The 72,089-nt window shown below is 35.1% G+C and overlaps 4 protein-coding genes across 8 annotated transcripts; 2 read left to right on the plus strand and 2 right to left on the minus strand.

Annotated features, from left to right (window-relative positions):
• Positions 1–1,812: 1,812 nt before the first annotated feature.
• On the plus strand, positions 1,813–5,670 carry LOC132751279 (kielin/chordin-like protein). Its single transcript, XM_060741435.1, has 6 exons — positions 1,813–1,936; positions 2,981–3,150; positions 3,617–3,716; positions 4,303–4,434; positions 4,706–4,855; positions 5,213–5,670. Exons 1-6 carry the CDS (start codon positions 1,882–1,884, stop codon positions 5,353–5,355), a joined length of 750 nt encoding a protein of 249 aa, XP_060597418.1. The 5' UTR covers positions 1,813–1,881; the 3' UTR covers positions 5,356–5,670.
• Positions 5,671–5,771: 101 nt separating this feature from the next.
• LOC132751280 (mucin-12-like) lies at positions 5,772–34,312 on the minus strand. The gene is made up of 17 exons (XM_060741436.1): positions 34,066–34,312; positions 32,204–32,305; positions 27,456–31,355; positions 17,052–26,909; positions 16,768–16,846; positions 16,069–16,272; positions 15,566–15,612; positions 15,033–15,200; positions 14,203–14,349; positions 13,345–13,594; positions 12,298–12,347; positions 10,179–10,254; positions 9,397–9,534; positions 8,369–8,421; positions 7,386–7,568; positions 6,627–6,743; positions 5,772–5,944 (listed from the first exon to the last, which is right to left on the minus strand). Exons 3-17 carry the CDS (start codon positions 30,922–30,924, stop codon positions 5,907–5,909), a joined length of 14,877 nt encoding a protein of 4,958 aa, XP_060597419.1. The 5' UTR covers positions 30,925–31,355; positions 32,204–32,305; positions 34,066–34,312; the 3' UTR covers positions 5,772–5,906.
• Positions 34,313–48,352: 14,040 nt separating this feature from the next.
• Positions 48,353–59,691, plus strand: LOC132751281 (P-selectin-like). Of its 5 annotated transcripts, none has more exons than XM_060741437.1 (8): positions 48,353–48,510; positions 51,228–51,364; positions 52,567–52,688; positions 54,591–54,626; positions 54,888–55,070; positions 55,401–55,580; positions 55,960–56,181; positions 59,555–59,671. In XM_060741437.1, the coding sequence occupies exons 2-8, from the start codon at positions 51,243–51,245 to the stop codon at positions 59,602–59,604; spliced, it is 915 nt and encodes a 304-aa protein (XP_060597420.1). In that variant the 5' UTR covers positions 48,353–48,510; positions 51,228–51,242; the 3' UTR covers positions 59,605–59,671. The 5 variants fall into 5 exon arrangements, with proteins under 5 accessions (XP_060597420.1, XP_060597421.1, XP_060597425.1 ...); XM_060741438.1 differs by lacking the exon at positions 59,555–59,671 and adding an exon at positions 56,356–56,556; XM_060741442.1 differs by lacking the exons at positions 48,353–48,510; positions 51,228–51,364; positions 52,567–52,688; ... (1 more) ...; positions 54,888–55,070; positions 55,401–55,580 and adding exons at positions 56,356–56,721; positions 57,004–57,646 and having other exon boundaries at positions 56,042–56,181; positions 59,555–59,691.
• A 6,328-nt stretch (positions 59,692–66,019) lies between these two features.
• Positions 66,020–67,968, minus strand: LOC132751284 (uncharacterized). Its single transcript, XM_060741444.1, has 2 exons — positions 67,820–67,968; positions 66,020–66,976 (listed from the first exon to the last, which is right to left on the minus strand). Exons 1-2 carry the CDS (start codon positions 67,838–67,840, stop codon positions 66,212–66,214), a joined length of 786 nt encoding a protein of 261 aa, XP_060597427.1. The 5' UTR covers positions 67,841–67,968; the 3' UTR covers positions 66,020–66,211.
• Positions 67,969–72,089: the final 4,121 nt, after the last annotated feature.

The raw sequence follows: 72,089 nt of genomic DNA on the forward strand, positions 1-72,089 counted from the left end.
TTTATTTCAAAGTGATGAATTCATGTGGTAGTCAGTCTGTGAACCATTATTTGAATAAAAACAAGTGAATATTGTAATCAATTTATTTCAACAACCCAACAGTCAATTTACTAGACTGGTTCACATGTGTTACGATTCATTTGAAATACTGCAATCCTATCGGACAAAAATAATTTCAAACACTAATGCAAGTAAAAAAAATATAAATGAATATAATAAATATTAAAAGATAAACATTACTTAATGAACATTTCTCAACGTGTGCAGTACTTACTTTAGAAATAATGACTAAAGTAGATCTGATAATGTGGATCCCCCTGATCCTTGCTATTCATGTTAATCATGGTTTTATTGCATTAGTGTTAGTGAAGCTGTGGGTTTAAATTCTAGCAATTTGAAAAATGACCGTTTTTAGTTTAATACAATTCCGACGAAAGTAAAAAAGACAGAAATAATTAAAAAACGTGAATAGGCATCAAACAAAATAAAAACAAAACAGAACAAAAATATTGAGTACAAAGTAAGTACAAGATTCTTTGTGATAATGGTTATCCGACATCCAAAGTTTATTTCACTGCTTTTCGCCCATCAATGGAAGGAAATTTAGCCGATAATTCAACTCAATATTTTCTCATCTTTAAAATACATTACTAACTGTATACTAACTTACAGTTGTAATTAAAGTTATGTTATTACGGAATGAAATACTTGAGAGTTTTGAAAGTATTTTATCCGATGTGATTTGTATAAAGAGACATGTTTAAATTTGTCGAAAGATTTTGGAGCAACTGGCGATAGTTTTGATGTTTTATTCGCATGTGAAGACACTTTTTTCTTTTTCTGTTTTTATTTATGGAATGAGAAGAAAGGTAACTCTGTAAGTTATATTGGAAATTCTTGCAGAGTTGCCTCCTTTCTATTAGTGCCGTACATATATAAAATTATGTATTTGAATTGTTTTATGTTGTTATGTATGGATGAGACTCAAATAAAGAATAAAAAATATATATATTGTGTGTATGTTTGTTGTAAAATTGGCTTCCCCAATTATACAAGCCAGCAATTCATCTCTTAAAGATTTCGTTTGTTCTTTTCCTCTTATGTCACACCCTTCAGCCCATTGTTGTGGACCTTGCCTAATTAAGTTTTTATCGCTTTAGCACATGCCTCTTTTCCTTGGTTCCCTAACCATTATTCGCAGCATACTGTAAAGGAGGCACATCACCCTTGGGATTCGAACCTTCGAATTAGTACTCAACCTCTTTACCACTCTTCCTTCATGATGCTGTTGATGTAAATTTGCAAAAAAAATGTAATGGAATGATTTGAAAGATTTCCATGTCGAAACAAAACTCTTCAAAGATGTGTACAGTTCAAGTTAAAGTCTTAATTCCTCATTATTCTGCGTCAAAAAAGACGTGCTAAGAATTTAGTTCATCACTTGTACCTAAATAGTAAATAACACAGCTCTCTAGTGATATGCAACCCACATGTTGTGAAAAGAAAAGAAAAAATACTAATCGTTAACACTGACAAAGTACATTAAGTGGCATTGTCATCAAAAGTGTTGTTAATTTTTCACCCAGCAGTTTCCCTCGTTCCAAACAACATGGCGGACGACGGACCCTCACTTCTCAGACATTAGTGTGATATATAAATATAAGAAATTTCTTCCGACTATTATCCTTGCCCAAATCAAATGATTAAATGTGTAGTAATAATGTTAGATTTAAAGTATAAGCACTTTGTTTACTTTAAAATACCTCTTATCTTATGCTAGCGTTCATGGTCAATAGTTCAGATTTACTTTTAATAGACCGACTAACATCTGTCATATTTCACCAAACGACACTCTGATACGTCGGTATCATACGTGCAACAATGACATTATTAGTGCTGTTTTGTATCGTATTTGTGACAGCTAACAAAGTGCACGGTAAGTATAGCATGACGTAATTTTGTCGCACTACTTTTATGTAGTAAATTAATGCTATTAATACGCTTCCATAAGTGGCAGCAGATCGTTTTGTATTATCATAAAAAATTATCTCAGTCTAAGAAGGTCGTGATCATTTTTCATTGTAAAAGACATTGCGGGCAGTAATGGAAACTGTGGAAAGTGGTGAATTAGTAATCCAGGGAATCCTGGTTCGATCCTTGTGCGAGGCGAAATTTCAATTTGATTTTGTACATTGACTCATATTCATTGAGCCGCGTCCTGACAAAACCAATGTTATGTGTTTGCGACCAGCATGGATCCAAACCAGCCTGCGCATTTGCGCCGTCTGATCAGGATCCATGCTGTTCGCTATCAGTTTCTCTACTTGTAATAGGGTTGGTAAGCGAACAGCATGGATCCTGATCAGACTGCTGGATCCATGCTGGTCGCAAACTCATTATGTTTGTTTTGTCATGGCACGGCTCATTTGATTCCGAATTCATATGTAATAACGTAATCGTTCCTTGCGCAGAAACTGGGGAAACTGACGATAAAACCAGAAAAACAACCAAACAACCGACAAACACAAGTTATTTTAAAGTAGTCATGTGTCTTTTTAAGGGACTTAAGTTATGTATATACGGGAAATCTAAGTTAATTTTTCTATTTGCTATTTAGTTATATGAAAATGAAAGTGTCCGGGTCATTTTCAGTATGTATGTAACTTGAACTTTTTATTAAAGGCAGATAAACTTAAAATAACTTTTTTTTATTTTTATGATAAAATAAAGATAGGAGAGTGTTTAAAAAGATTTAAGAAAACATTATAAAACTTCCCATCAGAGAAACGACAATTTTGCGCATGCGCCATCCTGGTAATGGGAAATTTTCAAAAGTAGATAAGGTTTTCATTTTTTTCGGTGTGGATGTGAATATTACAAGATACGATAAAGTAACCTGACAACAATCAGCTTTATTTAAATTTACAACCTTACTGTAAAATGTTGTTCCATATTTGTTAATATTTTGTAAACAATTTAGTCGGGACAAGATTCATTAGCAGCACCTCAAACAACAACAATAACAACAACAACAACAACAACAATGTGAACGTCAACGTTAACTATAACACCGTTGTGACATCATCTGTAACAATTATAAGTAACCACGTGACTTGTCATGTAAATGGCCTTGTTTATGGACTCGCCGAGGTGAGTTTTCTAATGTACAGTCTAAAGTTTACTCCAGAATTACGTGAACTTTTAATTTGTTGTTACTTAAAGATAACAGCATGAACATATAATGATATTTCATTCATAATAAATAAATTCTAGCCCAAAAAAGAAAAGATCCGAGAAGAAAAATAGTGTAGTTTTGTTGTTTCTGTCATGAATTTCTGTTAAATGTCGAATGATTGAATGAAAAATAGTCCGGACACCTTTCGTACTTCTTGTTTGGGTTAATATTTCCTCTTATTGCGTTTCAATGTTTTGACAGTTTTTCCGAGTATCTTGCCTCCATAAACTACAGTGCAACCACTGCAGAACGATAACCTCTATACCACAACCGTTTCTTCCATAAGTAAGACTTACCGTAACAACCACAATGTTTGTCCGCCTAGTTGTCTCACTCTGCACTGGTGGTACTGTATTATTAGCAGTTCTATCGTTTCAACAGGGCACCGTAAGTGCAGACGGCTGTACCAAATGTTCCTGCACACAGACAGGAATGGTTTGCAGTTCTTTAAACTGCCAAGGCCATCAACCAGTTAAAACAGGTAATTTGACCATAAAACCAGCATGACAGCCATTATTTCTTACGTTGTATGATATATAAAGAGAAAGTGTATGCAAAATTGGCTTTCTTGGAGGTTCATTGCTACGATATTTGCTATGGCTATACGTTTTTAATGGCTTTTAATGGGGTTTACTGCCGAACGTATTGCTATGACAATGAGTCTCTGTTTCTCAATTAGCACAGTTTTTTTGAGACACCTAAGTCAACAAGTGATAGAGATAAACCGTATATACTGTATGTGAATCGTTCTGATTTTCAAAAAGTTCTTATGCCTCCTAGTCAGTACTACGGTAATATTCAGTAAATAAATTTCATCAGTAACGTTTGTGTGTTTTAATGTATAGAAAATGCGTTTGTAACCCAATATCCAAATCAAACGTTAAATTATACGCCATTTTTCTTTCTTCCATCGAAACGTTTTGCATAATTTTTTTTTTCACAAACTTCCATACAACAGATGGATTGCATGTTTAAATAATGCAATAATGTACACAGAGGTCCTGCTCATTCAGCAAGTTTAAAATGTAACCATGCGTCGTATCTTAACATATTCACTTTTCTTTTAGATTTCCATAAATGTAAATATTCTGGGGTAACCCATAATTTCGGAGATATATTCACTCATGCAGACGGATGTAACAAATGTGTTTGTGGACTAAGTTCGATACAGTGTACGGACGCAGTCGCATGTAAACCTAGTGAGTTCTCGTTTATATTAACTATCTATTGTCATTAGAAAGCTTATGCTGGTGGCAAAGACTTGAAAGTTGAAATCACTTTCAATTCCAGCATGTTAAAAATACAAAAGTGCTGAAGGACCAGCCTTCTTCAACGTCGTACATGTGATCGACGCTAATACTAGAAAGTGTGAGTTTACTATTGGAAATGGGAATTTGACTTTTAAGCGTTTTCAAATTTTAGTTTTGTTATTGGACGAAAACTAGTTTAACATGTGTCATCTTCTTCCAGCTACACCTTCATACGACTGCACGTATCAGGGCACGGGTTATATGTCTGGACAAAGTTTCTCTCACACAGACAACTGTAATCTTTGTCAATGTACAATTCTGGGAGTAATATGCACGTCAAAAACGTGCACGACAACAACCACAACAACCAGTGAGTAGAATATGATGATAATATCTTTCTATACAATAGTTTCTGAACTTGGATAGTCAAAGTACATATGCACATAAAACAGAACAAAACATGAATCTTGTGGTCTCATGTTATATAAAATATTTTTCTATAAATATCTGTTAGGAGTTTGAACGGTTTTAACATACTGTCAGGTTCGGCTTCAATGCCCTGAACAGTATATCTTAAGTTATTTTATGTTTGGCTTATATTTATTTACTTTTTTCTATTTTCCTTTAGGTTCTTAACTTTAAAAATTACCACATTAAACTTTCTTGCCGTAGCGTCTTTTTGTCGTACCTTTTTCAAAATATTGTTTTCGCATATTTATTATAACAGCAATGGCGCCGTACACGTGCGAGTGGTTTGGCGCGTTTTATCACGACGGTGACGTCATGCAGGGAGACGGGTGCCATACATGTACATGTCAAGGTGGACAAGCAATCTGCTCTGCTACACTTAACTGTCCGGTATCGCCATGACTTTACTGAACGACCATATTATATTACATAAATAAACGATGAACATGTTATTTATACGTCCTAAATTGTGTGACTTAAAACTAAAAGAATATCTCAAAACGTTTTGTTACCAAAACTGATCGATACATTTACAAACAAAAGAATAAAGTGCTTTTCACTTGAATGATCTCTAATACTGGTTTCTGTTAATTCTTTAACAAAAACTTTTATATTCAAATGTTACTCACACATTGTTTTCTGTCCATTTTAATCTATTTCTACCTTATTTTAGAATGAGAAAAAAACCTTATTATCGAATGAGAAAGAAACCGTATCTCAGTATGCTTTATTTTTCATCAATTCTTATCTTTTTTTCCCATCAATTCTTATAAGTAATATATTATCAAAGATAAACTAATTCAACGACATACGTCTGCATCATGTTTATATATGTCTATTCTCTCACAATAGTATTCAAAAAGTTAGCAAATGAATGTCTAATAAATTGTTCATCAGATAAACACAGGGTATGTCCGGTGACAATAGTTTTTGATACACACATACATCTATAACTAACGTCTCAAGGAAGCAGTTGTTGTCGGCAAGGATACTGAAATATAAAAACAAAATACAATAAATATACGGACATACATACTAGTAGATCTATATCCTTCACATAAATTTTAATAATTAGAATGTTCTTCACATTAATAATTAAGTATTCTTCACATTAATTTGCATAATCATAATTTGTCCTTCGCATAAATTTTCATAATTATATTTTCTTCACATCAAATTACATAATAAAATAATATTCACACTAATTTGCATAATGGTATATTCTTCACATTATTCGGATTTTTACATATGGTCACATCAATTTGCATAATTTAAATATTCTTCACATAAATATACATTATTACAAATTCTTCACATATTTTCATGATGCATATCTCGAAGCATGAAAGTTTTATCAAAAACAACTAGCGCATCCTTTCAAAATAAATTTCTATATCTTAAAGATAATAAAATACAAAATAATGTTAAAGAATGAACTTTTATTATTATCACTGACTGTATATTGTGTATTACTAAAGAAAGTTATGGTCGTGGACTTTTTCATGTAAGGAACCTATCCAGCTAGCTTACGGAACGTCGGTTGTTCTACTCAGGGACCAGCTCGTACCTGAAATAATTCACGGAGGTTGGCCTGAGGTCTTCTGCTACCGCTAAAGCTGGAAAGTCGACATATGACGTATTTGTAAGTAACATCTATACAAGAATGTGTTTACCTGACGTTGTGCCACTGCATGGGTTGCACGAGCATTCTTTTATCTTTGGAATATACGCCATCTTTATCACGCTACCACATATAACTTGAACTACAACTTTTTCATCATAGAACGTTCCTGTATAAAAATTAATTTAACTGCCTTTAAACTTTTACAAAACTTAGTTTATAGCAAATAAAAAAGTTATATGGCGTTTAGGTTTATTAAAGGTTAAACAAGACAATTAATGAGAGTAAAGAACACAATAAAAGTATTATACTTAAAGAGCCAAAAAGAGTACTTCAAGATAATGGCCGTCACAATTTCTGTTTTGAGGAGTACTATGAAATTAACTATTAACATACTTTACTTCAGTTCGGGATTCATGAGCTTGTCTTGTCCTAGACTTTAGTGACATCATAACAAAGCCAAACACCGTTGCTAGAGGTACATCTTCATTTTGAAAGAAATCGGCCAAATACACTGTTATTAAATTTCTTTAAGGAGTCTCTGTAGGTAAGTTATCAAGGTCAATGAATTGCCCGTTGTCGATTTTGGTTTAAATCCCAGCTGTGACATTCAGAGCTTTTAAGAGACCGCTATCCACCTTTGCATTCAGAAAGTGTCTGCTTTGTGGAATGAAAATGGACAGAAAAGAACTGATAAAAGCTAAAATACCTCCATAAAATGTCATTGTACATGGCTTAAGCACTCATCCAAATCCTACTCCCCGGCCCCCACTAAAACAATAACCAACTGAAAGCACATAAAAACTTTTACCTGTACAACAAGGACAGTTGGCTGATTGACCACCTGCAGAATCCGGTGAGAATACAAGAACCGTTTCAAATGTACTGTTTCCACAACTTCCGGTACAATAATCTACATCTACGGCGTTCACAGAATGGCACGCGCCAACTGCGTCATACAAGATTTCTGTCCTTGTGTATTTTCGACAGGTGTCTGTAGGTAAACAACAAAATCACACTAGTGGACATATTTACAAAATATGGAAAACAACCCAGTCAAAATCTATTCAATATTTATGATTAAATATTTTTATATAATTTTATAATGGTAAAATCATGTTGTTTCCATATCATTTTTATGATGGGTTCTTGAAAGAATGTCCCTGTAATTATACATATGAGTAAGCTAGGCAAGTAAACAAAAGAAAACATTCGGAACAATATATTATGCTCCTATCATAAGAAGTGTTTTAACTTTTAAGTGTTTAGCAATGAGTTTATGCATACGCCATTTGGAAATATACAAACATATTTCTTGCATACAGGTCTTTCGGAATAATTCTGTTTTAGAATTCAAGCGGTTATTTTGTAAACTACATACTGCATGGTTTTAACTTTATTTATCCATATTATGTTATATTGTTTCAGCTACCAGTGAAAAGAAATGAATTCATAAATTTAATAATATCGTATATCAATGAATAAATAGCATTTGCTTTCAAATGAAATTTTAAAAAAGGAATACATTACAAAGTAACCAAGAATATACAATAATTCAACTTTAAAAACGAAGACAATGAAACACACATCTTCATGTTAGAGATATGTTTATATTTATAAAAAAGAAAAAAAAAGATTTTTTATTATTGACATTAATTTAAAAGTAACCAATTGTACAATCTGATTCAATGCCATTATTCATTAATGATAATCAATTAATAAAACAAATGCCTATATAAGATAGATGATCAATCCATTGCGGTATTTACATTAAAACAATAAATAATAACATACCATTAGAAGGAGGGTTTCTTTCACAATAGTTATTTTCATCAACCGTACAATAGCTGCAATATAGAAAAAGATCATTGGCTGAAATTTATTAGCTGGGAGTCAGCCGCCCTATAGATTTCAACAAGATAGAGTGTGTACCTGACAGAGACACCTTATTGATCAACAATGTATAATCCCGTAAAATTTAAGATCCTGTATGTTAGAATTGAGGTTGTATACCACATTTAAGTGAAATTTTATATATGTGTATAATAATGCTTGTAAAACAAATTTCAAACATCGAAGAATATGTAAAATATGTACTGCAAATATTTGTGCACATTATATGTATTCATTAAAATATATGCATTTATTTCTTATTGAAAAATTTGTCTTAGACTTTATAGAAAAAAAAAATCTAATTACCTCCATTTTTACATGAAATGTTAATTTCGGTAATATCTTTATAAATAAAGCTCTTTGGGACTTACAATATTGATAAATCTTAATTTGAGCATCATATTTATGATATAAAACCATAAAAAATTGTGTTACAGGATATTTAACAATACCACTACAACTACATGAATATCATTTTCAAACATGTTTTAAGGTAACGTAAGGTACCTATATGATTGCAATGTTAAAGTCCTAATTCTGCAAGGTTTGCTATTTGTAGTAACACGACAAAAATACAACGCAGTACAAATTAGTCGTAGATTTCTCCTAAAAACCTAACCTTTTATAAGGTAGAATAACTCATCCTTTTCACTTTAATACCATTGATATATGATCAAATATAATCATATTTTATTTTTGTGTGCAATCACGACCAGTGTATGTGATAATTATTTTGTGTATCTAGTGCACGTCTCAAACATGTATGTTCTTTTCTGATATAATTATAGCATTTATTTTATATAGCGCTAAAATATATAATATTATTATAAAACGAATAAATCTTGCTTCGTATTTGTTACAATGTACCACATTCAAGATAGTATAACCTAACGAAATAAAATAAAGAATTATAAATCCAAAAGGCTTACCAGGTATGTGTTGAATTTTTCGATGTAATGTTACCAAAATAATATTCGTTGCCATTGACAACACAATCTGGGGGACAATCAACCTCGCATGCCTCGGTTTCTACATCTGGTCCACAGTCAGTTCCACTTGTTAACTCCCTTGAGAGGAAAAAATTCATTGGTTGCATTTCACTCGTCTTGTGCATTGCCTCGTTAAAATTATTTTTTCATTTAAATTATAATTCTCTCAATATATTCATATATTACTATATTATCATTGGTGTCTATATGATCATATGACAAAGTTCTTTCACATCAATAGGGTCAGTTGTAACTGTACTGGCTTTTTATTTAAGTTTATGTTTTAGGTCGTTGTCTGTCTTAATAATAAACGCTTAAAGAGTCTATGAATGGCATCGGTAATGATAAGCTCTATTTACATAGATTCAAACAAGTCTACATATTCTAGCAGTTGGACTGCATGTCTCTTAAGCAACTTGACATCAATCCCATTCAAATTATAAATGAACTTTTCCCGTATTATTCCCACTAATAATTGAAGCAATTGAAACCACGTTCTTTTTTGTCTTATTTCTTTTACTCATGCAATTACTAAATATATATGATAACAATCAATTTCTTAAAACCCGGTTTTAACAAATACCCTTTAAATAGGTAAAATAACCCGTTTTGGAGCTATTTGGGAAACATTATGCACAGTGCTTTACTCAGAGACAGATACGTTTATTGTAGAAAGAGTAAGCTACGGTCATTATAATTATAGATAAAACATATATATATACCGGTATCTTTGTATTGAACCAGACCCACATGTTACATTACATGCACCCCATGACGTCCACGGGCTCCACTCACAACCTTCAAACAAACATTTATAAATTTAAATCTCTCAAGTAAGGTAATAATATTAAGGTTTTAAGAGTTAGGTCCCTTATGAATGTAATATGAATATTTCACCTCGCATACAACAAACATTGAGTATTCTCAAGGAAACATTTTTTAGGACATTTGCATAAAATGTGCATTCAATCGAATGTCGTCGATTTACTTTGATATAACGTAGTAAGAAATTGTCCAAAATTAAAGAAAATTTTTTGCTATTTTTTTGCACGTGAATAATGTTATGCAAGCTTGATTTAAAAACAAAATATAGCAATAAAGATCTAACCAGTACTGGTGAAGAACCATGGATATGATCCGCGTATGGTTTTAACCCACACCCCCTGTGTTCAATGGCAGAAAATTTAACCACTATGCCATTTCTCCACTTTTAAGATGCAAAATATTTCGTTACCTAAAGCAATATACAATCAAAGCACAGAAGGCGCTGAATTTGTTTGGGTCTCAGAATGTAAGAAAGGTACAGGTTATGAGATTATATGTATAGTGCCACCAATGCTTTCCAGCGTTTTAATTGTAGTAAACTGGCTATAAGACTAATTGCAACACTGATATTTAATCCCATGTTTATTTGACTTAAACAATTTGAAAAAAAAAAAAATGAGTTGCCTTTACTGGGATTTGAAATCCAGACCTCTCGCTTCCATAGCGAGCGCGAAAACCCCTCAGCCACGGTGAGGTATATGAGAACGGCCTGAAGAAAACCATATTATTCCAAAATTGGGCTTGAAACGACTTTTACTGTTGTTTAACACAGATGTAAATAATCCTGGAGCTTACTATAAGCATGTATATTTATAAAGAATCAAAGGGCTGCAAGTTCTGTGGTATTTTCAGATCTTTGCAATCTAAATCGTACTGTATATCTGTATGTATTTTCCTGTATAAGTTTATTTTTATGTACTATAATTCATCTTGCAAGGCACCAGTTTGATACATACGGAATTTTGCATAACTAGAGTTGCATCAAAAATCATTTATGTTCATTTTTTACGACAGCCACACTTTATCCTTGCATATCATGGCTACTTCCTTAACAAAGACACTTAAAAAAGAATTAAAAAAAAAAGTTTCCTCGACTGGGATTTGAACTCCAGACCTCTCACTCACTAAGCGAGCGCGTTACCCCTGCACCACGGCGAAGTTATACAAACAGTGTCTGAATAACATCAAGTCATTCTAAATTTAGAACTTCCATTGCATTTCGGGTTTGTAATCCTTATTAATTTCAAGGTATTTTGTTCAGGATAAACCTGTTGTTTAAAACTGAAGTAAATAATTTAGCGAAAATCTTCTCGCCCAAACAGTCCGACATGTAGAATCTATATATTCCACTACTCGGTTTGTGTAGTATTCGGTAATCGGCATCGCTAAAAATAGTATTTTCATTGAAAAAACATATTCATCCGCGTAATTTGTGATTGTGCATTTATTGACAATTCTATAAGCCAACGCTATTTCTAAACTTTGAATGCGTTGTAATTTGTTGGATACTTGTAACAAAATAAAAATATTTCTTTCTTTTTAAATCGCTAGTTTTAAGCTGTTTTGAGAACTACTTGTTGTTAGGTTTGTCGGGAAACTTCTGTGTCAGAGATTGATGTCCGCTTTGTATTTACTTATTTTCGATCAGAAAATACAATAAAACAATATAAGAAATCTTCGACCATTCGGGAATTATTTTGCTTGAAAATTAATGCGCCTGTCTTTGACCATCTTTACGCAGTGATCTCCCCTGAATTTTTCGACGTTAGTGTACATATAAAGGGAAGTAACAGATTCAAAAAAGTGGACTTCTTTCGGCATTTGCAATTAACAGCATTAGACTCTGAAATTTCGCTACCATTATTTGTTTGGTCTGACGACCCAAACAAATAAAAATGTAGCCTTTTACATTTAATTTAATGCATACACTAACAAGATTTAGTATCTATGTATATAATTGTCGGTGAAACTAAACATATCCCCTAGCTTTTAAATTGGAAAAAGAAAAAAACTTACATTGTGTATCAGTTATGCAATCCAATTGTTTGCTTATCTCATTGCAGTAACTGTAAATAAAACAGTGTTTATTAAAATTGTTTTAAGGGGACTCCACTGACGCCTAAAAGACTAAAAACATAAAATTTGAATTTCTTATGTAGATCAGCTCAGACTATAAAAACAGAGAGATCTGCAACAGATAGTAAAGAAATATACTCAGAATAATAAAGAAATATACTCAGAGTAATATAGAAATATACTTAGAAATAAATTGAGAATTGTATTATTGCTATTCTTAGCCGATGCAAGTGAAAAGCGTTACAACGATTTTCAGTTTTTGGTCATTTTTAACAATTAGAATATGTAAAAAGGATTGAGCGAAAGTTCTGAAATTTTTGCACACAAGTTATTGGTCTAGAGCTTCATCTTATGGAACATTTGTCTCGAAAACAAATCTACTGTCATGTCAGAAAAGTGCCTAAATTTAGAATGTATGAGAATGAAATTAATGAATATATCATTACTGATAAAGTAATTTAATAGTATTTGATTAATTTAGATTTATTGTATAAGACAGACATTGACTTCAAAGTTGGCTAGACTGACGGTCGTTTCGTTTACTCCGATCGCTTGACAGAACAACCAAGGATCATAAATGGGAATGATTCATGGAAGATGAAAGCCAGTGTCATGGAACATAGTTACTGACATGTAATCATGTGTGGGGTTTCAAGTGAATCTCAAAGATGGTTGAATTTGCATGCAAAACCTTTATCTGAAAGTGTTTGAGTTCCTAAAGGAATATACATGTTGTTCAGTCAAAATTCATATTAGGGATAACCGATTTTCGACAATGACCCTTAGACGTGATTGGAGTTTCCAGTAGATACTTATGGAGGTGAAGGAAATATGCCTAAAAACTCTAATCAAGGTATATTCTGCCTCTCCGTAGACTACTGTACAAGAAATGTTTATCTGTCAACGACCCTGGTCGTGCTGTCAAAAATGATGTTAATTAAAATACAAATGTATGTACGGTATGCATTAAAGTATACATTGGCTTACCATGTAGTACACCCATTAGCTATAGAATGACCAGGCAGCACAACCTGTCCGGTGTCGGCCGAGTAGCACGGGCAACTCGTCTCCGGCACACAGTTCCCGCTTGTTACATCTATGACGTAGCCGGGCATACATACACAACCTTCTTCACAAGGTTGATCCGAGTCTGTGACAAACTGAGATAGGCCTGGACATGTTTGATTTACATGGGAAGCACAGTTGGAAAATACTTTGTTAGCTGTACAATTCGGCTCTGTTTTAAGAAAAACATGATGATAGTTTTTCAATTAATAATCGAAGTAAAATTAACATTAAATATAACACATTTCCTTAGCTTGCATTCCAGCGTTCATCATGCTGTATTCATTCGCAATGTATTTAAAAAATACTGCCTATCTGGAATCATTTTTTGGCTTTACAAAAAAGCAGCACGCCTCCAGATTCACGCTAATTTTCATGCAAATTTTGAAAAAATTTTATTTGAATGTATAATATTGTGAAGTAACCAAAAGGAAGCAATTTATACATTATTAATGTCACTTACAAATCGAGTTAATTACCGAAAAGTGGTCAAAATATGCATAAATTGCCTTTACTGCGTTAGTAACTCAGTAGAAATATAGCTGTGAATACTGAAAAATCAGTCATTAATCACACATAATAAAATATCATTTAAAATATTACTAAAATCTTGAAACTTTTTACTTTTCCTTACATCTTAGTACATTTTTCTCAAGTTTGATTTTATTGAAATATATTGACTCATCTGGAGGCATGTAGCTTTATCAGAAGATACACTACGGAAAATATATCCGCTGGCTAAAATAGTGCGCTCTTCTAAGATACCACCTGGATACTTACCGACTTCTTCACAGAAGGTACAGGGCTCTATTTCGAAACTGTCTCCTTCGCACTCTGTACCCGAGCACGTGCGGTTTCTCTGTCTGTTGCCAAATACACAAGATTCAGAAGTAGAACAACTAGACCACGGTGTCCACGTGCTCCAACCTAAAAATAACACCATTTTGATATTTAGAATTTTGAATACATTATATATACCAATCATTTACGTATATATCCATTTGCTACTACTAACGTGTACCACGTGACATGGCAGTGAGTCGAATACATCTTCTGTATAGAACGCCGAAGGATCCAATAGATCTTGAATTTGATGGGTTGAGTGCGCATGATGTTTGATATAAACTGACCAAACAAACTTAAAAGGCATTGAAGATGTCGTTGAGTAAGTATTATATAGTGAAAAATATTAAGTATTTTTCAAGTAATTTGATTACAGAATAAGTAAATTATAGAAATCTTCTGCACTTGAACAGGTTGCTGATGAAGTACAGTTACTTAAACTTACTTCAGCTTTGCACCGGCCCAAATACATTTCAATAGAGTTGAATGTCAAACAACAATCACTTGTTTATTAAGCATATATTTTTGAATTACATTGTATGTGGACAGATAACAAAAACATGATTATTTTACATGAACAAACTTGCATCATATTCGAATGAACACATTTTCAGGCAGTGCAGTATTTCAGTTTACACTATTTTCATATTCATGTAAAGCCGATGTTTGTAAGAGTCGATGTCGGCTTGTAGTCACTACTACGAAAAAGTACAATCAACATCAATACGCCATATTAGTTTTGTTCCAATGCAAATAGTTTTACTTACTACTGCATGCGTCAGTGTTGCAATCTTCGATACTATCCGTGTTTTCATTACACGTGGTATACATGTCCACATTGATGACTGGCTGTAGCTGCCTCGATCTGATCCTCTGACCAACATCACACGATCTAGTGCAGTAGGACCATTCTGTCCATTCTGTGTAAACACAGTCTGTAAATTGTGACAGAAACCATTTTTGTAGTTAATAAATGTCAAAATACAGGAAATGTGCACTATGCCTCTACAATGACAAGGAAGATGAATATCATTGTGTATGTATGTAGTTTATAAAGCTAACTCTTACTTGACTTTTCAAATTCATTGTGAATAATAATATACCACCGGCATGATGAAGTATAAGCTACTCATTCTTTCTAGCTGGAATGTTGAAATAATTTAACAAGTTGTTGGCAGAATAATAAATTACTAATATTATCAAAGTCAGATATCTTGAATATTTATCTTGAATTTAAAAGTAACTTAAACTCTTGCATATAGTTGATTTTGTAAAATGCATGAATCTTCAGGTCACTTACATTCACATTCCTTTTGTACGCATGTGAAGTTTGTTCCAATGCATTCGCTGAAATGGTAAAACAGATTCGAAGCAAAATCGTACAATGATCTTTTTCGTATATTAAAACATTTCATTACTAACGACATATAAAGTAAAAGCTTTTCCAACGGCCACTTTCAATTTTGGAGTTTACTTCGCCGAATTTGTTTGTTACGTTATCCTCAATCGCAACTTCTCGGCCCTTTAATACTTGGAGAATAACGCATTCGGAACACCTCGCCTATTATTGATATTCATCTCAGGAGTCATTACGAATTGAAAAATAAATAGTCCAACCGCGAAATCTACCAATAAATATGAACTATTTAGGTAAAATCATTATAAAAATTGAAAAATATTTTTTACAACATGAATAAACTCAACAATTTAAAAATACACGCTGACATATAATAATACTGATCAATTCTGTTATAGTGTTATAAGACAATACTATTTTATATACATGTAATTATATTACCATACCATGTATAACAATCTCTTTGAAGAATCTCTCCCTCGTTGATACTATCGCCTACATTGTAATAAGCGCGCGAACCATCAATTTCCCGCCACCAACCTTCATGAGCTACATCAATGGTACAATTACACGGCGATTGAACACAATCATTGCTTTCTTCACCAGCACCAACACAGTCATTGATGTCTGAGCTAGTACTGTTACATTCCCTGTAGTAAACAGTGGTAAATCCTTATTTCAAAACATGGAAAACCAATGTACGTCTTTCATAAATGTCACTGGGTGGCAAATAGATAATGAAAAATTAGTAAATAACCATTACTGCTGCAGATATGGTCGTGATTGTGCATTCCACGGGTTTCAAAGCATTCCAGGCGTTTCAACAACGTTCTTACCTATTTGTGTAATATCTTAAGTACTTGCTGATTTATGAATCCTGGTTATAATTGAAGTCACAACAAAACTATAAAGGTTAAAAGGCAACTTTCCAGCCATACTAGCAGAGAGACAAGTCAAGTTTTGACGTCTAAGTAGAACTACCGAATTTCTATAAGCTAGCTTGAATGCGTCGTCACACAAAGAAGGAAGGATAACTCAAGCCACTGGCTGGATTCGAATTCACACAAGTTATTAGAAGAAATTCAATAAGGATTCTAAATAAACCGGATACAAAAGGTTTGATAATAAAGATATAACGATTTAACCTGTATCTTGTTTGAGTTCCAGTTCCACAGGTCACGCTGCATTGCGACCAATCACTCCATGACAACCACACAGATATTCCTTTATAATTTAATATAATCATATTTATTTTAAATCTATTTAAATGATGCCTTGTAAAAGTATTATAAAAAATGTAATCAGGATACATAGATGAAGGAAAATTTGAGAAAAAAAATACAACACTATAACACTTTTGTTGACTTCCCACTTAAAATTCAAAATAATACATAAGTATGTAACAATTCTGTTAGATCAAAAGAAAAACCTTGTGCAGGTAAATGTCCAGGTTGATTTTGACCCTGAGTAGATAGTGAGGTAGACACAATAGGAGAACTCGTTGTAACTGGTAAACCTGGTGCTGCTGTAGAACTCAATGTTACAGAAGTACTAATTGTTGTTTCTTTACCACCTTGTGCTGTTGGTTCAAAACCTGAAGTAACTTGAGACCCTGGTGATGCTGCTAGAGAGCTTGTTGTCAGTTTGACACCTGTTGTTGACGTCAAACCCGATGTAACTTGACCACCTTGAGTCGTTTTCATAGAACTTGATGATACCGAAACACCTGGTACTATTGTCTTGGTCGCTGGTGTTGCATGAGAACCTTGTGTTGCAGTAACAAAACCTGATGTTGTCGGAAAACCAAATGATGTTGTCACAGAACTTTCTGTGGTACCTACACCTGATGATGTTGACACACCTGCAATCGTTGTTGTGCCTGGGCTTAATGTTTCCGAACCGCCTGGTAATGTTGTGAATATTATTGTTGATTCTTCACCACCTTGTGATGTTGGTTCAAAACCAGAAGTAACTTGAGAACCTGGTAATTCTGCTAGAGAGCTTGATGTCAATTTTGCGCCTGTTGTTGTCGTTGAACCCGATGTAACTTGAGCACCTGGAGCCGTTGTCATAGGAGGTGACATTTCCGGAACACCTGGTACTGTTGTCTCAGCCACTGATGTTCCTTGAGCACCTTGTGTTGATGTAACAAAACTTGATGTTATCGGAACACTAAATGATGTTGTCAAAGTGCTTTCTGTTACCTCAGCAGCTTTTGTTGTTGTCACTGGCCTTCCTGTTTCTTGTCCACCTTTTGCTGTTGTCTCAAAACCTGAAGTTAACCTAGAACTGGGTGATGCTTCCATAGAACTTGATGTCACTTGAGCACCTGCCACTGTTGTAAAAGAACTCATTGATACAGAATTGCCTTCTATTGTGGTACCGACACCTGGTGATGTTGACACACCTGACATCGCGGTTGTTCCTGAGCTCACTGTTTCCGATACGCCTGTTACTGTTGGTAAAGATTTTGATATTTCTTCACCACCTTGTGGTGTTGGTTCAAAACCTGAAGTAACTTGAGAACCTGGTGATGCTGCTAATGAGCTTGTTGTCAGTCTGACACCTGCTGTTGTCGTAAAACCTGATGTAACTTGAGCACCTGGAGCCTTTGTCATAGGTGTAGATATTTCTGGAACACCTGGTACTGTTATCTCAGCCACTGATGTTGCTAGAGTACCTTGTGTTGATGTAACAAAACTTGATGTTATAGGAACACCAAATGATGTTGTCAAAGTGCTTTCTGTTACCTCAGCCTTTTTTGTTGTTGTCAGAGGACTTCCTGTTTCTTGTCCACCTTTTGCTGTTGTCTCAAAACCAGGAGTTAACGGAGAACCGGATGATCCTTCTATAGAACTTGGTGTTACTTGAGCACCTGCCACTGTTGTAAAAGAACTCATTGATACAGAATTGCCTCCTATTGTGGTACCGACACCTGGTGATGTTGAGACACCTGACATTTTTGTTGTTACTGAGCTCACTGTTTCCGAACCGGCTGTTACTGTTGGTAAAGATTTTGATGTTTCTTCACCACCTTGTGCTGTTGGCTCAAAACCTGAAGTAACTTGAGAACCTGGTGATGCTGCTAGAGAGCTTGTTGTCAGTTTGGCACCTGCTGTTGTCGTCAAACGCGATGTTACTTGACCACCTTGAGTCGTTTTCATAGAACTTGATGTTACCGAAACACCTGGAACTATTGTCTCGGTCACTGATGTTGTCTGAGCACTTTGTGCTGTTGTTATAAAACTTGATGTTGTCGGAACACCAAATGATGTTGTCAAAGAACTTTCTGTGGTACCTACAGCTGATGATGCTGAGACACCTGCAATCGCTGTTGTGCCTAGGCTTAATGTTTCCGAACCGCCTGGTAATGTTGTGAATATTATTGATGTTTCTTCACCACCTTGTGCTGTGGGTTCAAAACCTGAAGTAACTTGAGAACCTGGTAATTCTGCTAGAGAGCTTGATGTCAATTTTGCGCCTGTTGTTGTCGTTGAACCCGATGTAACTTGAGCACCTGGAGCCAATGTCATAGAAGGTGATGTTTCCGGAACACCTGGTACTGTTGTCTCAGCCACTGATGTTCCATGAGCACTTTGTGTTGATGTTACAAAACTTGATGTTATCGGTACACTAAATGATGTTGTCAAAGGGCGTTCTGTTACCTCAGCACCTTTTGTTGTTGTCAAAGGACTTCCTGTTTCCTGTCCACTTTTTGCTGTTGTCTCAAAACCCGAAGTTAACGGAGAACCAGATGATGCTTCCATAGAACTTGGTGTTACTTGAGCACCTGCCACTGTTGTAAAAGAACTCATTGATACAGAATTGCCTTCTATTGTGGTACCGACACCTGGTGATGTTGAGACACCTGACATAGCAGTTGTTCCTGAGCTCAATGTTTTTGATCCGCCTGTTACTGTTGGTAAAGATTCTGATATTTCTTCAACACCTTGTGCTGTTGGTTCAAAACCTGAAGAAACTTGAGAACCCGGTAATTCTGATAGAGAGCTTGTTGTCAGTTTGACACCTGCTGTTGTCGTCAAACCTGATGTAACTTGAGCACCTGGAACCGTTGTCATAGGTGTTGATGTTTCCGGAACACCTGTTACTGTTGTCTCAGCCACTGATGTTGCTTGAGTACCTTGTGTTGATGTAACAAAACTTGATGTTATTGGAACACCAAACGATGTTGTCAAAGTGCTTTCTATTACCTCAGCACCTTTTGTTGTTGACACAGGACTTCCTGTTTCTTGTTCACCTTTTGCTGTTGTCTCAAAACCCGGAGTTAACGGAGAACCGGGTGATGCTTCTATAGAACTTGGTGTTACTTGAGCACCTGCCACTGTTGTAAAAGAACTCATTGATACAGAATTGCCTCCTATTGTGGTACCGGCACCTGGTGATGTTGACACACCTGACATTGCTGTTGTTCCTGAGATCACTGTTTCCGAACCGCCTGTTACTGTTGGTAAAGATTTTGATGTTTCTTCACCACCTTGTGCTGTTGGTTCAAAACCTGAAGTGACTTTATAACCTGGTGAGGCTGCTAGAGAGCTTGTTGACAGTTTGGCACCTGCTGTTGTCGTGAAACCCGATGTAACTTGACCACCTTGAGTAGTTTTCATAGAACTTGATGTTACCGAAACACCTGGTACTATTGTCTCGGTCACTGGTGTTGCCTGAGTACTATGTGATGTTGTTATAAAACTTGATGTTGTTGGAACACCAAATGATGTTGTCAAAGAACTTTCTGTGGTACCTACAGCTGATGATGCTGAGACACCTGCAATCGCTGTTGTGCCTAGGCTTAATGTTTCCGAACCGCCTGGTAATGTTGTGAATATTATTGATGTTTCTTCACCACCTTGTGCTGTGGGTTCAAAACCTGAAGTAACTTGAGAACCTGGTAATTCTGCTAGAGAGCTTGATGTCAATTTTGCGCCTGTTGTTGTCGTTGAACCCGATGTAACTTGAGCACCTGGAGCCGCCAATGTCATAGCAGGTGATGTTTCCGGAACACCTGGTTCTGTTGTCTCAGCCACTGATGTTCCATGAGCACTTTGTGTTGATGTTACAAAACTTGATGTTATCGGTAAACTAAATGATGTTGTCAAAGGGCGTTCTGTTACCTCAGCACCTTTTGTTGTTGTCAAAGGACTTCCTGTTTCCTGTCCACTTTTTGCTGTTGTCTCAAAACCCGAAGTTAACGGAGAACCAGATGATGCTTCCATAGAACTTGGTGTTACTTTACCACCTGCCACTGTTGTAAAAGAACTCATTGATACAGAATTGCCTTCTATTGTGGTACCGACACCTGGTGATGTTGAGACACCTGACATAGCAGTTGTTCCTGAGCTCAATGTTTTTGATCCGCCTGTTACTGTTGGTAAAGATTCTGATATTTCTTCAACACCTTGTGCTGTTGGTTCAAAACCTGAAGTAACTTGAGAACCTGGTAATTCTGATAGAGAGCTTGTTGTCAGTTTGACACCTGCTGTTGTCGTCAAACCTGATGTAACTTGAGCACCTGGAGCCGTTGTCATAGGTGTTGATGTTTCCGGAACACCTGTTACTGTTGTCTCAGCCACTGATGTTGCTTGAGTACCTTGTGTTGATGTAACAAAACTTGATGTTATTGGAACACCAAACGATTTTGTCAAAGTGCTTTCTATTACCTCAGCACCTTTTGTTGTTGACACAGGACTTCCTGTTTCTTGTTCACCTTTTGCTGTTGTCTCAAAACCCGGAGTTAACGGAGAACCGGGTGATGCTTCTATAGAACTTGGTGTTACTTGAGCACCTGCCACTGTTGTAAAAGAACTCATTGATACAGAATTGCCTCCTATTGTGGTACCGGCACCTGGTGATGTTGACACACCTGACATTGCTGTTGTTCCTGAGATCACTGTTTCCGAACCGCCTGTTACTGTTGGTAAAGATTTTGATGTTTCTTCACCACCTTGTGCTGTTGGTTCAAAACTTGAAGTGACTTTATAACCTGGTGAGGCTGCTAGAGAGCTTGTTGACAGTTTGGCACCTGCTGTTGTCGTGAAACCCGATGTAACTTGACCACCTTGAGTAGTTTTCATAGAACTTGATGTTACCGAAACACCTGGTATTATTGTCTCGGTCACTGTTGATGCCTGAGTACTATGTGATGTTGTTATAAAACTTGATCTTGTTGGAACACCAAATGATGTTGTCAAAGAACTTTCTGTGGTACCTACAGTTGATGATGTTGCGACACCTGCAATCGCTGTTGTGCCTGGGCTTAATGTGTCCGAACCGCCTGGTAATGTTGTGAATATTATTAATGTTTCTTCACCACCTTGTGCTGTGGGTTCAAAACCTGAAGTAACTTGAGAACCTGGTAATTCTGATAGAGAGCTTGTTGTCAGTTTGACACCTGCTGTTGTCGTCAAACCTGATGTAACTTGAGCACCTGGAGCCGTTGTCATAGGTGCTAATGATTCCGGAACACCTGTTACTGTTGTCTCAGCCACTGATGTTGCTTGAGGACCTTGTGTTGATGTAATAAAACTTGATGTTATCGGAACACCAAATGATGTTGTCAAAGTGCTTTCTGTTACCTCAGCAGCTTTTGTTGTTGTCACTGGCCTTCCTGTTTCTTGTCCACCTTTTGCTGTTGTCTCAAAACCTGAAGTTAACCTAGAACTGGGTGATGCTTCCATAAAACTTGATGTCACTTGAGCACCTGCCACTGTTGTAAAAGAACTCATTGATACAGAATTGCCTTCTTTTGTGGTACCGACACCTGGTGATGTTGACACACCTGACATCGCAGTTGTTTCTGAGCTCACTGTTTCCGATACGCCTGTTACTGTTGGTAAAGATTTTGATATTTCTTCACCACCTTGTGGTGTTGGTTCAAAACCTGAAGTAACTTGAGAACCTGGTGATGCTGCTAATGAGCTTGTTGTCAGTTTGACACCTGCTGTTGTCGTCAAACCTGATATAACTTGAGTACCTGGAGCCGTTGTCATAGGTGTTGATGTTTCCGGAACACCTGTTACTGTTGTCTCAGCCACTGATGTTGCTTGAGTACCTTGTGTTGATGTAACAAAACTTGATGTTATTGGAACACCAAACGATGTTGTCAAAGTGCTTTCTATTACCTCAGCACCTTTTGTTATTGACCCAGGACTTCCTGTTTCTTGTTCACCTTTTGCTGTTGTCTCAAAACCCGGAGTTAACGGAGAACCGGGTGATGCTTCTATAGAACTTGGTGTTACTTGAGCACCTGTTGTAAAAGAACTCATTGATACAGAATTGCCTCCTATTGTGGTACCGGCACCTGGTGATGTTGACACACCTGACATTGCTCTTGTTCCTGAGATCACTGTTTCCGAACCGCCTGTTACTGTTGGTAAAGATTTTGATGTTTCTTCACCACCTTGTGTTGTTGGTTCAAAACCTGAAGTAACTTGAGAACCTGGTGATGCTGCTAGAGAGCTTGTTGTCAGTTTGGCACCTGCTGTTGTCGTCGAACCCGATGTTACTTGACCACCTTGAGTCGTTTTCATAGAACTTGATGTTACCGAAACACCTGGAACTATTGTCTCGGTCACTGATGTTGTCTGAGCACTTTGTGCTGTTGTAATAAAACTTAATGTTGTCGGAACACCAAATGATGTTGTCAAAGAACTTTCTGTGGTACCTACAGCTGATGATGCGGAGACACCTGCAATCTCTGTTGTGCCTAGGCTTAATGTTTCCGAACCGCCTGGTAATGTTGTGAATATTATTGATGTTTCTTCACCACCTTGTGCTGTGGGTTCAAAACCTGAAGTAACTTGAGAACCTGGTAATTCTGCTAGAGAGCTTGATGTCAATTTTGCTCCTGTTGTTGTCGTTGAACCCGATGTAACTTGAACACCTGGAGCCTTTGTCATAACAGGTGATGTTTCCGGAACACCTGGTACTGTTGTCACAGCCACTGATGTTCCATGAGCACTTTGTGTTGATGTTACAAAACTTGATGTTATCGGTAAACTAAATGATGTTGTCAAAGGGCGTTCTGTTACCTCAGCACCTTTTGTTGTTGTCAAAGGACTTCCTGTTTCCTGTCCACTTTTTGCTGTTGTCTCAAAACCCGAAGTATACGGAGAAACAGATGATGCTTCCATAGAACTTGGTGTTACTTGAGCACCTGCCACTGTTGTAAAAGAACTCATTGATACAGAATTGCCTTCTATCGTGGTACCGACACCTGGTGATGTTGAGACACCTGACATAGCAGTTGTTCCTGAGCTCAATGTTTCTGATCCGCCTGTTACTGTTGGTAAAGATTCTGATATTTCTTCAACACCTTGTGCTGTTGGTTCAAAACCTGAAGTAACTAGAGAACCTGGTAATTCTGATAGAGAGCTTGTTGTCAGTTTGACACCTGCTGTTGTCGTCAAACCTGATGTAACTTGAGCACCTGGAACCGTTGTCATAGGTGTTGATGATTCCGGAACACCTGTTACTGTTGTCTCAGCCACTGATGTTGCTTGAGTACCTTGTGTTGATGTAACAAAACTTGATGTTATTGGAACACCAAACGATGTTGTCAAAGTGTTTTCTGTTACCTCAGCACCTTTTGTTGTTGACACAGGACTTCCTGTTTCTTGTTCACCTTTTGCTGTTGTCTCAAAACCCGGAGTTAACGGAGAACCGGGTGAGGCTTCTATAGAACTTGGTGTTACTTGAGCACCTGCCACTGTTGTAAAAGAACTCATTGGTACAGAATTGCTTCCTATTGTGGTACCGGCACCTAGTGATGTTGACACACCTGACATTGCTGTTGTTCCTGAGATCACTGTTTCCGTACCGCCTGTTACTGTTGGTAAAGATTTTGATGTTTCTTCACCACCTTGTGCTGTTGGTTCAAAACCTGAAGTGACTTTATAACCTGGTGAGGCTGCTTGAGAGCTTGTTGACAGTTTGGCACCTGCTGTTGTCGTGAAACCCGATGTAACTTGACCACCTTGAGTAGTTTTCATAGAACTTGATGTTACCGAAACACCTGGTACTATTGTCTCGGTCACTGGTGTTGCCTGAGTACTATATGCTGTTGTTATAAAACTTGATGTTGTCGGAACACCAAATGATGTTGTCAAAGAACTTTCTGTGGTACCTACACCTGATGATGTTGCGACACCTGACATCGCTGTTGTGCCTGGACTTAATGTTTCCGAACCGCCTGGTAATGTTGTGAATATTATTGATGTTTCTTCACCACCTTGTGCTGTGGGTTCAAAACCTGAAGTAACTTGAGAACCTGGTAATTCTGCTAGAGAGCTTGATGTCAATTTTGCGCCTGTTGTTGTAGTTGAACCCGATGTAACTTGAGCACCTGGAGCCAATGTCATAGAAGGTGACGTTTCCGGAACACCTGGTACTGTTGTCGTAGCCACTGATGTTCCTTGAGCACTTTGTGTTGATGTAATAAAACTTGATGTTATCGGAACACTAAATGGTGTTGTCAAAGTGCTTTCTGTTATCTCAGCAGCTTTTGTTGTTGTCAAAGGACTTCCTGTTTCTTGTCCACTTTTTGCTGTTGTCTCAAAACCCGAAGTTAACGGAGAACCGGATGATGCTTCCATAGAACTTGATGTTACTTGAGCACCTGCCACTGTTGTAAAAGAACTCATTGATACAGAATTGCCTTCTATTGTGGTACCGACACCTGGTGATGTTGAGACACCTGACATAGCAGTTGTTCCTGAGCTCAATGTTTTTGATCTGCCTGTTACTGTTGGTAAAGATGTTGATATTTCTTCACCACCTTGTGCTGTTGGTTCAAAACCTGAAGTAACTTGAGAACCTGGTAATTCTGATAGAGAGCTTGTTGTCAGTTTGACACCTGCTGTTGTCGTCAAACCTGATGTAACTTGAGCACCTGGAGCCGTTGTCATAGGTGTTGATGATTCCGGAACACCTGTTACTGTTGTCTCAGCCACTGATGTTGCTTGAGTACCTTGTGTTGATGTAATAAAACTTGATGTTATCGGAACACCAAATGATGTTGCCAAAGTGCTTTCTGTTACCTCAGCACCTTTTGTTGTTGTCACAGGTCTTCCTGTTTCTTGACCACTTTTTGCTGTTGTCTCAAAACCCGGAATTAACGGAGAACTGGATGATTCTTCTATAGAACTTGGTGTTACTTGAGCACCTGCCACTGTTGTGAAAGAACTCATTGATATAGAATTGCCTCCTATTGTGGTACCGGCACCTGGTGATGTTGACACACCTGACATTGCTGTTGTTCCTGAGATCACTGTTTCCGAACCACCTGTTACTGTTGGTAAATATTTTGATGTTTCTTCACCACCTTGTGCTGTTGGTTCAAAACCTGAAGTAACTTGAGAACCTGGTAATTCTGCTAGAGAGCTTGATGTCAATTTTGCGCCTGTTGTCGTTGAACCCGATGTAACTTGAGCACCTGGAGCCAATGTCATGGAAGGTGATGTTTCTTGAACATCACCAGGTGTCGGTACACCTGGTACTGTTGTCGTAGCCACTGTTGTTCCTTGAGCACTTTGTGTTGATGTTACAAAACTTGATGTTATCGGTACACTAAATGATGTTGTCAAAGTGCGTTCTGTTACCTCAGCAGCTTTTGTTGTTGTCAAAGGACTTCCTGTTTCTTGTCCACTTTTTGCTGTTGTCTCAAAACCCGGAGTTAACGGAGAACCGGGTGATGTTTCTATAGAACTTGGTGTTACTTGAGCACCTGCCACTGTTGTAAAAGAACTCATTGATACAGAACTGCCTCCTATTGTGGTACCGACACCTGGTGATGTTGACACACCTGACAGTGCTGTTGTTCCTGGGATCACTGTTTCCGAACCGCCTGTTACTGTTGGTAAAGATTTTGATGTTTCTTCACCACCTTGTGCTGTTGGTTCAAAACCTGAAGTGACTTTATAACCTGGTGAGGCTGCTAGAGAGCTTGTTGACAGTTTGGCAATTCCTGTTGTCGTGAAACCCGATGTAACTTGACCACCTTGAGTCGTTTTCATAGAACTTGGTGTTACCGAAACACCTGGTACTATTGTCTCGGTCACTGGTGTTGCCTGAGTACTATGTGCTGTTGTTATAAAACTTAATGTTGTTGGAATACCAAATGATGTTGTCAAAGAACTTTCTGTGGTACCTGCACCTGATGATGTTGACACACCTGCAATCGCTGTTGTGCCTGGGCTTAATGTTTCCGAACCGCCTGGTAATGTTGTGAATATTATTGATGTTTCTTCACCACCTTGTGCTGTGGGTTCAAAACCTGAAGTAACTTGAGAACCTGGTAATTCTGCCAGGGAACTTGATGTCAGTTTTGCGCCTGTTGTTGTCGTTGATCCCGATGTAACTTGAGCACCTGGAGCCAATGTCATAGAAGGTGACGTTTCCGGAACACCTGGTACTGTTGTCGTAGCCACTGATGTTCCTTGAGCACCTTGTGTTGATGTAATAAAACTTGATGTTATCGGAACACTAAATGGTGTTGTCAAAGTGCTTTCTGTTATCTCAGCAGCTTTTGTTGTTGTCAAAGGACTTCCTGTTTCTTGTCCACTTTTTGCTGTTGGCTCAAAACCCGAAGTTAACGGAGAACTGGATGATGCTTCCATAAAACTTGATGTTAATGGAGCACCTGCCACTGTTGTAAAAGAACTAATTGATACAGAATTGCCTTCTATTGTGGTACCGACACCTGGTGATGTTGAGACACCTGACATGGCAGTAGTTCCTGAGCTCAATGTTTTTGATCCGCCTGTTACTGTTGGTAAAGATGTTGATATTTTTTCACCACCTTGTGCTGTTGGTTCAAAACCTGAAGTAACTTGAGAACCTGGTAATTCTGTTAGAGAGCTTGTTGTCAGTTTGACACCTGCTGTTGTCGTCAAACCTGATGTAACTTGAGCACCTGGAGCCGTTGTCATAGGTGTTGATGATTCCGGAACACCTGTTACTGTTGTCTCAGCCACTGATGTTGCTTGAGTACCTTGTGTTGATGTAATAAAACTTGATGTTATCGGAACACCAAATGATGTTGTCAAAGTGCTTTCTGTTACCTCAGCACCTTTTGTTGTTGTCACAGGACTTCCTGTTTCCTGTCCACTTTTTGCTGTTGTCTCAAAACCCGAACTTAACGGAGAACCAGATGATGCTTCCATAGAACTTGATGTTACTTGAGCACCTGCCACTGTTGTGAAAGAACTCATTGATATAGAATTGCCTCCTATTGTAGTACCGGCACCTGGTGATGTTGACACACCTGACATTGCTGTTGTTCCTGAGATCACTGTTTCCGAACCACCTGTTACTGTTGGTAAATATTTTGATGTTTCTTCACCACCTTGTGCTGTGGGTTCAAAACCTGAAGTAACTTGAGAACCTGGTAATTCTGCTAGAGAGCTTGATGTCAATTTTGCGCCTGTTGCCGTTGAACCCGATGTAACTTGAGCACCTGGAGCCAATGTCATGGACGGTGATGTTTCTTGAACACCTGGTACTGTTGTCGTAGCCACTGTTGTTCCTTGAGCACTTTGTGTTAATGTTACAAAACTTGATGTTATCGGTACACTAAATGATGTTGTCAAAGTGCGTTCTGTTACCTCAGCAGCTTTTGTTGTTGTCAAAGGACTTCCTGTTTCTTGTCCACTTTTTGCTGTTGTCTCAAAACCCGGAGTTAACGGAGAACCGGGTGATGTTTCTATAGAACTTGGTGTTACTTGAGCACCTGCCACTGTTGTAAAAGAACTCATTGATACAGAACTGCCTCCTATTGTGGTACCGACACCTAGTGATGTTGACACACCTGACAGTGCTGTTGTTCCTGGGATCACTGTTTCCGTACCGCCTGTTACTGTTGGTAAAGATTTTGATGTTTCTTCACCACCTTGTGCTGTTGGTTCAAAACCTGAAGTGACTTTATAACCTGGTGAGGCTGCTAGAGAGCTTGTTGACAGTTTGGCAATTGCTGTTGTCGTGAAACCCGATGTAACTTGACCACCTTGAGTCGTTTTCATAGAACTTGGTGTTACCGAAACACCTGGTACTATTGTCTCGGTCACTGGTGTTGCCTGAGTACTATATGCTGTTGTTATAAAACTTAATGTTGTTGGAACACCAAATGATGTTGTCAAAGAACTTTCTGTGGTACCTACACCTGATGATGTTGACACACCTGCAATCGCTGTTGTGCCTGGGCTTAATGTTTCCGAACCGCCTGGTAATGTTGTGAATATTATTGATGTTTCTTCACCACCTTGTGCTGTGGGTTCAAAACCTGAAGTAACTTGAGAACCTGGTAATTCTGCCAGGGAGCTTGATGTCAATTTTGCGCCTGTTGTTGTCGTTGATCCCGATGTAACTTGAGCACCTGGAGCCAATGTCATGGAAGGTGATGTTTCCGGAACACCTGGTACTGTTGTCGTAGCCACTGATGTTCCTTGAGCACTTTGTGTTGATGTTACAAAACTTGATGTTATCGGTACACTAAATGATGTTGCTAAAGTGCGTTCTGTTACCTCAGCAGCTTTTGTTGTTGTCAAAGGACTTCCTGTTTCTTGTCCACTTTTTGCTGTTGTCTCAAAACCCGAAGTTAACGGAGAACCGGGTGATGTTTCTATAGAACTTGATGTTACTTGAGCACCTGCCACTGTTGTAAAAGAACTCATTGATACAGAATTGCCTTCTATTGTGGTACCGACACCTGGTGATGTTGAGACACCTGAAATAGAAGTTGTTCCTGAGCTCAATGTTTTTGATCCGCCTGTTACTGTTGGTAAAGATTCTGATATTTCTTCAACACCTTGTGCTGTTGGTTCAAAACCTGAAGTAACTTGAGAACCTGGTAATTCTGATAGAGAGCTTGTTGTCAGTTTGACACCTGCTGTTGTCGTCAAACCTGATGTAACTTGAGCATCTGGAGCCGTTGTCATAGGTGTTGATGATTCTGGAACACCTGTTACTGTTGTCTCAGCCATTGATGTTGCTTGAGTACCTTGTGTTGATGTAACAAAACTAGGTGTTATCGGAACACCAAATGATGTTGTCAAAGTGCTTTCTGTTACCTCAGCAGCTTTTGTTGTTGTCAAAGGACTTCCTGTTTCTTGTCCACTTTTTGCTGTTGTCTCAAAACCCGAAGTTAACGGAGAACCGGATGATGCTTCCATAGAACTTGGTGTTACTTGAGCACCTGCCACTGTTGTAAAAGAACTGATTGGTACAGAATTGCCTCCTATTGTGGTGCCGATACCTGGTGATGTTGACACACCTGACATTGCTGTTGTTCCTGAGCTCACTGTTACCGAACCGCCTGTTACTGTTTGTAAATATTTTGATGTTTCTTCGTCACCTTGTGCTGTTGGTTCAAAACCTGAAGTGACTTTAGAACCTGGTAATGCTTCTCGAGAGCTTGTTGTCAATTTGACACCTGCTGTTGTCGTGAAACCCGATGTAACTTGACCACCTTGAGTCGTTTTCATAGAACTTGATGATACCGAAACACCTGGTACTATTGTCTCGGTAACTGGTTTTGCCTGAGCACTTTGTGCTGTTGTAATAAAGGTTGATGTTATCGGAACACCAAATGATGTTGTCAAAGAACCTTCTGTGGTACCTACACCTGATGATGTTGACACACCTGCAATCGCTGTTGTGCCTGGGCTTAATGTTTCCGAACCGCCTGGTAATTTTGTGACTTTAGAACCTGGTGATGCTGCTAGAGAGCTTGTTGTCAGTTTGACACTTGCTGTTGTCGTCAAACCCGATGTAACTTGAGCACTTGGAGCCGTTGTCATAGGAGTTGATGTTTCCGAAACACCTGGTACTGTTGTCTCAGCCACTGATGTTGCTTGAGTACCTTGTGTTGATGTAAGAAAACTTGATGTTATCGGAACACTAAATGATGTTGTCAAAGTACTTTCTGTTACCTCAGCACCTTTTGTTGTTGCCACAGGACTTCCTGTTTCTTGTTCACTTTTTGCTGTTGTCTCAAAACCTGAAGTTAACCTAGAACTTGGTGATACTTCCATTGAACTTGGTGTTACTTGAGTACCGGGTGCTATTGTCAGATGTTTCGATGCCACTGGAGCACTTGATGTTGTTTTAGATGTCACGCGAGAGCCTGATTTTGAAGCACTTTGTGATGCACCTTGAGGTGTAGTCATATAAATGAAACTCGATGAAAGTGAAGTGACCGGTTTTGCTGTCAAAGTAGAAGATGCCATAGGAGTTACTTCTTTGGTAATCAATGACTTTGATGTTTCTGGAATAAAAATTATTAGTGTTACCATTTTCCAGTGATATTCAAAGCAAAGTTGCATAAATGGTACATTATGGTTCATACATAAAGTCATTTAAGTTTGTCGATGTTTGAAAGGAATGCTACAGCCGTGTGTTAATTATTCTTTGTTTATTTAAAACAAAGATTATAATTAAACGACACAGCTGTAGTATTCAAAACCCTAAATTTTCGCAAACCGATGAAATAATACAGTTAGCTACCCTACCAAACTTCCAATTCGTCTACTACAAACTACCTTAACCTACTCTACCCATAGAAACAAATAAATATGATAATTACCTGTTTCATTAATATTTATTTTTAAAAAAGATACTTATTTCCTCCTTGTTTAGTTTATCGTGACGAATATCTTGTTCTAATTGCTAAGGTTTTAACGTTGTTGCTCATGCCCTCAAAGTCTCTCTGAGATTGCCTTGCCCTCTGAAAATGTTAGTCAGTTACTAATTTATCATACTTCACATACATGATTAATGTCTCCGATAATATTTTGAAAGTAAAGACTCCCTGGAGCATTGAAATTAAAAGCGTGTAAAACGATGAAGGTTATCTTTTTAAGAGTGGCTTTTTACAATTAGTATAGTCATATTCTGTGTTATTGTTACTGTTATAAAAATGATTTCATAACGAATAAACAAACTAAAGATAGAATAATGTCTTGATGAAATTTTAAGTGAAAATTATAAAGGCTTAGCTTGTTTTTATCTAAAAGAAATCATGCCGATGACAACAAACACTTTCCGTGGTACTACCATAAATGTCATTTAAGCCTACTGTTTTAGTAATAATTATTAGTTAATAGGTAAATTATATTTGTCGCAGGGTGAGAAAATGTGCAGCCTGACAGGGCTCGAACCCGGGACCCTCGGAATACCGTACCGCGGCTCTACTGACTTAGCTATCCGGCCGCTTACACACCTTTTCCCCTAAATAGTAAACAGTTCTGAAACATGACATACTCCCCTGCTATATTTAAATTCGTCCTCGAATTCCACAGAGTTACAGATCAATCCGAATTTGAGCTATATTGAGTCATGGTCCCCCGTACTGCGCTAAATGTACTAGGAAGAATTTTCGCAACCTTATTCGGGCTTTCTACCGATGAGCTATCCGACCGCTTACAATATTCTCCCCTATAACGTTATCAGTTCTGAACAGTGACATGTGCTTTAAATGATTTTGATAGCTGTTTTGAAATAATATGCCTTTGTAGATACATCATTGTATCGGCCATTAATTATTTATTTACTATTTTATACATATATACTTACCCTATTACCGATTGAGAATTCATTTTCTTTTTCCTTTATGTGACGCAGTTATATGTCGCACCGCACAGTTAGGGTTGTACGCCCTTCTGCAAACTTTACGCTCTGTAAATATTGATATCATCATTACATTGAGAAAGTGAGAACTCAGTATTATATTTATATTTCTTTTCAACTTTACTGGCTTATTTCATTCTGAGTTTTGGGGCAAAAATTGCTTGATTTGAGGACAAATAGAAATTATTCCAAAAACGTATTTATAGATTATACATACATACGTCACTACTATGCAATGAATAGTGATGCCCTACAGTGAAGTCTCATGGAACAAGATAGAATATAAAACAAGTTTGCTTCTTTAATAAGAAGCATGCGAGAGGTCTTTTGCAGCTGTGGAAAATTTGTTTAATTTGAAAATATATGGGGATATTTTTGCATGAAAGGCACAATGAATGGTTATAAATTAAAATTATTTAACAAAATATGTATTTTATATTGAGTATAGTATCATAATGAAAGTTTGTTTTACACTTCATTATTTTAATGTTTTGAAAGATTATATGCCAGAGAAATGAACATTTTTCTTGGCGCATTAGAGATACATTTTCTACAAAGGGAAAAATTTATATCATGTCATCAAGCTAAATTTAAAATAAATGATATAAACAAATGTATATGTATTAAAAGTAGTATCAAAATAAAAGTTTCTTAAAAAATTCAATAAGCAAATTTTCGGCTAATGTTTTGTTAAGTATATGGAAACATTTCCTCTATATTTTCCAAAACGGACATAAAGTATGTTAATCAAACAATTGTAAAGTGTATAAAGCTATCTAGACTGTTTTTGTAGACTGTCTCTAATGGTTTTACGTTTTAAATGAGGTTCATTCACTACAATCAGATTCGCAAAAATGGATGCCGCCAGCAATCAGATAGGTCTGATGACCTCTCCAATCAATGATTACACAAAAAGAGTTATAACAAACTTTTTGTTTCTATGGATATCTTATAGTCACTGTGCCACATATGAACATAAAAAAGATATTGGTTATCATAAAATAAATTAAACACTAATTTAAAACAAATGTATTATTAAAAGAAAATGGTAAGACCTTGTGATATGACCAAAAATGGTTCCATTTCAAACTATATTTTATTTCAAATATAAGGAATTGCAAACAACTTATACTCAGTTTTATAACTGGAATCATACTTTTATAAACTATAAACAAGAAAAAACCACTTAACTTTATATAAAATGTCTTTGAAAAAAGTTGTTCAGTTTCAGATGTGAAGACAAATTAAAAAAAATCATATACATGTATCAAGTTTGAGAAGTATATAAATATTTTGTGTTTCATGCAAAAATTGAATTTGTTACGTTCATGCCGATAACTATACCCCGTTTCTAGCAGAATATGATCTATCATTGCGTCATTAGGTACATAAACTTATACAATAACTTATTCAATATGAAAATGATTTAAAAAATGATTAAAAAATAGCATTACGCTTCTGTTCTGTAGAATATTCTATTCGGTTTGATGAGTTGCGCAAGGTAGCATGTAACTAAATTTCAATATAATGACAAGCTATTTGAGCCGTGTCATGACAAAACCAACATAATGGGTTTGCGACCAGCATGGATCAAGATCAGTCTGCGCATCCGCGCAGTCTGATCAGGATCCATGCTGTTCGCTTACAAACCCTATTACAAGTAGAGAAACTGATAGCGAACAGCATGGATCCTGATCAGACTGCACGGATGCGCAGGCTGGTCTGGATCCATGCTGGTCGCAAACCCATTATGTTGGTTTTTTCATGACACGGCTCATTTACCATATTAAAATCAAGATAATACTCACCAGAACATAAAGTATGGCTAGGTCACATGATGATCCCTCTGTCTAGATTACTCCCATCGTACAATTTTCTAATGTTAAAATGACGCGGCATTATATAGAAGATGAATATATTTATTGCATACACAGATTGTCTATAAAACAGTACAATGACGTCAAAGTATAATCGACAAACTCTTTAACATAAAACGATTCAATAGGAAAATAATTAATCAAAATTTTACGCATGAAAATAAAGTTATAAAGTCCCATAAAAATGTAACATATTGACTGTCTACGTCGAAAGTTTTGTGTATTTATTTGTTTTATTCATGGTTTTTAATATTCCTGTTTTTGTAAAGAAAAATAGCATCAAAGGGTTTTCTTTATATGATTTGCCATTCACTTATATATGGACGAACTATCCCTATAAATTCTGTAACGATTTATGACAACAAGATCGTAATTGCAAACAAGCAACAACAACAACAACAACGACGACGACGATGTTTAAACATACTAATGTTGTAAAGAAAATAAACAAAGTGGAAAATATATTATTGTATTTGTAATTATTGTATAACAAGTTACTGTTAATGTATAAGTTACCGAAATAAACAATATCTTTTTCTTCTATAAACTCCGACCTACATTATCTTATAAACGCAGATTTTATCTCAAGCATTTGACATTTGGTTTGTTTATTCAAAATACCCTTTTGCCAATCCAAAAGTTATAGCCAATCACAATAAAAATGAACACTTTCTGTCTTTAAAATGTTATTCAGTAGTATCATTTAAAAATAAGATCGGAACGTAAATCTAAATACTTGTGTTTTTTTCCATATAAGATGTAATATTATATCAGTAGTGATACCGTGTACCGAATACGGACTTTAATACCCGAGGTCCGGGTTAATTAAGTAACGCCGTCGGGTACTTAAAGTGTATTTTTTTTTACATATTAATGTTTCGCGAATAAAGGGTAAGATATTTTTTCACTTATTTGTAAAATGAATCAAATTATTTTACGTTTTCAGAGTGTTGTTTAAATAAAGTAATCTGCAGTGATTTTTTCCCTAATATTTTACAGCCTTAAACATTCTGTTTCCCCTAGCAAAACTACTATCTTATCCATAAAATGGAATCCTGTCTTCCCCTTGAACTGAATAAAGTTGAAATAGCAGTAACAAAGGTTAAATTTCCAAATAAACAGCTTTAAATGAGAACATTCAAAATAGAAAATTTGATATTAAGTGTGACAATGAATTGGTGTTCTGCTTCTCCCCTTTTTATTTAATGCGCTATATTTTCCCCTGGCTGTTTTAAATATTCAAATCTGTAATATCCCACCTGATAATAATGAAAATAATAAAGATAATAATAATTACTATTATCGTACATGTTATAGTGATAATAAAATGATAGGACTTAAATAACGATACTTATCATGATTATAATTATTATTATCATTTTATCATCATCAATAATAATAATAATAATAATAATAATAATAATAATAATAATAATAATAATAATGATGATGATGATGATGATGATGATGATGATGATGATAAAGTCTTTATTCCTAGCCATTACAACCATCATCATCATTATTATCATTATCATTATCATCGTTATCATCACAATTGTCAAAACAATCACTATTTATTTCAATTCTCATCATTATAACTATCATCGCCATAATCATCATCATAAATTTCATTATTACTACAATGTAAAATGTATCAGGAACAGTATTACGATTATGACAATTATCATCATCACCATCAGTCATTATCATCATTGCTTTATAAAGAGAACGAATTTGTTAAAGTTCAAGTACAACAACAATTCTCAGAGTATCCGGGACGGCCTCGAGGTTGTAGGTCCAGGGATCCAACTTTAAAATGAAGATCAAAATATAGTTCTACGTTGCAAATTTATTAGTGATAACTTTTGGGGTGTGTTTATTTCCTATAGGAATCAGTCGATTCATTACCATTATCAATATAATACATGCCATTCGATCTAAAAAAAAACGGGAAAGGAACTTTCCATAGCGTATGACAATATGATTACTCTTCTTTCAGTGTAGATAAGTGATCAGAAGTATTTTTTTTCCAAATCATATATTAAAAAGTCATGACATGATCGATGGGATAACGTGACGGACTAGTTACCTCAAGGTCAGGGGCAAGCCGTTGTTTTCACAATCATTGCTCAGTACTGGTTGGTACCGGGAACATATTCAAGAGTGTGCATGTCTGTAAGTATCTAGTTTCCTACAATTTTGAACTTCAGTAAGTTCAGCATAAATTAAATAATTAATCACCTTACCAATTAATCACCTTTATCATATCATATAGGAATAATGTATTTCTACAGTATTGTTTTCTGCTAAACTGAAAGGGCGCATGAACCCTTATTAAACTTAAAACACATAGCATTTTCATAATAAGTAAGGTAAGACAATTCAAATTCATAATCGGCCCACTGACCATTGGCACTGAAGTGAAGCACCACACTTGACGTGCCAATTATTCTTTTAGCAGGCCGATTATCACTTTCTGGCCCTTCTTTGTCGTGTATTAACATCCTAATTTTTACTAACAACAAAAAGCCACGCGTCAAGTGTCGAGTAGAAGGTCCTTTAAACAGAATGTCAATTGCCCTCGAAACCGGGGACCAGAAAGTTGAAAAACTATATAACAGCGATTAACTGCCCATTGACCACCAGAAGATTAAAACAGCCGTCGTTAACCTAGAGAAAATTCAATGTAGAAAAAAAGACGTACATTCCAATGGTATTAAACAATATTAATTTAGCTTTATGGCTGCCTCTAAACTATCTAATTCAACTCAAATTGACAGTGAAAAAGTCATTTAAGTTCAGGAAATGTTGCATCTTTTTTTGCATTGAATCCGTAGAATCCACATTCAGCTACGCGCTATGATTCATTAGGTTCAGTCAGCAATGGGGAAAATTTTAGTCTTGTTTTTGTTATTTTTTTTTTGTTCTGACAAAATTACAGATCTCAGATTTTCGGATAAAAATAGCTTTTCTGCTGATCAACATGTCCCCGAGCGTCATGGAATTAAATAAACGTTTAACAAAAGTGATACTTCCGTGTTTAAATATAACATTCTTTTTATTTTATCATTTTTTATTATTTACCGATAAAATAACGTGCCAATGAGCCAGTCTTTATTCTAATAAGGCGGAATATAGTCGGCTATTATCAATATCAACAGAAAGGGCAGAAAAGTTGCGGTTAAGGAAATTAGAGTATAATCAGCGTAATGCGTTTATTTACCGTAATGCATTTTCAATCGAGTGATGACTCCTTACATTTAGGAGTCATATTGTATCGACGATACATAGAACATGTTTTACAACAAAAACGGATAAGTGTAAACTTGCATTTTAAAAATAATAAAAAGGGGTTAAATTGAAAACTTTTAATCTAGTGTACAAACATTTAATTAAGTCTCGGCCAGTCGAGACACTGTAGACTAGGTGGATTTTGGTAATTGATTTAACCTCAATGGATTATTTTGCGGCGGCTTTTATGTGCAGCATCACCATTAAAATAGCATACTTATATTTCGCGTCATTCTTATTATATATAGACAGCATGTACATGTACACGTATAATGTATCTATTTATAGTACATACATTTGTATTGCATGGTTCTAGATTCTTTCATTTCAGTTTTGTATTAAAACATTTTCCCATGTCACAGTAAGTCAGTCCCAGAAAAAATATAGCCCACCTAAAGGAGCTCGAGCATCTCTAGTTTATGCACAATGCAGTAACTGAGGGGTGGGGTTGGGGTTCCGTCTGACGTGTAACAATATTACTTTATATTTCTCTCTATTATATAACACCTCGTTAACGTTTTTTTTTTAATTAGTCGATCATCTCCAGTATTCCCCTAAAAGTCCTTGTCTTTAAAATATAAGCAAAAACTTACAATTTAATGATATACAATCATGCTTGAATTTGATATTAGAAAATATCATGATGATTGCTACACATGCAGTCTCTGTTTAAATATAATAAACATGTTTTGACTTCACACAAATTAAATACGTTATGTTTAAAATCCTACATACTGTAGGCGGTCAACATATGAATATACAGTGTTATTAATCATTAAACACACTGGCAATTTTTTTTAACGAAAAGACTAACTTTACTTGACCTGTAATAGGGAACCCAGCTTCCCATGCACACGAGGTATGAGCAAAAAGTTCTCGGCCCGATATACTTCTAGCCACTATACTGACATTTACACACGATGCGTCATTACCGATATCTTATTTAAGATTACTGACCGAGTTACACGCGGTTTTACACAGATTAAGTAACATAAAACACACTTTGATCAGTAGAGGGGTGTGTCATTTAGACCAAATGGAGAAAGTTGAAATCAGAGCCGTCATTAAGTACCTCTGTAAGAAAGGGATGTCCCCCAAGGAAATCCATGAAGACTTCATGGATACACTTGGGAAGGAGTCCCCTTCCTATAGCACTGTGAAAAATGGGCTGCTGAATTTAAGAGGGGCAGGGAGAGCATTGGAGATGATGAGCGGCCTGGGCGGCCAAAAGAGGCCACCAACGATGAAACTGCCGAAGCTGTGCACGATCTGGTCATGTGCGACAGAAGGCGAGACCTGCGAAGCATTGCTAGGGAAGTGGGTATAAGCTTTGGTTCAGTTCAGGCAATTCTGACTGATGTCTATGGCATGTCAAAGGTTTCCGCTTGATGGGTCCCCAGACAGTTGAATGACGATCAGAAACGAGCCAGGCTTGACATTTCAAGATTTCTTTTGTCTCGCTACGAGGATGAACCTGATTTTATCTACCGGATCGTAACTCAGGATTTAACATGGGTCCATCACTTCGATCCAGAATCCAAAAAACAGAGCATGCAGTGGAAGCACCCTGGCTCACCGCCTCCGAAGAAATTCAAGAGGTTGCCATCAGCAGGGAAATGATGGCTTCAATTCTTTGGATAGACAGGGGATAATTATGATTGACTAACGTGACCAAGGTCGTACCATTAACGTTCTTAATGAAAAAAAAACAAACAACATTTTAAACAAAAAAATATCAATTCAACCAATAAAAATGCAATATATGAATAAAGAAATTAACTAAAATGATTCAATGTAGACCGGCTCAGTGATGATTTATAAATTTTGCTTGCATAATCGTGAACATTTAATACCTTTATGAAAATTATTTCGGATGAAGCAAATGAAACAAGAAGTATCTTTCGGCAGAAGTAAAGCTGGTCAACTAGCATATGTTAGTTCTTAGTTTTCCATGCAAAGTCATATAGAAATGTTAGCATAGCTTGCATAACAATGTCATACTATATGCATAATAATTTTGTGTATGGTTTGACAAATGAAACACTTTCAGGTGTATGTCTTTCCAGTCGTTTTTCGGTTAGTAATTTCAATTTCTAACACCAATATCTTTTTTTTAGTTTAATAATATTTTATTGTATAAATATACACACAATATACAATTTCATAATTTTACAGACATAATCAAATGTATATACAAAAAGGTCGGGCCAAAAGTTCTAACAACATTATCGTGGGCCCTTCCCTCAGGTAAGTCAGAAATAAGTTTATACTATTTGAATGAAGTTGTGTGATATCTAATAATTATCAATTTCAGTTTTAAGTAATTTTTCAGGAACGAAATTTAACAAATGTTTTATATGCAGATATAAATAAATCGAATGAGAAATTAATAGAGAAAAAAATATATAAAATAGAAAATATTATGCATTGTAATAAAATAATGATACTAAGAATAAATAAATTAAGTTATTTAAATGTATAAAGTATAAGTTTCAAAAGTCAATAGTGTTCCATTTAAAGTTATTTATGGCTTTTGAATTAAGTGTTCTAAGTATCAAATTTTGAGAAAAAGGAATAAATAATAGAATGAAATAATTAAATTATTGTAATAGTTACATAAGTTGCAAAAATGAATAAATAAATAATGAATAAGTAATAGAAAGAGCATCGAAACACGAGGCTATCTGATTTGTACGAGTGTTTTGATGTTTTTTTTCTCTTTTGTATCATAGTCAAACATAAAACACGTTCCCTGTTGTCACAATATGAAACCCCGGCAAAAACGAATCAATGATCGAGCATCTGAATATGATATTTCTGTCGCTTTCCCTTTCTCCCGTCACAATATGTAAACCCCAGCAAAAATGAGCCAATCAATGGGCATGCTCTGGAGTGCGGAACTAATACCTGCACTCCGCACTGTGCATGTATATGTATACGATTTAACTCTGACACATTTTCAACAGAAAGGTCCCCAAACTATGATACAAATACGAAGATATTCACCGCACAATACCCTGTTTAATCTTAAAGTACTGTTTCAGTAGAAAAAAGATTTGATTTTTTTTTTTCAATTAAATCTCTTGCTTAATTTAATAAAAGTCTGTACTAAGTCTTCTTAAAAAAGAATTTCATTTTCGGATTCAGAACGCCCTTCTATTCCAAACAAAAGTTTTCGTACACTAAAAGGATGAACAGATCATGTATTTAAAAACAATGTGCGTCTTTGTTCACTCAACTTCACTGTATAATTTGCATTAAAAAAAAATAGTGTTCTGAATATTCAATGTGTGCTCCACATATACGAGATGTGTTTATCATATTAATACTGCAGTTATTTCTTAAACGAGTATGATGTACAGTAGAGAAGCGTTCCCGATGGGGATTTAATTTTTTTAAATGTTTGCTTTAAAGGAATGGATTCTATATCACGTATATTAATTGGAAGTTTATTCCATGGAAGTTTAGTGCTGATGGTAAAACGGATTTCGAATAAATTTCTGTTCTTCTGACCAACATCTACGAAGTCGTTAAAGCAAATGTGTTTTTTTTATGAATATTTTATTAATATGCAAAATTATATAAACATTATATCATTTGAACACATCATTAATCATATCGAGGGTTCAAAGGTAAAAGGTTATAACTGCCACTTTTGCCGAAATTGACTTTTTATGTTTTTTATAATGTACTTATTGTCCTTCATGTCTGACGAAAATATTATATAAATATTTAATCCTTATAAGGGCAAAAAAATAAAAAGTATTTTGTAATAACTTCTTTTCTACAAATTATTTAGGGGTAAAAGGTTCTAAGTGTACTTATTACCTGTTGTTTACTTGTTGTTCCACATATTGTGAAGAATCTGTAGTGGAAAAAGGTTATAACTGATTTTATCACCTTTTTCCCCTGACAGAATGCTGCATTCATACAGTTCACAGGCACTATCTGTTATCTCTTTTCCCAAGAAATTTATCTTTTAGAATTAAATGCAGCGAGAATATAACCGAATATGAAAGACAGAAAATATTCAGTACATACCAGTTGGTCAATGGGTGATTACATAAGTCAGAGGCAATTCATTTGTTTCCATGTTGCCAATAAAGAACCAGAGAATGTATCTAAACAGAGAACAAAACAAAGAACTATTTCGAATTCGTTTTTCACACAGGTAGAAAAGAGGGTGTGAGGGATGTTGCACTTATTCATTATCTCTCATGTACAGACTCAATCAAACCGACTCTGCAATTTTTATGTAATTTTGTTGTGATTAATGCTTCCGAGGGATCACTTTGTTCCCAGAATTTTTTACTAAAAACTATCGATGTCGGTTCCAAAACAGTTGCAAACGCAGTTAAGCACAAAGTGGCAGGGTTATATGTTGGAAATGACAAGAGAGGGAAAGATGTGCCTGGAAATAAAACCACGGAATATCACAGATCATTTGTAAAGAAACACAACGAAAGCTTTAATTCCGACTGTTGAATCACACTACACATGAAGACCCCAACAGGAAGTATCTAACGCAAGATTTAAATATAAAACGAATATACTCATTGTATGTAGAAAAATGCAAAGGACAAAATAGAAAGTGTGTTTCAGTGGCTGTGTACAGAATCATTTTTAGTACAGAATATAACTTTTTTCTTCCGTCCTAAGAAAGATCAATGTCCACTCTGCAATCTGTATGACACTTTGAGAATAGAAGATAGACTAGATGAGGCAACAAAAGCAAAATATCAAGTACACCAAGTGACCAAAAAGAAAAAAAAACAGTGCTAGAATGGAAAAATCAGCCAAAAAAAAACGCACAAAGAAAGAGCCAAAGTTTTCTGGTCGGCATTTGATATCCAGGCTATTTTGAAAACACCACTCAGTTTAATTGGTGATCTTCGTTACAAAAGAAAACTGTGTTGTTGCAATTTGTCATTCTATGAACTGGGAAATGGTAACGGGACTTGTTATCTGTTGGATGAGACACATGGGGAAACCAGGCTCGTGCAAAGTAGGAACTTTTGTGTACTTGTATGTAACCTCTGTTGCAAGTAAGACATCTGGTATTGAAGAAGTGACATTATATAGTAATGCATGTGGAGGACAGAATTGCAATCAGTCTGTTGCAAGTTGCTTAGTTCACTGTGTCCAAGATATACCTCACATCAATGGTAAAACCACACATTTCTTGAAATTGGCCATTCATTAATGGAATGCAAATTCCATACATGCATCTATCAAGCATGCAAAAAACCTTACAATAGTTCATGTTCCATCGCAGTGGGAAACAGTTATATCATACCAACGCCGGAAGCAACCATATATTGTCGTTCTAATAAAATAAATGACATACTAGATTACAAGTTGTACAAAGAACAAAACTTTGGCTCAATGAAAATCGATGTTGATGGTGAACGTGTTAATTGGCTGAATATATATAAAATACATGGTTGATTTAGGGATGGATAAGGCTTATCCGGTGAGCTAGAAAGTGTATCTTGGCGAGTTTTAGCAAGCCAAGATTCACTTTCGCAGTGAACCGGATAAACCTTCTCCAGCCCGACATCAACCATGTATTTGTTTATCCTGCTTTTAATAATGTTTTTAGAATAATTAAATGGTTTCATTCTTCTTTTTCCCCGATAAAATAACATCTATATGTAGTTTTGTTTTGCTGCTAAACATGTGACGTTATCAAATGACGTAATGACTGCTGATAGATAAAGACAAAAATACAGTATTGTTGTGAGCTATGGTTTTGTGGTTAGTGAGTTCAAGGCAGTTAGGTTAATGCAGAAGAAGAACAGAAGGAAAGAAAAGTCTCTTAAGGCTCCACGAAAGGCTTATACAGAGAAGCTTCTAATATCTGCTGCAAAAGCAGATTTGATGTCACTTGTTGTCTCTGGAACAATTCCGAAGGAGTGCGAATCATACTATGAGTCATTGCCATGCAGCAATTAAATCTATAAAAGACAAACTTTCAGTGCCTTCTGTTAGTGAGAGTGAAGAAGATGAGTGGAGGTCATAGAATTATTTAATGACAAACATTCACATTTTGTGACATGAAACAGTAGTCTTTATTTACTTAACTATGATATGGGTCACTAATATCCTTAATTGCTGATGTCTGGGGTCTGTTTGACTTCAGTTCGATTATATACCAGAGAACATTCAAAATAAATGAAATTTGAAAACTTAGATTTGAGTGCGTATTTTCGTAAACTTTTTAGTTACTAATTTATTTCTGTAGAATCTAAATATTGAGCAGGTACATATTTCATATTTCTATGAATGAAAAGTGTTAATTTTGTGTACGAGTATTAATGTGCATTGTGTAAATTACATTACGTAAGGTTCTTCAAAGTAAGGACATAATTGATAAATTTGCAACAGTAACAACTACTGCAACATCTAAATTTTTCAAAGGAACAAGGCTATAACTGCACTTATAACCTTTTACCACAGTTTATCTCTAACTTTTATTGCTAAACCTGCAGAAGTAAAAGGTCGTAAGTGCAGTTATTACCTTTTACCGCTCAAACTTGTAGTCTTGACAGGATCTAAGTACATTTATTACCTTTTACTTCTGTAAAATGATACTATTTTGATCTTAGAACTTTAAAACAAACTATAATTACAGTGTTTTATCAGCACCAAGCAATGTAAACTAAACAAAATATGATCTAATGTAGTCAACAAATATGGGAGAATCAAAATTGTTATAACAATATTACGGAAAATAAAGTTGTATTAAAAAAATATGTTTTTTGCGTTTTTCTCGAAATCTTGAAAATGGCAGTTATTACCTTTTACCTTTTACCTTTGAACCCTCGATATAATATATTATACACATTTTGTACATCATAAACTAAGAGTACTTGATAAGTTCTGATATTATTCGCGTTATTTTGGAGAAAATTTAAAACTCAGATCTTATTCAAAATCAACTCAGTAAGTTATTACGTAAAATAAACTGGTCACTAGGTATAGGTTAGAGTGCATATTGGGTGTTCTTCGTAAATAAGAAAGCTAAAAAGGAGCGGAGCTTGCGAAGCGACTGTAGCTTTCTTATTTACGAAGAACATCCAATATGCACTCTAACCGGCTTAGTGCTCCGCCCATTTTTTTCCGCCCAACACACTGCGTGACGTCACACGATAGCCTAGAAATGTGTATAACCATATTATGAAGAGATAGCGTTACACATTTACGGGTCACGTGTTTTGCATAGCTTATTCCCGCATTCTGTCAAGGTAAATCAGACAATATCACGGTGCATATCCATATCGGTACCCTCTTTGCAAAATATTGTCAAACGGTACCCTCTTTGAACACACATAGGCCATTCTGTGTAGCTGTTGCACATTGACAGAGCACCTTTAACATTTATTTAACAGAACAATATTATAGGGTCAAATTGTCCACACATACTGAACATATCCTTCGCTTTTTTGTGGAAGGGGGGGGTGTAAAATCACACTTTCCACATTTCTGTGTTAACCGGGTGTTTCTTTTTCTTAAGCACACATACAACCATCATGTGGAGAAACAACAAGTCCAAAACCCACCCTATTGTAAACTGTGCAATATCATGTGTTAAATGAGTTTTAAATGGCGTGTATACGCCAGTTAGTCTGTCACGTTTCTTTATACTAATAATGTTTTTGTAACATTATTCATTATTTACTAATACTTTGATATTGTGTTGATGAAAGTTGATGAAAGTGATACTTGTTGTTATATATATGTTGGGAATAATATAATGCATCAGATTTTACAAGAAATATAGTCAGTCCAACAATTTTGACAAAGGCCTCAGCACGCCCTATTTTGGCCACGCCGCGATACTTTCCTCAGTAGTATAGGATCGGTTTTTTTTACAGGGATGAGAAGAATATGATAAGTGAAAAGATATGTTCGAACAGATGGGATACAATACAACGTCTGAAGAACGCCTGAACGTACAAATTAAAGGAAGCCTTGTTTTTTTAGGTCGGGTGTGTACATGCCATTACTAAGTTTAAGTTAAATTTCAATAGTTTTTGTCCAGGCACCCGATTCTCCATCTCTATCGTTCAAAGGCACTGCCTACTATATCTTATACCATCTAACTAATAACTTTGGTCATTCTTGTAATGTTAATAAGTCGAAATTTCGAGTTAGTAAGTCGAAATTTCGAGATAAGTAACTCGAAATTTCGAGTTAGTAAGTCGAAATTTCGAGTTAGTAAGTCGAAATTTCGAGTTAGTAAGTCGAAATTTCGAGATAAGTAACCCGAAATTTCGAGTCAGTAAGTCGACATTTTGAGTTAGTAAGTCGAAATTTCGAGTTAGTAAGTCGACATTTCGAGTTAGTAAGTCGAAATTTCGAGTTAGTAAGTCGAAATTTCGAGTTAGTAACTCGAAATTTCGAGATAAGTAGGTCGAAATTTCGAGTTAGTAACTCGAAATTTCAAGTTAATAAAAAACATACACCTGGCACTAATGATCTCGAAATTTCGACTTACTAACTCGAATTTTCGACTTACTTACTCGAAATTTCGAGTTACTTATATCGAAATTTCGAGTTACTTACTCGAAATTTCGACTTACTGACTCGAAATTTCGACTTATTAACTCGAAATTTCGACTTACTAACTCGAAATTACGAGTTATTTATCTCGAAATTTCGACTTAGTAACTCGAAATTTCGACTTATTAACATTACAAGAATGGCCAAAGTTATTAGTTAGATGGTATAAGATATAGTAGGCAGTGCCTTTAAACGATGGAGATGGAGAAACGGGTGCCTGGAGAAAAACTATTGAAATTTAACTTAAACTTAGTAATGGCATGTACACACCCGACCTAAAAAAACAATGCTTCCTTTAATTTGTACGTTCAGGCGTTCTTCAGACGTTGTATTGTATCCCATCTGTTCGAACATATCTTTTCCCTAAGTATATGTTAGTGGTCATCTGAGGAAAGTATCGCGGCGTGGCCAAAATAGGGCGTGCTGAGGCCTTTGTCAAAATTGTTGGACTGACTATATTTCTTGTAAAATCGGATGCTTTTATATTATTCCCAACATATATATAACAACAAGTATCACTTTTATCAACTTTTATCTACACAATATCAAAGTATTAGTAAATAATGAATAATGTTACAAAAACATTATTAGTATAAAGAAACGTGACAGACTAACTGGCGTATACACGCCAATTAAAACTTATCTAACACATGATATTGCACAGTTTACAATAGGGTGGGTTTTGGACTTGTTGTTTCTCCACATGATGGTTGTATGTGTGCTTAAGAAAAAGAAACACCCGGTTAACACAGAAATGTTGTAAGTGTAATTTTACAACCCCCCCCCCCCTCCACAAAAAAGCGAAGGATATGTTCAGTATGTGTGGACAATTTGACCCTATAAAATTGTTCTGTTAAATAAATGTTAAAGGTGCTCTGTCAATGTGCAACAGCTACACACGAAAGAAAGTATATTGAATTCAATCCTTGCTTTCACCGGCAACCAATGAAAGTCGTGCAATGTAAGTCGAAATTTCGAGTTAGTAAGTCGAAATTTCGAGTTACTAACTCGAAATTTCGAGATAAGTAACTCGAAATTTCGAGTTAGTAAGACAATTTCGAGTTAGTAAGTCGAAATTTCGAGTTAGTAAGTCGAAATTTCGAGATAACTAACTCGAAATTTCGAGTTAGTAAGTCGAAATTTCGAGTTACTAAGTCGAAATTTCGAGTAAGTAAGTCGAAATTTCGAGTTACTTACTCGAAATTTCGAGATAAGTAACTCGAAATTTCGAGTTACTAAGTCGAAATTTCGAGTTAGTAAGTCGAAATTTCGAGTTAGTAACTCGAAATTTCGAGATAAGTAACTCGAAATTTCGAGTTAGTAAGTCGAAATTTCGAGTTAGTAACTCGAAATTTCGAGTTATTAAAAACATACAGCTGGCACTAATGCTCTTCCGTACTCTTCCGTACTACAAAATAGTTATTTTGATGTTTTATTTTGTTTTTTGTTTTTTTCAATTTTTTTTTTTTTCAATTTTTTTTTTTTTTTAGACTTCATTTTTTTATATGGGGGAAAACCGCATTCGGAACTGCCTCGGCTATTATCTATAATAACCTCATTGAAAGTAGTTCTACCATGTGGTTTCAGATGTAAACATAAACAGATATAATGTAAAACGTATGTATATATTTGACATCTAATGTATGTTCCGGTACTCTTTTGCTTGAAAATATGTCTGACAACAATGTGTTATTTAAATATGCCCACTGATGTTCAATTTTAAACAAACTCGACTTAATGTCAACAGGTTGGTTTTTTGTACTTTCGGTTTCTACAACCGTAATAATAAATATATAAATAATGTATTGTTTGCTTTTGTTCCTATGAATTCACTTATTTAGGTGGACCATTACTACATATATTGGAAATAAACTTGTCAACAACTCCCAGCATTGAATTACTATTTGTTTACATGTTTAGTTTCTTAGCGTAGGTTAGACCGAAATACCGCATATCCGTTCTGTGTATTTCGAGGTCCTTATCCGAAGATTGACGGAAAGGGCCGAGTAGTTGCGATCCAATATGACATCAGGCGATTGGATGAAAATGTAATGTAATTATTTTAGATACTAACATTGCATTGTATTCTTAAGAAAATGAACTGTTTCATAAATGTCTAGGATAATTTCTCATTGTGATATTTGCATTTAAAAAAAGTATTATGTGATCCGCAGAAAATTTCAGTGAAAGGGGGGTAATTTTTGCGAAAAATTCGGTCGAACAACCCTGTACATAACAAGATCAGTTTAATGTGTCAGGCATGTCATTTTTCTAGAAAAATCACATCTTTATCATGAATTTTGGTTTAGTGGTCATTTCTCATGGGAAAATATAATACGGTAGTCTGACCTTAAGAAGTTAAATTTATTCGATATATTTCAACATACCTAAAAATAGAAAGCGGACTTCCCCATTTCATTAAGTGCGTAGTAAATGATACGTACGTACAGTTGTATGAGGTATAATTCAATAAAATTTGGATATCAGTCAATGGAATGATACTTTGAGATGAAGATGAAGGTCAGTTGTTTTTTGTATTATAATTCTAGCTTACAGGACATTTTTTTCTGATTCAGAATGATTAAGATTTTCTGTCTAGAAGTAAAATTTTATCTTCATCGTAAATCGGTCTATTAATAACTAGGCCTATCACAGGTTTCCCAACTAAACATAATAGCTATATTTAGTTCTCACATTTCAGGAATCCCGTTTATTGTATTTTATATTTAGATTTTATATGAAGTTTAATCAAAGGCATTGTTATTTTTTTTGTTGTTGTTTACAAAGTTCTTATTAAAATTATATTATTTAAAATACATCTTCATTAAATTTTATCATAATTATGTTGCACATACAGGGGCGATGATGTTGGGGTGATAATCATTGGGGCTCACCCCCTGAGACCTTAGAAGGTGTATCGTTTATTCTTGTGCTCGCGATCGATTAACAATCTGTCCTATGATTTTGTTATCTTTACAGGAATCATGTCAGATTATACCATACTGTACAACATTTGTCTTTTATTCTTTTAAGATAAAAGGGGAAATTGTATTGCTAATGGGACGACATGGGTTACTATTTTCACAGTTATGAATATTGTTCAATGAAATGTTATCATGTAACTCCTTTGAAATTCATCAATAGTGAAATGAATAAAAATCAAGGATTTAGTAGGTTCTGTATCTCTTATTTTAGTTGGTACAGCATGTATCTTAGACAATACAATCAGTCATCTAGTTCAGCAATAACTTTAACCAATTAACCGCACTCTGAAAATACATAATTAACTCATTCTAAATAAATATTACATTTAACATTCTTGGATTGCATAATTCAATCAATCATAATCATTCCAGTTTAATAAACACCATTTTAATTACCTTCAAATATTTTATCATACATGTACAATATCATAAAACACCAATACAATTACAACAATATATCACACTTACCAGTTTATGGAACCAAGTGTTTCAACGTTAACACAACAAATACAATACACCCTTCCCAGTGTGCTGTTATTATCCTGCAATTACAGTATAGTGAATAATGTACATAGAGTTTAAATAGAATGTGAGATTATTTACTTATTTATTAGTTGAGAAAAGAAAGATATGATACTGCAAAATATTAAACTGATCCTTAAAATAATCCAAAAATAAGACACAGAAACCATTAACATTAATAATTAAATTCACTATCATAATTCAATTAAAAACAACATTAAGATAGACAATACGTACTTAATGTTCTGCAAATCATCAAAACCAATTAAACATACATACATTATAAATAATGATGATAATTTTAAAAAACATGAGGACAATGTACATGTCTCTTTATCAAAAACGTGAGCTCTATTCAACACAATAGTCGCGGGAAATCATAACCACTGACCCAGAGAAAAACACTGGTCCAAGGGAAACAACTCTCTAAATGGCAAATAATAAAGAATCACAGATTGTGTCCCTGTAATGCCTGTTACAATCAGATCACCTTATTTTCGTATACTGACCTCAATGACAGATATCTCAGCATCACGATAGATATTAGTCTACGGCATTTATATATACGTGGATATTACTCACTTATCATAACTCGAATAACATTGAACAAATCATTCTGATCAAGATCCACTTAATTAAAAAAAAATTAAAAAAATACATCAGCTTAAACATACGGTATTACTCAGTGGTTATTACGTACATGCCTTTGAACAAAACCTGGAAATACCTTCTCAAAAAAGTTTACTCCTCATAGACCTCACTGATCATTGTAGACATCAACTTAAATTTTACTCACTGATACACAAGTCATGAGTATGAAAAACCTTACTGATCACTGCACATGACGCGGAACATATTTACACATTGATGTTACTTGCAAGACCATAAACATTTAGAACACTACTGAGGTGATTTTAGCTTTACTCACTGTCACTGATATTTACCCATAAAACTTTTAAACATTACTCATTAATATCTACCCTCAGGAACTTAATCACTACATAGATAACAATAAACATCACTTTCTTATATCTACTCACTAGACCACATAACCTTTAGATGAATTTCCTCACTGATCAGTTCTCAACGATAATTAAACATTAATTACTGCGCACAGCATACTTGATCTTAAACACCAACCACTTAAATTATCACTACCCGAATGACCTTAAACATTACTCACTTATCATTATACAAATGTCATCAATGACTGATCAATTTACACATAACCTTCAATACCGATCATTACACAAATGACCGTAAGAATTAATCACTGATTATCACTTAACTATAAATATTGATCACTGATCACTACACATTTGATCTTTAACAACAATCTACGATCACTATTTTGATCACTTCAACAGTGCTCATTGATCACATCTCACGTGACCTTAATCTTTATCTCCAAATCATTTCTCGGAAATTAAAATATTCTGAATGTTACTCACTAAGCTCTTCGTTCATTATAAGGTTTAAGTTTCAGTAAGGCGCTCTATAGGTTTATCCGTAATTTTATAGGTTCTTATATTTGGCATCAAATGAAAAGGGCGAATAAGAAGGAAAACTGATCACGTTTTTTGTTTACCGGAAACTATAGATATATTTTCAAAATAATAAGAATAATAGGAAAATGAGAGTATATTTTTAGATTTCTTGTACAATGATGCAAAACATGTATATTATGTATTCATACGTGAATTAATACATTTTTTTATCTCTTTCATTTAGAGTGAAAGCTGAGAGATGTTCAAACTTGACAAATATATGTATTTGGTGCTGGTCCCAGGCGTTCTTCTGTTTACCGTGTGTGTGGCAGACGTTTCCACCCAAACATGGTTTTATTGTTTTGGGGATTATTGTAATGTGTAAGTTGGTCACTTTAAATGTAAATAAGAATTACAAGTTTATCATTATGTTTGTAACCATATTGACTACAAAAACTGTACTACGGTGTTCCGTTAGGGCAATTGTTATTTCGCAGTTAAGAGCTGTTCAGAAGGAAGTGCGAAATTATATGGCAAAGTGAGGCCAGGAAAACATGATAAGGGTTGCTAACATTTATATTGCACTTTTGTTTCATACATTTGCAATATCGCATCGTATATTTGTACTTTCCCGTCATCAACAGTGTGGATTCTAACGGAACAACATAACTAGAATGTGATCATTTATATAAAGATTTTGCTAAACGGGCATTCTTGTAAGATTTGTGACCGGGGATGGGGTCGGGGGCGGTATACGAGCCACAATGTCGATAATTTATAAATGAAAGCTTTAAATTATGCATTTTCATGTCAATGTATTTAGGATAGAACAAAGGGATTCATATTTCATCAACTTCTATCTGATCTGGTCGCGTCCAATTAACATATAAACAACAGCATCAAACTTAAATAAAGTCATGTAAAATGAAGTAAAAAAAAGAATTCACAAACCCGTCCACTGCCGCTCGTCAGCGGAGAATACAACTTAAGGCCAGCAAATCAATTGTAAATTCCACAACAGTTACTTCAAGACCTAGATAAATATCAAATAAGCCAGGTCTATAGACCCATCCATCATCATTATTGCAATTACAGTTCGCCAAAGTTTGTCTACCAATGAAATCGCTCTATTTTGTTTAAATTTTGCCGAAGTATTTTCAATACAGTGCTGTAACTGAACTGTATGTATTAAATACGTTAAGTGAGCCGATTTAATGGACTTCGCCTATTTACATAGTGCACTCGGTGTGAATATGTCGCGGGTCAGCTAACTGTAAGTCGGTTATAGGTTATATACAGAGTTTTAATTTCTTAAAACTCTGTATATAACCTATAACCTATACTTACTGTAGTCACGTGGTGCTAGTGCGTCAACTGGTGGGTATAAAACAGCGTCCTGTTCCCGTCCCCGCACCTCTCTGCGGATTGTACGATAAGATATATATTTATAATAACTGAGAAATATCAAGATTTATAATTGCCAGGAAAACCAAATATTGAAATAATATTTGCAAAGAAATTGATGAATTCTTCTTCATGATGACTCCGATTTTGTAATTATCTTTTTCGTTCTATCATAACAGAAAGAAAAACATGACTGAGGAGTTCTGTTCTGTTAAGTTTCAAAAGTGCCGCCCTTGTTCTGAAGTTGTAGACGATTGCTTCACACCAGAAATGCCTTTGAACTGTACTCTAACATGTCTCGGTGAGTATTCAGAGATTTCGCAAATCTGATAAAAATCACTTAACTGTATAAGATACGAGTTGGTGGCATATCAATATTATGTGTATGGAATTACAAGAAATGAAAACAAATGAATGTAATATCATTTAAATGAAAATGACATCGTTCTTAATTCAAATGTTGTACAGTAAAGGCCTTAATTCTTTTTTTTTTTTACTATATCTATATCAAAGAGACATGATTTGATTATGTATAATCCAAATGAGAGACGTTTATTTTACTACCCAGAGCATACCGCTGAAAGGTAAGTTTTTTTGTGATAGCATGATGTGGAAAAAGTTGAAAATTTTTATGTCCAGTTGTACCTGGGATTTATAACGCTATGGCCATCAACATTATAATAAAAAAAACCTTAACACACATTGAATTATGAACATCTCTTAATGACCTACTTTTTATACCCCCGCACAATGAAGTTGTAAGGGGGGTATACTGGAATAAGCTTGTCCGTCCGGACATCCGGACGTCCGGACGTCTCCCCGTCCGTCGGTTTTTCCTTGTCGCCCAATAACTTGAGATTCCTTTGGCCCACGGTCTTCATATTTGGCATGGAGGTTAGTCATGATTAGTAGATGACTCTTATTGATTTTGAGGTCACTGGGTCAAGGTCAAGGTCACAGGAGCCTTGACTAAAAAAACCTTGTCCGCCCAATAACTTGAGATTCCTTTGACCCACAGTCTTCATATTTGGCATGGAGGTTATTCATGTTAAGTAGATGACCCCTATTGATTTTGGGGTCACTGGGTCAAAGGTCAAGGTCACAGGGGCCTTGACTTTAAAAAGCTTGTCCACCTAATAACTTGAGATTCCTTTGGCCCACCTTCATATTTGGCATGGAGGTTAGTCATGATTAGTAAATGACCCCCTACTGATTTTGAGGTCAGTGAGTCAAAGGTCAAGGTCACAGGGACCTTGACTTAAAAAACCTTGTCCGCCCAATAACTTGAGATTCTTTTGACCAACAGTCTTTATATTTGGCATGGCGGTTAGTCATGATTAATAGATGACTCCCATTGATTTTGAGGTCAAAGGTCAAGGTCACAGGGACCTTGACTAAAAAAAAGCTTGTCTGCCCAATAACTTGAGATTCCTTTGACCCACAGTCTTCATATTTGGCATGGAGGTAAGTCATGATAAGTCAATGACCCCTATTGATTTTGAGGTCAAAGGTCAAGTTCAAAGGGGCCTTGACAAAAAAAACTTGATTTTAAAATTTTCACATTTGAAGGATGGAAAATACATATCTAAGCAATGCACTGGCTTAGTAACCTCAGATATGGCAGGGTGGTTGTCCTTGAGTTCTAAATGGCCACTGTTGATTTGACAAAGCTGTATGCGGGGGTATTCACGCCATGGCAGTGGCAGTTCTAGTTTAATTAAATGTATGACAATCAGATTTTGACTAATCACAACTATGACCTGTAATAATGATGTGCTTTTGTTTGTTTTTATTTTATTTTATTTATTTTATTAATACACACATTAAATTTGATGAAGGTGATAAGTTCTTTGTTTTTACTGTATTGAATGTCATCATAATATTACGAATATTTCATAGCTTTCATAACAACTACTACAATGTACAAATATACTGAAACAAAAAAGAAACTTACTCCAAGTTTGAATGTAGATATGTTAGTACAGTTTTTCAATCCTTTTGAAACTCGATTTTTACGTTGAATAAACATATCGGGCTTTTATACGGGGATTAGCTGACCGATTTTGCTTACAAGCTACTACATGTATATAAGTGTGTACATCTAAGTGGTACCCTTGAACAACTGGCACATACTTTGGGAAAGTTTCTTTTTTTGGTTCAGTATATATGTTTGAATAATAATCATTTCACTGTCTATCTTCAGACCAGTATAAAGAGAGGATTTTAAAGGAGGAAATAGGTATAATTATGATCATTTTGTTAATCGTACACTTTTTAATTAGTTTTTCATATTTGAATCTTGTATAACTCATTAGGTATATAGTATTAAAATTATAAGTAATGTATATTGTGAACAGTAAGAATAACCACTCGATAATAAACATTATAGTTATTTCATTATTAATAGTCTTAATCCGTTCACAAGTGTCAATGCTTACATCATGATATGCGTAAATGTTATTTTCAATTCATTTAACATGATGTTTTTATGATTATTTAGCAAAACCATGCCAGGAAATACAAGAAATAGATAATGGGAACCATAACGGTTCCCATTCAAATATCTTGGAACCGGGTACCATCATTCATTATTCATGCATAAGTGGGCATCGTCTCGTTGGCTTTGATAATTTGCAATGCATGCAATATGGACAATGGACAAGTCCACCTCCTAGGTGTGAAGGTATTTAAGTATACATTTTATGTTTTTTTCCAAAATTTACGTTTATGCATATTTAACACTTTCTGGTTAAAAAGGTTTCAATACCTAGATATGATTATAATTTGTTCAAACTAGTCAACCAAAAAAAATTAAAACTTTAATGTAAACCAAATATGAATTTGAAAAAAGGAAAAAGTTGCCATTATATATAATCTAAAGCATTTCATAGTCTTAAAATGTTTAGGTTACCGTTTCCCTTTTTTATTTCCATCCTGCGAGACAAACATTAATTGCATTAATTGGCTTCCACATTAATGATGATATATATATATATATGTATTTATTTTACAGAGGTCCTTTGTCCAGTGCTTTCACCGATAAGCAATGGACATCATAATGGCTCATTAAAGCGTCATGCCCCCACAGTTACTATTATAACTTTATGTGACGATGGTTTTCAACTGATCGGGGAGAATACTACAACATGCTCTGGCGACGGACAATGGACGAATCATCTACCAACCTGTAAACGTATGTTAGGCTTTGAAATATTTATCATTTAACAAGCACGGTATCTTAAACACTTAATGTTAATTACACTCTTTACATTCCTACACAATTGAATAACAATGCGATATTAATAATCGACAATTCTTACTTTTTTTTCATAGGGACAGCAAATTGTGAAGGAATTTTGGTCCATCGCTAAATACTAAAGAACTCTATATTTCCGACTTAATCCAAATAAGACCTTGTTTAATCGTGTGTTAAGACACAATAAACGATTAATAAATATAACATTTCTTCAGTTTTAAACTTTTAGTATTAAATCTTAACTTCATGGTTTCAACATGCATAAGCATATACAAAACACTTTATCTAAAACAATATATTAACGTTTCGTTTTTAGCAATGTTCTGTGGAAAACTTCCACCGATCAGACATGGAAAATGGGTACAGTTAGATGAACATACAGATCATTTTACACATGGAGATACATTGTATGCACAATGCGACACTGACTACAGGATAGACAATCCTTCTGCATGGATCTGCCAGAAAGGACTCTGGACAAGCAATGTTTCATTTGTACCAAATTGCTTTACGCAAGGGGAGTCATGTCACAACAGTTGTAAGTCTTTAAGTCTTCTGTGTATCACAGTTTGCTTTTGTAAGTTTATACCGCCAATTTTTCATGTTAGTTTAGCACTAATTGTTGCATTTTAACCCCCTGATTGGCGTATTTCATACATTTCAGTCACCTTAATGATGGCGGTGTTACCCGTAGCCTTTTCTTCCATTTCAGCTATGTTGATCATTGTGGGCGGCGTTTTGTTTCTGTTTTTGATCATTTGAACCATCGGTAATGTGTATCAGTACTATGAACGTCGAAAGCTAAAGAAAGATTCAAAGCGATATTCTCAAATGGATGCTGAACATGGACAACAAAGATGTTTTCGATATAAAAAGATGCCTGAATCTGCAGAGGAATTAAAGAAACTTCTTATTGAAGAAGACAAACCAAACGATTCTCCAGATGTTATCTCACTCCACAGAAGGAATAGAATACAGGGTGCAAGAGACAATGTCTCACAAAGCCAAAATGTCCCATCCGAAAGCCAACCACAGCTGCCAGAACCATCTAATATCCCAGATATGAACGGAGGAATTAGTAAGTTAAATTTATATGATTAAATCTTCAATTATAAAACAAATAGGTGTTAACTTGTTAAGCAACTAACGAGAAAAAATAATCATTAAATTATTATTAGATGTATATCTGAAATTGTATATCTTTAAAATACATTTTATATGCTTATCAAATTTTTAATGATTTTTTGAATAAACATTACTGTATTTGAAACAAAAGTCAATTTGAAATCTAATCAACATATGATATAACTCCCATTTTTCATAGGGAATGGAACAAAACATTTACCTTTTATTCTTTCAGTCGTAAATGTTCACAATATCATTGAGAACAATAATAAAAACCACGCCATTGTTAACACATCCGATAGAAATGCCGGCGAAAGTGATGAAACTGAACGCAAATCCGCCCGAGAAGAGGATAGTGGCAACGATACGCCACCACAAGAACAATGTTTGCCACATCAGGAGAACGACAACACTCCTGTTGAAGAGAGAGGAGTATCATATCAGCCGGAAACTCCTGATCCCATTGACGTATCGCAGGAACCAGAGAGGGTACCAAATGATTCCGTGCAAATGCAGCCAGTAGCTGATAATGACGTACTAGCTCGACCTGAAGGGGTACCTAGTGTTATGGAACCTATGGAATCATCTCGACATGGTATTGAACAATTGAATGTCTACCCACCTGGTGGCACCGTACCTATGAAGAACATGTCAGCCGATTCTGGTGCTTTTGTTGGAACTCAGCCACTAAAGCCTGATAATGATTACACAGGAAATAATGATTATACGAGAGTAAGAGATTCACGAGATGCAGATACGTCTATTTCCCAAGATGAAAGTCTGAATAATAACGAAGTTGACGAAGACGATGACGCAATGTCTTCACAAAGAGTAGTTGGCGAGCATCATACAGATGAACATGTCCATTGATGCATATGGTTTGGCTTAGTTTTAAATTCTATGTATTCTCAAAAAATCTTGCTCAAAGAACAAAACATGTTTTTGTTTTTTTACCTAAAATGAACGTATGTGATACTGGCTTCCATTTAACATTTGAATTTTAACATGTCTGCATAAAAGTAGTTTTTGTTTGTTTTCTGAATTTTGCATCGTTGTAATCTGAGCTCACAAAACTCTTTTTGTGTTTTTGTTGGTCATTTAGCCAATTGTTCAAATAAAAATCAGGCTAAGAAGTCACGATGTTCTCATAATTATGTTTAATATTTATTGCAAACTTAAAGGTCGACTAGAAATGACATTGGATAATGATTTAAGAAATTTATGTTATGACTAGTGTCCAATAAATCTGCCCAAAACAGTTAATACAAACTTTGATCTTGGTCATAATGTTGATTTATGTAATTCGCCAGTTTTCGTACAATTTTGCAGTTTTTTAACATACAAAATTATTTTAACAGTGCATGAAAACAAATTGTAGTCTCGATTAATCTTTACACTATTTTATTTATTATTTTAGTAATAACATAACATGTAGCATGGACATAAACGAAGTTACAAGGTTCTTCAACAAGAAATTTTACTGAGAGGTTTTATAGCGCCTTTATATAATATTTTATATGTACAATACTCGTTAAGTTTTGTCTTCAATTTAAGAGTAATTATCTATATTAGTATGCTTCTGTTTAACGCGTTTTCTATGTGAGAGCGAATATCCAAGGTAAATCGCTCGCAGTGCAGCTTTTCAAAAAGTGTTTGAAGCTACATTGTACTACTTTGTACAAAACAAACAAACAAACATTATTACCGTTTATAACAGATATTTTATGACTCACACACCGAATCAAGTGCATTGTAAATTTACACTACCCACTTAATGCATTAATATGTTTATATTTTGTTTTAACTTCCGTTTTAAACTTAAACACGAATGTATAATACGAAAATTTAATTGCAACGAACAGTTAAAATATTCAATTACAAGATATTTGTCTAAAATGTGATCTTTGTGGGGAAAGAATAAGTGTTTTTAGAGTTTCTGTATATTGAAAAATTGAAAAAAACTTTAAACCTATTGTATAACAAGGAAAGGGAATTAAACTTTACAAGTGATACTTGGAATAGATCAGTACATGTTATAATGTTATACTTTAGTTACATAGTTTGTAGTCGTTGAAGCACGAGGAAGTATGTGTGAGGTTTGTAAAGTTATAAGATATTTTTTTAAAACGTTTTTGTATATATGTTTTATAGTGCACATTATTCTGATAGCTTATGTTTAGTCATATCAGTATACTTTAATAAGATAACATAGAATATTAGCTTTATTTTCTTTCTGTTAATAGAATAACTATTCCTGTTAATGTAATGACTATAATACTTTAAGAATTGAGAATATGGGTATGTCTATGACTAATCAGAATGTGTGGCTTATTATTCTTGTAAATATGTACTGATCTTAAAATCTTTTTATCAATATTTGGCTGTCTGTTACAATGTAAATATATTTTTCTGTGTCATAGTATAATTTTGAATAGGCGGAACGATATAAGCAGATCTCATTGAATAAAGTGCGGATGATGGACGCGCAAAATCATCACTTAATCTGTTGTTGAGTGTATTTTTTTTTTATTAGGGAGCGTTATTCTGTTGTTGTTGTTTTTTATGCAGTCGTGATTTTAGATCTGTGTCATTGAATCTGTGTTTGTCAATATTTTGATGGCTATAACTATGAAGCTTGCATATATTGTAATTTGTCTCCCATAAAATCATCTTTGCCAATGTGTATTTGTGTTTTGTATTTAATATTCGAGGAAACTTATCGTTTGAAATACTTTGAAAATAAAGTTAATTGATAGCTGTGACTATATATCATTTACCGTTTACAGTTTCCAGAGATAATCGACTTGAATGTTGGTGGAACGCAGATTACCACTAAACTTGAAACTTTAACACAGGATGCTGACAGTATGTTAGCAGCCATGTTTAGCGGACGTCATTTGGTTCAAAAGGATAATGATGGTCGATTTTTCATTGACTGCGACGGACTTCTTTTCAAACATATATTGGAATATTTACGTTTTGGTACGATTCCAAATAATGATGAAGTGCTTAACGTTTATAGTTACGCGGAGTACTTTGGGATAAACGGTTTAATGAAAGAACTGGAATTGTTTCCAGAAGTTCATTGTGTTCTTAAGAAACGCACTTATGAAGCGGCATTAGAAAAAGACTTCCATTTGTACGAAGAGTTGAAAAGAAACGTTGTTAAAGAAGTTGATGCATTTTATAATGTGGATAATATACTGATTGGCATTTCAATAAAATTGCCGCTTGAGACAAACTGCCGGGCTGCAATACCTTGTCAACCTATGATTTATGGAAATGCTACTGTTTCAAAAGCATGTGCGGGAACTAAGGTGACAGTCTCAGTTACGAGTGGAATTTGTAATGGTTGGTCGAAATGTCTTTCGATGGATCTTAGGGAACTTGGATTAGCAACATACACATATTATTTAGATTGTGAGGAGATATTAAGATGTAAACGATGTAGTAGGTTGGTGGGAAGGAACGAATACGTGCTTCTTGGAAATAAACCTGTGGTAGAGATAGATAAGTCACACTTGCGGGAAGCCTTGATGATTTAATTGTGGGAATAATTAGTAAAAATTCAAAATTTTTTTAAACTTCGATTATTTGGAATTAAATCTGTGTTTGGTAGGTTTAAATTCAAAACTTGCTTTAAAGTTACAGTTGATAGTGTGAAATAATTAGTACATAACTGATTTAGACCTGTAATTAAACTGTTACAGTAATGAAAGTATATTAGACGATATACGAGTGAATCTGGCGAAACCCTAACTGATTTTGTGATATTATTTTTAAGACGGGTTTATAACACAATGATCTTGGTATATTAGTGATATTAAAACAATCCATGACAGATAATGTGGAATAATTAGTATGATACTGCTGTCATGGAAATACATATGTGTTAGAGATAAACATATCTGTCTGGGGTTAGTCATGGCTGATAATGTGATATTGATATAAGACTAGATTTATTAGACTGTGATCTTGTAAATAAACCTGTATAACAGATATATTAAGTGAAATTGGCGTAATAAATGACTGTAATTGTCGGGTAATAGATGCAATCAAGATTTTAAGCTAAACCTATGGTAGAGTTTTAGTCAAGTTAGGAAGGCTTAAGACATGTCTTATAATGAAAAGTAATTAGTATAATCAAGAGTAACGACGGCTATCTAGGTTAGAAACAGGCAAGTCAGGCTGGTTTAAGTTGGGAATTGTGTTTATTTCAGATTTAAAATTGCGACATATATGCTAGAAATTGACATTTAAGGCTGTGGTAGGTCATTACTTGTAATATGGTATTATTTGCAGAAAAATATATGTATAAATAATATCATTACTGTATTTTCCTATATGCAATGATGAGGCAAAATCTTGTCTATTGAAATATTTTCATGTCAGTTTTTGAAGTGTTAAAATTTAAAATGTTACATCTGATTTTCTCACCTTCCTAACTTAAAATAAGTTGTTTTTTTACTTTGAGGCAACAATGCCAAGATTCATTTTTATGAACATTTTAACAAAGTTCTGATTTATTTAAACTTTATCAATGATAAAGATTAAATGATATTCTACGTCACTGACTTTCTACGGATATAAATGATATTATGTGAAAATTTTAAAGAAATAACCCATAAATCTCCAATATTAATATTGTAGGATGATAACGATAGAAATGGTGAATTAACATATACTATTTTACAAAAACCATGTGTCATTTAGATTGTGAATAATTATTTCTATTTGTATAGTTATATTATATTTGTGTTAAGGTTGAAGTAAAAAGCAATCTTAACCACAGATGTGAAACTTGTGTGTAAGATTAATGTGTCTTTGAATCGCTGAATTATCGTTACCTCCTGGTTGGAAGAAATTTTAAGCTACAGGAAGTACCATCTTTACATTGTATATGTACAAGTATTAACTTATTAGTCATCTGACATGTTTGTAATTTCAATATCCCATTTACTATTTCATATGAATATTAACTTGCCAATTTTCATCTGATATGTTACCCACTTTTATTATGCCCCCATATTTTCGCAGAAAAGGGGGTATAATTGCTTTGCACTTGTCGGTCCGTCGGTCCGTCCCCGGTACCCAGTAGACCAAAATGGTTTCCGAGTGGGATAACTAAAAGAACCCTTAGGCCTAGGAGAACTTACAAAACTTGGTTATGGTGATTGGTCATGATTCAGTAGATGACCCCTATTGAATTTGGGGGTCAAGGGGTACAAAGGTCAAGGTTCACATATCGACCTTGTAAGCAAAAAACGGTTTCCGATCAATAACTAAAAGAACCCCTTAAGCCTAGGAACTTCAAAACTTTGTTATGGTGAGTTGGTTCTATGATCAGTAGATTGGGACCCCTTATTGATTTTAGGGTCAAGGGGTCCCAAAGGTCAAAAGGTCACCATTGACCTTGTAAAGCAAAAAACAGGTTTCCGATCAATAACTAAAGGGGGGAACCTTAAGGCCTAGGAACTTCAAATTGGTATGGTGATTGGTCATGATCCCAGTAAGGATGGACCCCCTATTTGATTTTTGGGGTCAAGGGGTCAAAGATTCAAGGGTCACCATTTGACCGTGTAAGCAAAAAAACGGGTTTCCGATCAAATTTAACTAAAGAACCCTTTAAGGCCTAGGAACTTCAAACCCTTTGGTATGGTGATTGGTCCATCATCAGTAATTGACCCCTATTGATTTTGGGGTCCAAAGGGTCAAAGTCAAGGTCACATTGACCTTGTAAGCAAAAAATGGTTTCCCGATCAATAACTAAAGAACCTTTTAAGCCTAGGAACTTCAAACTTGGTATGGTGATTTTGGTTCCCATGATCAGGTAGAATGACCCCTATTCGATTTTGGGGTTCAAGGGGTCAAAGTTCAAGGTCACATTGAACCTTGTAAGCAAAACGGTTTCCGATCAATAACTAAAGAACCTTAAGGCCTAGGAAACTTTAAACTTGGTATTGGTGATTGGTCATGATCCAGTAGATGACCCCTATTGATTTTGGGGTTCAAGGGGGTCAAAGGTTCAAGGTTTCACATTGACCTTGTAAGCAAAAAACGGTTTTTCCGATCAGATAACTAAAGAACCCTTAGCCTAGAAACTTCAAACTTGGTATGGGTGATTGGTTATGACCAGCAGGATGGACCCCTATGTGATTTTTGGGGGTTAAGGGTCAAAAGGTCAAGGTCACATTGACCTTGTAGGTAAAAAAACAGTTTCCCGATCAATAACGGAAAAAGACCCTTAAGGCCTTGGGACTTCAAACTTTGATATGGTGATTGGTCATGATCAGGAGATGACCCCTATTGATTTTGGGGTCAAGGGGTCAAAGGTCAAGGTCACATTGACCTCTTAGGTAAAAACTGTTTCCAATCAATAACTGAAAAGAACCCTTAGGCCTAGGATTTTTCAAACTTGTATGGTGATTGGTCATGATCAGTAGATGACCCCTATTGATTTTGGGGTCAAGGGTTCAAAGGTCAAGGTCACATTGACCTTGTAAGCAAAAAAACGGTTTCCGATCAATAACTAAAGAACCTTAAGCCTAGGAACTTCAAATTTGGTATGGTGATTGGTCATGATCAGTAGATGACCCCTATTGATTTTTGGGTCAAGGGGTCAAAGGTTCAAGGTCATTCACATTGACCGTGTAAGCAAAAACGGTTTCCGATCAATAACTAAAGAACCTTAAGGGCCTAGGAACTTCAAACTTGGTATGGTGATTGGTCATGATCAGTAGATGACCCCTATTGATTTTTGGGGTCAAGGGGGTCAAAGGTCAAGGTCACATTGACCTTGTAAGCAAAAATGGTTTTTCCGATCAATAACTAAAGAACCTTAAGGCCTAGGAACTTCAAACTTGGTATGGTGATTGGTCATGATCAGTAGATGACCCCTATTGATTTTGGGTCAAGGGGTCCAAGGTCAAGGTCACATTGACCTTGTAAAGCAAAAACGGTTTCCGATCAATAACTAAAGAACCTTAAGGCCTAGGAACTTTAAACTTGGTTATGGTGGATTGGTCATGATCAGTAGATGACCCCTATTGATTTTGGGGTCAAGGGGTCAAAGGTCAAGGTCACCATTGACCTTGTAAGCAAAAAACGGTTTTCCGATCATAACTAAAGAACCCTTAGGCCTAGGAACTTCAAACTTGGTATGGTGATTGGTTATGACCAGCAGATGACCCCCTATTGATTTTTTTGGTTTTAGGGGCCAAAGGTCAAAGGTCACATTGACATTGTTAGGGTAAAAACAGTTTCCGATCAATAACGAAAGAACCCTTAGGCCTTGGGACTTCAAACTTGATATGGGGATTGGTTTCATTGATCAGGGAGATGACCCTATTGATTTTTGGGGTCAAGGGGTCAAAGGTCAAGGTCACATTGACCTCTTAGGAAAAAACTGTTTCCAATCAAAAACTAAAGAACCCTTAGGCCTAGGATTTTCAAACTTGGTATGGTGATTGGTCATGACCAGCAGATGACCCCTATTGATATTGGGTTAAGGGGTCAAAGGGCAAGGTCACATTGACCCTGTAGGGTAAAAATGCTTTCCAATCAATAACTTAAGAACCCTTAGGCCTAGGAACTTCAAACTGGTATTGGTGATTGGTCATGACCAGCAGATGACCTATTGATTTTGGGGTCAAAGGGTCAAAGGTCAAGGTCACATTGACCTTTTAGGTAAAAACGGTTTCTGATCAATTTAATAAAAACGCTTAGGCCTAGGAACTTCAAACTTTGTATGATGATTTTGGTTGTCTATTGATTTTGGGTCAAGGGGTCAAAGGGCAAGGTCACATTGACCTTGTAAGTAAAAACGGTTTCTGATCAATAACTTAAGAACGCTTAGGCCTAGGAACTTCAAACTTGGTATGGTGATTTGTCATGACCACGCAGATTACCCCTATTGATTTTGGATCAAGGGGGTCAAAGGTCAAGGTCACATTGACATTGTAAGTAAAAACGTTTTCTGATCAATAACTAAAGAACGCTTTGGCCTAGGAACTTCAAACTTGGCATGGTGATTGGTCATGGAGCAGCAGATGACCCCTATTGATTTTGGGTCAAAAGGTCAAGGGTCACATTGACCTTGTATGTTAAAACGGTTTCCGATCAATAACTTAGAACCCTTAGGCCTAGGAACTTTTTTCAACTTGGTATGGTGATTGATCATGACCAGCAGATGACCTATTGATTTTTGGGTCAAGGGGTCAAAGGTCAAGGTTTCACATTGACCTTGTAGGTAAAAAAACGGTTTTGATCAATTAACTAAAAACGCTTAGGCCTAGGAACTTCAAACTTTGTATGATGATTGGTCGTGACCAGCAAATGACCCCTATGAGTTTTGGTCAAGGGGTCAAAGGTTTAAGGGTTCTGACCAGTTTGATACTTTATAACCGTTAAATTTAAATTTTTTTTGATCACGGGTTTAAAGTCATGCATAATAACCTTTTCACATTTTCTAATTTGGGTGCTGATAGGGGGATACATTTTTTTACAAACAAAAATTTTTTTAAAACTATTACTTTTTAAATTTTATATTAAAAATTTATTTTAAGTGATAAATAGAAATTGTTTTTCTGTAGATTCATTACTTAATTTTTGACTCGTTTAATTAATTCAGTATTGAACCTACATATATTCAAAATGCACTATATATACATGTACTATTTTACAACACAGAGAAGTGAGAAAATTGCAATGTTGAAAATGTTAATATTTTTATCACTTCATCTGGGGTATAAAGTCAAACAAATTTTCTTTTTTGCTTTATGCCTATGAATTGAAAAAAAGTGCAGTATTTGTTCCTGTTTAACACTGTTTAATAATCATTTACATTGAATGTTTATAATTATATAAATGTATTGTTTATTTTTCGCTTGATAATGCGTGTGAGTCTTGTCAGAGTACAGTTTCTGTTAGTTTATACAGAATTTATTTTAGTTCGGTTATGTAGGAAGCTATAATCTTATAAACACACTCTAGAATCAGTTTACTGGGCAATGAGTTTTTGGCTCAAGGGAAACAACTGCTTGCCTCTGACGAGGTTTGAACCCAAGCGTCTAATATGACGCGTTCATCAACGGGCACTGTCCCCAATTATAATACGCGTTCATCAACGGGCACTGTCCCCAATTATAATACGCGTTCATCAACGAGCACTGTCCCCAATTATAATTTATGTCTTTATTATGCTCCTCCCCCCCCCCATTTCAAGAAGATGGGGTATATTGTTAATTGTTTAAATTGTTATTAAAAACATGTGAATTATCAACATAATGCATTGAAAATAAATCAATATTTTTATTATTATCATATTTTAAATGATCAAGTGTATCTACAGGGAAAATAAATTTTTCAATAAAATGTTTTCAATTGAAAACATTAATGTTTTAGTGTATATTTATTTGTTTTTAAAGACCACACATACATGTAGTCTATGGCCTTTTCAGTATCTTAACACCTTCTACATCAATACTTCTTGACAGGAATATGAACTCTAGTTTCCACGTGAAGCCACAATTTGCTCGGTTTCTACAGTTCTGGGCTGTTAAGGCATCAAAGAAAAATCCTTGTTTGCAGTATCCAAGCTTACATAACTCGTGTGCCAAATATCTAGAAATGTCAGAAGCATCATTGATGTATAACGTCTGCATCGGTATACAATTGTCTGCCTGTCCCTTCAATGTTTTAACTTCTCCAAGGTTCAACAACTGTGAGCTCACCATAAGTGAGTGATCTTTACCACATGCCTCGTCGTTAAGAATGTAAACAATCGGTATTAACGTGTTGTCATGGCAGTTAACATGAGCTATATTTGTCAGAACTTTGTTCCGAAATTCCTCATAATCAACTCGTGTATCGCCGAAATTTTCGAGAACCTTTTTCATCCGGTTTTCATACTTTATTGGGAAGAAGTTCTCTAATGAGTCTACAAGAGCCTGGATTTTGAATATCTTTGCATATCTATATAATTCAACAACATTTTCTTGTTTTGGTAAAATTCCAAATCGAAGGAATTCTAAGATATGAACAAACGTGTCCCCATTACAGTCGATAAAATACCTTCCGTCGCTGTCTTTCTCGACGGCTATTCTACCAGTAAACACCTCAGTTAGCATGCTTTTAGGGTCTTTAACAAGTGTACTGAGCTTCGCTGCCATTAACTTCCCGCCGACATTAAGCTGCACGACGTTGGGGAACTAAATAAAAGAAGTTCACGGACATGTTATTCTTGACATTAAGATGCATGTGAAATAAACATTTAAATTTAATTAAAGATAGTTTATCAGCATTTTTCTATCGAATTAAGCAATGGGATTTCATTTGTTTTATTCACATTATAATCGTTTTCATACAAAACATTCTAATGGTTCCTTAACACTTATCACTTTAAAAATCTTACATGGATATATTCATCTTCAGTCTGGACAAAGCCATTCATCATTTTCAGAGAAAATTTTAGAATAATTACAGGCTGAATAGTGAACTATGCAGACAAAGATCGTACGGAACGATATTGTCTGATAGTCTTGGACAGCACCGGTCGTATGAGTAAAATACGTTGCTACCAGACTGAGGATCAGACGTAAAGTTTACAGTACTTAATAAGAGATTTATTGTATTAACAATTTTAAAATATAGTTGTTGTTAAAAGATAACAGTTATGATATAATCAGGGAAAAAATATGTAAAGAAAAAATTGAGGCAGAAATGTTCAATTATCACGATATTGAATGTGAATGATCTACATGTTTACGGATAATTTATGTTAGTTATTACTTTAATGAAACATTTAAAAAGCTCTGTGTGTCAATAGTTATACGTACACCTTTAATACGGAAGCAGTGGCCTAGTGGTTAAGGTATCTGCCTCTCAACCCAGGGATCATGGGTTCGAGCCCTAACCGGGTGACGACCTTGTTTCCTCATATTACACCAGTACTGGTTGGTTTTGAAAGTGATTAATACAAATTGTAAGAATTTGTTTCGCAATCGAGCTTAAATAAATACGTTTAAACCTAAATATAAAAAAAACTTACGTACCTCGGAAGACATTTCCATCATAACTTTGCGGTGTGTGACAAAAACTTTACACAGAAAACATTACACAGCATAAAATTAATGCACAGTTTAAATCACACCATAAAATCTCATGTTATCAGTGTACACATTAGACAATGTTTTATCTGTATGCAAGTATCAAATGAAAGGGGAGAAATTTAGATATCAGGATCAGTTATCATAATGATATTTCATGATAAAGCAATTTATGTCGCATTTTACTTCTTAAAGGCCCATTAAGCTTCGAAAATGCAAATATTTATTAAAAAAAAAAAAAAAAACTTTTTGGTGTCCAGTTACATTTTTAAAAGCCATTTAGCTGGGCTGATTTTGTTTCTTTTGCTTTTTGGCAATTAGTACAGTTAATTTGATATGGTATCTTTGACGAAAGTTAAACCTTCACTTTATTTCATTTTAGCTTTTCATTTCATAAAAATTTACTAATACAGAAATCATAGAGTATAATGTACCGTTTTACAAAGAGCTAATAGAAATAGCAAGAGCTAATAGAAATAAGTAGCCATACACACTTGCTTGCAAAATTTGCATTGTAAACAAATCAACGAACTACCATACGCTTAAGTCATTGTGGCGCCGTTATATGTCGCAACACCGCTAAATGTCGCATTTACCGCTAAATGTCGCACCATTGCCGCTAAATGTCGCAACCGCCGCTAAATGTCGCAAAATCATTTGCTGTTAAATGTCGCAATGTTAAAGTTAAATGTCGCACGGATTTCCCCTACCGTTAAATGTCGCAACACTATCGTTAAATGTCGCAAGATGTTGAACTCGAGTTTTATATAAATTGGTTGAAATTTATGGAAAAATATACTGAAAAACATTACAAAAGGAAAAAAAAGATATTTCAGACGTAATGTATAAGTTACCTGCCCCTGAGATTATCCCAAATAAGTGGCTTGCCCGGCTATAGACTACACGTGAAAATCAAATAAAAAACAAAACAAAAAATATATAGAATTCTATACCTATCAATGAAATTGTCAGTGTCAGTTCTAGCTAGGCGCCGTTGAACGTTTTAATAGCCAGAGCAACAGAAATAAATTGGTGTAGATGTGATATATACGCGCTGCATTTTGAACAATCTTATGAATATTTTTTATTTTCTACTTTTGCAATGTTTTTTTTTTTTTTTTTTTTTTTTTTTTCAATTTTGTTATTTTAGTCTGATGCTGATTTTTTAACAAATAAGTCAGTGTTCATGTAATTTACTTTTTTTGTTCACATTTGTTACAATGTCACAAATGTGTTTCCTATTCTAATTAAAATCTGGGACCAAAATTTTATTATTGTTCCAGTTAAAATATACCAACCAGGGTATGAATTTTTTAAAACTAACGCAGAGATATAGATAAATCTACATCTCTAATAAACGTTATTGCTATGACGAAACTGGTAATATCTTTTTCTAAATTTATATACTATTGGATGCACGTCAACTTGTGTGCAAGATTTCAGATTATTCGCTCACTCTATTTTTCCAGTATAAGTGCAAAATGACCCAAAAATGAAAAGTGGTTAATATTCAGTTTAAGCGCTTGAGTTTAAACTCTTTATTTTTACACTATACGTCACAGTATTTTTGCAATGACCTGTATATTTGGCTCCTCCTCCTAACAAGTCATTCAATTTCGTTCGCGCATGCTTAGTAGACTGGGTATATAAACCGAGCACGCTTCTGCAAATTCCTTTTCGATCCAGTCTCCAAGCTCCAGAAGCTGCCGTGAACTAACACGGAAAAATATTGGAATAAAAATTATGTAGCGGTTCTGAACAAACATGGCAAAAAGACTTCATTTTTGTGTTTTTAAAGTAGCCGAAGGTAGAGTTGCTTTTCTTTATTATCTTTAATATTGTGTTAAATTTATCTAACAAACCAATTTTTCAAATTTTATTACGACCACGAGATTTAGACAATCTAGATCTATTTCCGATACTGTAGGCTTTCGGGCAGAGAAAGGTCTGAGAAAAAGTGATCCTACTAAAGACATTGTTGATACTATTTTGCAATACTGCAGTAGGTTTTTTAGCCTAATAAAAACAAATCACGTCATCACTAGACTTTATGACGTAACGAATACCTTGTGACTAGTGGAGTATACAGTGTAATAAATGCCCTGACAGTATGTTATTGTGTTAATGTTTATAAAGTATTGATAAAGAAATTTTATCTACCCATAAATTATGTTGAATGCTTGTCCAGGTAGATCTATCCTTTAATATATTAAACTTTTCACGTAGGGATGCTTCATAATGGTTAGTAATGTCATTCGTAGACATTATAAGTTGTGATAACGTAATACGTTAACCTTGTATTTGTTGTAAACTCAGCATTTTAATTCTGATTTTATTCTACTTTCTTTTACAAATTGCTGGGGCCATGCCAAACGACAACCTAACCTGTCACAAGTTTTCTGGCTGTCAAGGTTTCTTTGAAGAGACTGGTCAACATTATGTTCTAGACAATGGCACCAGAACAGAACACAGAAGTCGGTAGAACCAGCAGAAGTTGTGATGCCAGGGGTTTTTTTTACTAACAAATTGACACCGATAGTCGGCGTCTTCCCCTCGGTAAATAGCCAAGTTTTTTCCCCCAAAAAATTCTAGTTTCCTTTAAACTGGATCAGATTTAATAATTACATGGTTTAAAATATTATTTTTCTTCATTTTATGCAGGATAAACCACCAATTGTTGTCCAAAATAACCAAAAACATTGCAGGAAACTGCAAGTACTGTCTCAACAGGTCTCAACATGGAGGCAGCCATTTTTTTTTCTTGGCTATATCCCGTACTGAACGGTACTATTTCTGGAAATCAGTTGCTATCAAAATATTGTCATTTTCTTGGTTATTTTTAGTAAAGTAATATATTTTGTACTTCTTATTATGAAAATGACTTATATGGAGCCAAAGTGTGTCACAGATACACTATTATACCTATACTGTATTAACTTTCATATAAAAATAGAAGTATAAAAACCATTCACCACCATACATATTAAGAAAATATGTTATACTGCAAAGAATATTTTGCATGATGATAAAGTTTTTAAGGGGAAAAAGATATAGTTGTAACTCTCTACTATGTAGTTAAGTATATAGTATAAATAACGACATAATAAAGTTTCCCCAAATTGACTTTTTTCGTATATTTTTTCCCCTCCCTACCAGCGTCCAGCGTCTTCCCCTTTTCCTAAAAAAAACCCCTGGATGCCTAAATCAAGCTAATTGTTGATACAAATTAACCGATAGACAGGTGACGTCACTGTTTTTTAAATACAAATTATAGTTAAAATTTAATCTATAGATGCTGTTTGTGACAAAAATGACATTATCAATTAAATACACATATATTCCTTATTACAGAAGAGTTCTTCAAAAATGCAGAATATTAACAAAATGTCGGTATTTAACATAAAATATTCTTAAAAGCAACTGTCGCAACTGTACGAAAATGTTTTAAACTTGGGCGGATACCTTTTACATTATTTTACACGTCGATTTAGGGGTTCTCGGCTGAGGTCCTACGTCCACGCACGCGCGCGCACACACACACACACACACACTCAAATAACGTTACATAGATCTGCTGGGAATAGAATGGAATAGAAAGATCAATTAAAAAAAAAAACAAAAACAAAACGGAGTGATGGAATTTTTTTTGTAATTTTGCACATTAGTAATTATCTATTACTGTACCAAATAATACGATAATTAAAATATATATATATATATATTTCCAGTACTGTCATGTCAAAAATCTCTTCAGTCGAGTACCTTTAAGTTATAAGACATTGAGGACCTTTAATTCATAAAATGACAATAATAATAAAATATTGGGGGAGACAGGACAAAGAGAAGTCAATTAATGATTTAAAATGGGAAAACATGTGACTATTGATACAATTACACTTATAGTCATCACAATATTATTCTTTAACTTTTTGAACATTTCCCCTGTCTTCCAGAGATGTAAAATTATGTCTAAAAATACATTCGAGTTAACATGAACTAGATCTACGCTCTTGGTTTTGCTCTTAAATATAGTTTAAATCTAGGGAATATGCCTATTTGGATATTAAATCTGCATTCATCCTTTGCGGGAACATTAATTGTAAATAAACATTTGCCATTTGAAAGGGTCGGGTTGCACAATTTTCATTTTCAAAGTCAAGCAATAATTTCTAAAAATTTTATAGATATCGTTCAAATCGCAGTAGTTTAAACCTAT

Source organism: Ruditapes philippinarum, unplaced genomic scaffold, assembly GCF_026571515.1.
Source record: "Ruditapes philippinarum isolate M1 unplaced genomic scaffold, ASM2657151v2 ctg4293_1_1_1_1, whole genome shotgun sequence".
NCBI lineage: Eukaryota > Metazoa > Mollusca > Bivalvia > Venerida > Veneridae > Ruditapes > Ruditapes philippinarum.

Coding starts and splice junctions, on each gene's coding strand:
- LOC132751279 (XM_060741435.1), top strand. CDS start 1,882: ATGACATTATTAGTGCTGTTTTGTATCGTATTTGTGACAGCTAACAAA. Junction 3,151..3,616: donor TTGTTTATGGACTCGCCGAG/GTGAGTTTTCTA, acceptor TCGTTTCAACAG/GGCACCGTAAGTGCAGACGG. Junction 3,717..4,302: donor CCATCAACCAGTTAAAACAG/GTAATTTGACCA, acceptor CTTTTCTTTTAG/ATTTCCATAAATGTAAATAT.
- LOC132751284 (XM_060741444.1), bottom strand. CDS start 67,840: ATGATGGAAATGTCTTCCGAG. Junction 66,977..67,819: donor TGATGGAAATGTCTTCCGAG/GTACGTAAGTTT, acceptor TCTTTTATTTAG/TTCCCCAACGTCGTGCAGCT.
- LOC132751280 (XM_060741436.1), bottom strand. CDS start 30,924: ATGGTAACACTAATAATTTTTATTCCAGAAACATCAAAGTCATTGATT. Junction 10,255..12,297: donor TTGCATAACTGATACACAAT/GTAAGTTTTTTT, acceptor GTTTGTTTGAAG/GTTGTGAGTGGAGCCCGTGG. Junction 6,744..7,385: donor CAACTGTCCTTGTTGTACAG/GTAAAAGTTTTT, acceptor ATTTTTATACAG/GAACGTTCTATGATGAAAAA.
- LOC132751281 (XM_060741437.1), top strand. CDS start 51,243: ATGTTCAAACTTGACAAATATATGTATTTGGTGCTGGTCCCAGGCGTT. Junction 51,365..52,566: donor TTTGGGGATTATTGTAATGT/GTAAGTTGGTCA, acceptor CTATCATAACAG/AAAGAAAAACATGACTGAGG. Junction 55,581..55,959: donor TCATCTACCAACCTGTAAAC/GTATGTTAGGCT, acceptor TTTCGTTTTTAG/CAATGTTCTGTGGAAAACTT.